This window comes from Miniopterus natalensis, chromosome 13 (assembly GCF_054644295.1).
Source record: "Miniopterus natalensis isolate mMinNat1 chromosome 13, mMinNat1.hap1, whole genome shotgun sequence".
NCBI classification, from domain to species: domain Eukaryota; kingdom Metazoa; phylum Chordata; class Mammalia; order Chiroptera; family Miniopteridae; genus Miniopterus; species Miniopterus natalensis.
In genome coordinates, this window is record NC_142093.1 from 5,461,807 (window position 1) to 5,533,702 (window position 71,896).

A 71,896-nucleotide genomic window follows, 5' to 3' on the forward strand; every position below is an offset into this window, starting at 1 on the left:
GTTAATTGGAATTTCTTAATTTAATGAAGTGTCATTCTGATAGATTATGTGAAATAAATGATATGCACTGTAGTTTACAAATGAAACCCTGAAAATAAAAGTGGTTCGAAAGAATACCGTTGTGTCCCTGTTTCGTTCATTCATTCATTCGACGGCCTCGCTCTAGTTTAATGCGACACGCATGCTACCAAATATCAGAGCTAGAAGGATCCAGGGCCACGCTTCTGGGCGCACAGACAGTCATCCACGCCAGCGCCCAGCCATCACACACCCAGGGGAAGGAACACCGGTGCCAGAAACACTTGCATGTCACTGGGGAAAAAAGGCACCCTCTACAGGGCTGTTGCTGGAGTGGGGACATTATGGACATGCCCTGGCACCTGTGGGTGAGCTGCTCAGTGTGGATGCCAACGGCTGTGCTGGGCTGAGGCCGGGCTGAAAGAATGGAGGCGACTAACTGGCTGCCCGTCTCTGGCACAGCTGCACGGAGCCCTCCACCCTCCGTGGATTGTGAAGTGACTTTGGAAACCCCATCACCTGGTGGAAGTCCCAGAACGGGGCTTGCGGAGGGTGGAAGCGGCAACACCGGCTGAGGTGGGAAAGCGGGCCAACCCCAGGGGCCCAGCAGGAGGCGCTATTCCGACCCCACCCGGGATGGGCGCTGTTAACCAGCTGCAGTGCCCAGATGCGCTTGGTAAGGGATCCCCCGCCCCTCCCACGCACACCCGCGCTGTGAGTGACAGCTGGACACGCCGCTGAGCTGAAATCCATCCGGATCCATCTCCCGTGATTGGAGACTGAGGTCACCACTTCCCAGCCCTCCGCCGTCTCTCCTCACCACGTCCTGAAGCCACCCCTTCCCTCGCTGTGCCACAATGGTCTCTAGGCTGTGGAGGCTCCAAGATCTGACTCTGAGGTTTCTTAGGGCCACGGCGGCTGCCAAAACTAGCATGTTGAGAAGAACCCCAGGGGTGGCGTGGTGGGAACCATGGGGTCAGAGAGAGGCGGTCCCTCACTTCCCATTGACGCCAGGGCGATCGGCCCCTGAGCCTGGCTCCCGACAGGCCGGCTCAGCTGCCTGCTTTAGAGTCCTAGACCTGCCACTCTCAGCCCTGGGACTTGGAGCATTTACTTAACATCTTTGTGCCTCAGTTTCCCCCTGTGCAAAAATGGGATGCTTTTTTAAAAGATAGTAGGTATCACACAGAAAGGTTAATAAGCGTAATTCACTTGGTCTAGCTCCTGGTAAGTTCTGTCTAAGCATTCATAGTTACTTGTACCTTACTAGTATTTGCTGGTTTCCTCTCTTCAGTTTATTTTTCCAAGTCATCCTCCCGCCCAGCGGTCAGGATAATCTCTGGAAGGCATGCATGTGGCCACATCACGTCTCAGTTTAAGGTGTTTCCACGGCTTGCTCTTCACCTCATCTCTCACTGCAATTCCATCTGTTACTCCCCCCTCTCCTCCCCCCCAAACCATATGCTCCATCCGTGTAACCCCCTGATGGTGTCAGGCCTTCTTGCCTTCGCACATGCTGCTTCTAACTGAAACAGTCACCCCTCGACCTTGCTCTCCTAGATGTCCCCCTCCAGTCCTCAAAGCTCAGCTGCTGTCACCTGGATGACCTCCTTGTGACCTCTCAACCCAACCAGGCTGAGTTAGGTTTCTCACGACCCTTATCGCATGACACAGTGTTTGTCTCCATCATAATAATTGTCAAATTAAGTTATATTTCATGCCCCCCCCGACTAGAATGTGAATTCTCTGACTTTCATAGCTACCTTCTTGATAATTAGCACAGGGTCCTATTTGTACTCAATATCAGTAACTCAGTAACTGAGAAATGAAAACCAAAGTGACTGAGTTTTGGAGAAAAATCGAAGGATGTTTCCATTGAGAACATCTTCCCTTTGTTCCCGGAGTTGGCGATCTCCACTTATCATCCCAGGAGTTCAGAGATGCTAATTTGACAACCCTTTGAAAACTAGCGCAAGGGAAACTGTAATTCCACAGGCACCGTCTCGTTATCTTGAGGCGACAAAATGAGCTAATAACAGGTAGTTTAAGTCAACATGCCAAGCATTTCTGCTTCTCAAACAACCCAACTGTGTCTAAGGCTAGAATGGGACATTTATTAAAAACACTGGCAAAGTCTGTCAAAGTGAGACCTTTCATACCCATAATTCCTACCATCTGTAACATCTTATGTTACATAAGATCCCCAATTACCAGTAGCAGTGTTAATCCATCATCTGTCCCAAATATTTTTAGATGTTCTTTATACACTCCACTTAGCTCTCTTTTCTGTTTTTATAAATCTATGTTCTTTACTTGCCACAATTAATTTTAGGTTGACTTTATCATATCAGGGGACTATCCATGATACTTTGGGAATAAGTTTTCAGAAGTAGTATAAGGTAGAATAACATGTTATATTGAAACCAAAGCAAAAAATTACAAGTCCCTTAATTAAGGAGAGGCAATCAAGTCTCCATTTCCCATCATATAATATTACAAGTATACTTCCTTACAGGATTATTATTTCTACCTAGATAAGAAGTCACTCTGTAAGTCTGTGGTATGATTTGTAATAATAGGAAGGAAAACAATATATTTTCAGAAATTACTAATGCTAATTATTTCAGAATGCATCTATTCTATGAATTCTTAACCAGTACTATAGTACCGATTTACTTAAAGAGTTATATACTCTTGAAGTTCCAGTAGGACATACAGAAAACTTGAGTCAAATAAATATGAGAAATTTCTTACCATTGTTAAATAAAAAGGTAAAGAACTGTACCTCTATTTCTTTTGAAATGGTAATACTATCATAGATCCCTAAATAGAATTGTGTGCCTCGTGAGGTACTGAGCTTCTATTTGATACAAATTTAGAAGCAAAGATGGGATATCACATACCAAAGAGCCTTACAAGATAAAACCTTATTGTTGGCACACTTACGAATGGAGAGGATTTTATGTGTGACACACACTATAGGTCCCCACACTAGACCCCCCCAGGCCCACCTGGGATGTCAGTGGGAGTTGTGGGGGGCAGTTAGCATGGGCAGTGTCAGGGCTCTACCCATGGGCCAGCTCTCTCCACTTTTCTGTTTCCTCGCATGCTTGCACGCACACACACAGCTAAGTCATGGATTCATCTAAGCAAGGCACAAGAAGGAAAAACATACATTAAAAAAATTCCTTCCAAGGAAATGAACCTATCCACAGGTAAAAATAAAATATTGATAATTAGAGGACAATAAAATGTAAAAGTTTTTGCTGAATATTTCTAAATGTGGATAAAATGTATTATTTTCTACGAAAATGCAAACTACTAAAACTGAAAAGAAACCTGCAGAGAGTGTGAACAAGGCTCTCAGCTATGGACTAGGCCTCGTGTTGACTGAGAACGCTTCCTAAAAGCGTGGGTGGAAACGGTTTCTTAAACAATTGTTTTAGATCGTCAAACAACATACAATTCTTTAGTTTTTAAAAAAATTTCAATCCACTCTCACCACGTCTATTTAACATTGTGGTAGAGCTTTTAGTTAGTGTTATAGGGGGAAAAAATAAGAGGGATTCAGATTGATAAAGTAAAACTCTAAATGAGATTTATAATATTCATGGATCATAAGACTCAATGTTGTTAATGTTTATTCTCCAAAATTAATGTGTAGATTCAAAGAAATCCCGAGAAAATCCCAGCAAGATTTTCTGGGTAGAAATCAACAAGCTGATTCTAATATTCCAATGGAAACGAAAGGACTAGAGTTGCCAAAACTAATTTGAAAAATAACAAAATTAAATTTATGAATGGATCAGCAATGAACATCTCTGAGAACATAGTTTAGGAAACTGGCTAAGAGCACTAGTATGGCACAGCCATTGTCAGACATACGTCACCGAAAAATTGATTTTGGTTGCGTAAAGAATGGATTAGAGGAGGGAGAGAGCCAAGTCTGAGTGATCTAAGGGACAGATAACGAAGCTTGGAGTAAATGAAGCAAAACCAACCAGGGAGAATTTCATCGTTTTTGAGAGCTCTTTAGAAAGGATATTTGTTAGGGCACAATAATCAGCTATAAGAGTCGGGGCGTAAAGAAGATGGGTCAGACCTCTGAGTTTGGCTTGAACCTAAAGACATGAAAATGGAAACTCAAGACGATACCCAGGCCTTTCCAAACTGCTTTCTGCTCATCGTGTGTGATATTCAGAAGCCCCAGGGCAAAGAACATGTTTTAACAGCTACCTAGAAATTTTATTTTTAGAATGAACATATTGTCTTTGCCAACCAGAGTTCTAGAGACAAAGCTGAACCAACCGATAGTGCTTTTATAGGTTCCAGTATAAATGACCGCGGACGGTTAGGGCGACGCTCCTGGGCTGCTATCCAAGGTGCTGAATCGATTTCTCCCGGTTTTGGAGACTTTCCTGTGTTATTCCGCCCCTGCCTCTGGTGGAGCTTCCTAGTCCCAGACCGAGCCAGCCTCCCCCTGACTAGCATGCCTGCCCTTGCTGGGACTAGCTGACTCGGACTTCTGATCAAGACGTCAGCCCGATTTCTCAGCTGGACTCCTCGCAGATCAGCAGCAAGCTGCAAGCTGTGTCCATGGAAGTTAAAAATATCCTCACAAGTAGGTAATTATTTCCTCTAGGAATAAAACTGACCAGTCAGGAGAGTAGCAAATGTGTTACTGTGAATGACTGTGAGCTGCAAACCTTAATTCTCAGGGGTTTATTTCAGCACACTCAGGTTTCAGGACCCTGAAACGTTTCCAGTTTGCAGGTAGCTTCTTTTGGTCACTAGCATATGTTGAGCTTGGCCCTCTAGGGGACACTTTCCTGTCCTCAGGAACTTAAAATCGAGTGGAAAAAGCAAACACATAATTTAAAGTACTGTGCAGTGATATTTAGTATCAAATAAATGAAATGCATTAGGAACCAAGAAGAGAGATGATTAGCATGGACTGGGGTGGGTGAGGAAAGCTTCATGGAGGTGGAGTATGACCTGGGCCTGGATGTAATGGCAGACTTCAGACGGAGAGTGAGGAAGAGGGTGCGCATTCATGATGACACGATGGACTAGAAGCCCCCCTGGTACATCTCGGAGATAATACTGGACTCAACCTAGGGCTCCCTGGCCTTTCCTCCTCAATGCCTGTGTTCACGTAGAGCACCATCACCTTCACACCCATCCCCATGGCGATTGCATTACTTCTTTCACACAAAAGGAAGAAAAGTCTTTCAAATATACTGACATTTGGAAAAAAATAATTTAATAGCTGCCCCAAGTACATTTGATATTTTCTAGAGACATGCTTCTTGGAGGTACTGGTCCTCAAGTTACACCATTGAAGACTTGAGCTCTTGGGTGGCTTAGGAAAGGCTAATAAAATATAGCTCCTGATTTGAAACCAAGTCTGTCATGGTGCAAACAGGGCTATTTAAAAGTGAACAGAAAGCAAAAAGGAGGGATCTGGAAATGTGCTCTTTGATGGGGGGAAACTAGAAGACTTCATTGAGAAAAGACTTTCTTAAGTGCATTTATAGGAACTTTCAGCCAAAAGACTCCTTCGAAACTAAATTCTAGGACATCTAAAATCTCATCACAATTCCAAGGGTATTTTGATGGAAGCATTTTGTGGAAGGTATTTTTAGGACACCCACCTCCAACACTTCCAGGATTTCCACACTTTATGTAAGAGAAAACGGGCAAGAGAAAAGCTGCAGAAGTAAAAATACAGTCCCAGAAACTTGATTTGACCAGGGCAGAAAAGCTACTTTCTTTGGAGTTTTGACTTCTGAGCTGAAGCAGATAGAACTGCCAAGACCTCTCAGTATTTAGGTACCATGTAGGTGTGACCAGAGGCGTTTTCTACTAATAGAGATCAGGATTTTGACATTGGATAGAACAATGTTCTTAATGAATATAAATAGTTTAAATAAATTAATCAATATTACTTAAATATCAGTAACTTAGTTTGCAATGAGTAAATACAGTACATACTTTGCAAATAGTGAACACTTAGAAAGTCTATCTACTCACTGATAACCCAAAGCATAAAGTCGGGTGTGAAAACAAATTGCAAATACTCACCAGGGCTCATGCGTGCAGCAAGCTGAACGCCTATGCTCTCCATCCAAGAGGACCCTGATGAGCAGTAAGTTTCCCGGTTGGTATGAAGAGTGTCCAGTTCCTCACTAGCTCTGTTTCTGTTGACAATCACACATATGCTCCACTCCTCATTTCCCCCCCATCTTTGAACTCTCAACACTCATTTAATTAGGATCTCTCTCTCTTTCCTCCCCCCACCCCCAGCTTTTGTTCGCTTATAGTTTGTCCACATGTCAATCTATAGAAAACATCCCATTTCCATGCATTTCTCTTTGCCTTTTGTATAAGACATCATTGAAGGTTTCCCTTGGGGACTCTGCCTCATTGAGATCACACATCATTAGGTATCAGGTGATCAGCTGAAAAGGTGTAGGCACTGGAAGTAATGCTCTGGGATAGTTTCAATGCTCAGTAGTCAAGGGAATTGCTTTAGTGCTTGAAAAGATGCCTGAAAAACTGTACTTACAAGGAAGAGGTTATTTGCTGATTTTGCCAAATTCATAAAGTGTTACCGTACTTGAAAAAATGAGTGAAAGGGCATTTTTTAGGGTTTCTTAGCCTCCTTGGACGAGTATATCTCATGCATTTCTAAGATCAATCATGATTCTATTTATTTTATGCTTTTGTCCTAGTGAGGAGTCTTTGCTGAAATGAATGAGATACAGTTGATACCAAGAGCAGTATATTTTGGGTATTTCATGTTCTACATGAAAAAAACTGAGGCACAAGAAGTCAAAGGCAGACGGTGTGACTTCCTGGTGCCCAGAACAGATCTTCAGCAAATATCTAGATTTGGTATGTATTTACGATCATGTGCTTATCACCCACACAACCTCGAACATCACATAAAAGAGGTGCATTTTTAAATATATGTACCAAACTTTAATTTTCATTTCACGCCCAAAACTTCTGTACAAAAAGAGGCAAAGCAGGCAAAAAAATTACAATTACTTTAGCAAACAATATATGACAACCGTAAACCAGATTTGTGAATGCATCAGCCTTGGTAGATGTAGTGGGAAACTGAGCTTCAGAGTGTTTGTTTCTTTAAGACAAAATCCCAATATTTATTATGAACACCTAGAAAACGCAGCTGTCTAGGATTGAATGAGAGGTCTCTGAGTTCTACTGGACAGTTGGATCCTAAAATGGAGTAGGTTTTGTTATTCTTTTGAGGAAGCATGAAATTATTTTTACTTCAATGCAATGATGTACCAAAGACTTCAGTCTACTATTAATATCTTGATATAATGGTAACGACTAGGAGCAAACCTTGGTGAAGCATGATATCAACTAATAGTTATAAGATAATATCCAAGACTGTCTTTCTGGTCATTAATTAATATGCCAGCCTGAATGGGTCACCACAATTCAAACATTTATTGGCACTTTTTCTGTTTTTTTTTTTTTTACTACTAATTCCTTGTGGCTCATGAAAGGTTTCTGAGAACAAAGTTACGAGGCCAAAATAGCGGTGGTTCGGAGAAATGTAATTTTCATTTTGTTGCTTGCCCCCCAAATAAATATTGGAGTAATGGAAAACGCTGTTTATTTGAAAACTATGAGACATCGAATATGAAATATAGTTGACATTGACATGGATACTGTCGCTAGCACTTTCCCCAAAGCCACCCATGGGTCTTGGATGCACGTGCATGCAGCACAGGAAAGATGATTGCTCGAGGACTCCCAATGCCCGGAGGACAGACTGTTAAAAGAATTTGTCTCCCACGATAGCTCTGGAGTGGACCCAAGGTCCATCGCTGTCCGTGATCACAGACATTCAGTTAACCTTCCTCCCGATGTCCAGACCCTGGGCTTTTGAGAATCCATATACTGGTGGCTGAATCTTGGCTTCGAGATACGATGACCTGGCTAAATCGGGGCAGGCCAGCAGCCCCTCCCATATATTTGGTCCCTTTTGATAGAAAGTCTAATTAAAAATTATACACATGCTCAGCTATTTCCTCTGCAAGTCCCTGCCTCTTTCCAAGACTTTCCTGATAAAGGGGGAAACTGGACCCAAGAAGGATGAACATTCAGTGCCTCTATGTTTCTAGTCTTGACAGTTGTCGCCCAAGGATACTATGTGGCTGCCAAATAGAAGAACTTTTCTTAAGCTGAATATTTAATGAGTTTGTTCACGCATTGTCACCCCATTCTCTGGTAGGGCATTAGCATCCCTAGGCTTGGAAAGGTCTTGAAGGCCATCTAGTGCATTTCGATGCTGGTGGGAGAGCAGCCATCCAAGCAGCTGTACTGGCTCAGCTTGAACAGCTTTAAGGAAAAGGGTCTTTCCCCTCTCTGTTGACTGACATGTAGATACAGACCACGGAAACAGTTTTGCCACTTGGCTGGATTTCTTTGTTGAAAATAAAACAAAATAAATGTATGTCTCCCTTTTCCTTGGAGGACTCAAGGGAATGCCAGCTGGCCACTAAAGTCTGGGAAGCGATGGTGTGACAGCTTATTTCATGGGATATTGTGAATGACACTGGGCTCTAAGGTACCCAGACCCAACTTCTGGAATTATCATTCACTGGGTAACTCTTCCTGTCTACCAGAAATAGGTAAGTAATTATGTAGGCCAGGCTGAGGATTTGTTTTAAAGTATCCAGTCTCATCCCATAGTAGGTATGCATAGGCCACATGGTGGAAAGGAAAGAGCATGGAGTTGGGAGTGAGGCATCCTGGATTCTAGTCCTACATTGGGGTGGGGTCCTGATTGACTTCGCCCTCTGTCTCATTTTTTCCATTGGAGATTAGATTTCCACGGTTTCATTCTAAGCTCTGATTTTCAGACAGAATGACCCTAGGCTTTGTCATATGGTCAATCATCAAGCTAAGGTGGGTGATGCTTACTGGACTCTCGTTACGAAGGACGAATGTAGGAGTCGGTCGTTTCAATGACCCGTAGCCTTAGGGGGCTCTTGGAGATTGTCTGTTTTCACTGTCCATTTTATAGATGAGAAAGGTGAGACACAGAGCTTCAGTGAATTTCCCAAGATCATGCTGTGACTCAACAGGGCTAGAACCAAATCCAGGAACTCTGACCAGGCTCTACACACTGCAACAAGTTCGCAATGGGGCCAGGAAGGAGCTGCATCTGAAAGACCAGGAAACCAGAAAATGTAGATATTGTTCCCCTCCAAATCCCCCCCATTTTCTGGTAACTAACCAAGTACCCCAGGACTCTACTGTCACATGAAGGGCCCACAGAGAACAAGGCTCCCATTAGGAGAGGCTGTGCGCCCAGCACTACGCGAACGACTGGAGCGTCAGCAGACGTACCCACAGTTTCAAAGCCAGAGCTCCCCTTCCTTGGCCTGTGCACAGGCGGCTGAAGCAGAGAGGGGGCTCCTGTTGCCTGGGCGCCCTCCCCCCACTTCCTAGACAGCCCACCTCCGACGGCCCACCTCTGACGGCACGCCTGTCTACTCTTCTCTCATTCAAACACAGGTGACTTTCCTCTTGCAAAATCGAAAGGGATCTTTAGAGGGACGTAAATCCAGACAGAAAGGGAACGTGTGATGAATGCAACGCGTGCAAACAGAAAGGCCGCACGCGCGGCTGGCAGTCTCGGGAGAGAGGGGCGTGCTGAGTCCCAGGCACGTGGGCTGGACTCTCCACAAGCGTTTTCCTTCCTCTGGATTCCTCTCTCCAACTGTCAGGATATCAGTCGTGTTTCTTGTAGCTGAGCCAACCCAGGAAATCAAATACTTTGTGTTTCTATCACTATACTTCCCAGAGAGATTACACATCTAGAATTTAAACACTACCACAAACTATTAGCAATTGCTGATGGTTACAGGTGTAGTTAAAGGGCTCCAGGGGCAACGTTCGACGCCTCCAAATTTTGCCTTTGGAGGAGGGGGTTGTGTTTTAGACGTCGAAGGTAAGGCTCTCCAGTCAACGTATGCTCTGCTGGGCTGAGTCAGTCGGGATACAAACGAAGGTCCATATATTTCAGTGACAAGAAGGAAACGGTTATGTAAATACACAAGTATTAACATCAATCTGTATTAAATTATGTAAACATATACATCTTCTGAGGTCAGTACATAGAGCCTCTTCGCGGAGCAGCGCCTTACTGGAGCATTGCTCGAATCTGTTTGGAAGTCGATTCATCATTCAAGTGCTTTGTAGTGAACCTGGACAGAGAGAAAACGAGGGAGTTCACTGTGCAAATAGTGCTCTGTGAAAGCGTCGGCAATGGCTCGCTGGCCCATCTTTGCCTCGGGAGACACAAATGATATTTATAAATCAAACCTGGGCCTGGTCTTTAGGCAGAGAGCCGCAATCCAATACCCAGACTATTCTCCTACGGACTGAAAATTCCATTCTTCCTTCCATAGGAATTTTGTATTACGGTTATTAAACAAATACATCAACTAACCAAATAATTACAGAGGAGATGTTAAGCAATCTCATTTTCCAGGGAGGCGGACGTCCCATGATGGGATCTTGGCCACCTAGGCTACCCCTAAGTCACGAATTTCAAAATATGGATTTGCATTACAACATAGCACTAAAGTAATTTCTAGTTTTCTATTTTCTCGGCAACGCTCATCTTCATTGACCCCACCAGGGGGCACACATGGAGGTGAGCAAATCAAAATAAGAAGTGATGCAGTCCGCATCCTCACATTAACCTGGTGCAGAAATAGTTTATGGAAGGAAAGGAGAAGTAATGTAATAAAATCATGACCGCATCCTAGGCTCTCCGCGTGAGTTTTCATTTCACTCACACAAACTCTTGGCAAGAGAGGTTATTTGCCTCCATTTTACAGATGTCAAAGCTGAGATTTAGAGGTTACATGACCCATTCCAGACCACAGAGGTGGCCATGAGGGATCTGTGAACAATCTGGAGCCAGGTCTGGCTGCCTCAGAAGCCTGTGCTCTCTCACTTTATCACAGCGCCTAGGGGACACACACGCCAGCACTCAGGGGACCCACAGCCCCCCACAGCGCACTGCTCTAGGAGTTTTGCTTGACTGAATAGAGCTGTAGAGTTCAGACACTTCAGTAGCTAGAGTCTCTTTACTGAGCGGGAAAGCCAGCCTTCTGTGAAAACCTTGGCTGACCCTCAGAATCTGGAAGGCTCTTAGGTTAATTCTACAACTGTCTGGAACAATGACAACGCAGAAGCCACAACGCAGGATCAACCTCAGCGTCTTGTGCATTCATTTCAGGTGCACCTCAGGCGCTTCATTTAATGGGTGAGGAAAACAGATGAGCCTGACTTCTCTGCGCTGCGATGATGAAGTGAGATGGTGTGACAGGGAGCTGAGTATAAAACCTAGGTGTGGCACGCAGGACCTGGGATGGGAAGCTGTTTCGTCTGACGAGTCCCTACTAACCACAGCCACAAAGCAGTGTGGCCGGGAGTTAGGCCCATGACCTGGGTGGGGTCACCCAGGCCGGGGCTGAGGTCCTAGCTTGGCCATCTGCTGTGCCGCTTTTGGCAAGTTACCTGACTTCCCTAAATCTCAGTTTCTGCCATCTGTAAAAAGGAGACGATAGAAATGGTGCTGACCTTACAGGTTGCCGGGAAGAGCAAATGTGTTAGAATACGCAAGGGGTTAAGCCTGGTGCCCCAGCCCTCAGTCCCCAACAGCATCTAAATCTGCAAAGGATCTGAAGGGCTGGCCGCCCCTGGCGAGTCTACCAGAGGCTGAGGCTCACCTGAGGGCATTCAGCAGCCCCTCCACGCTGTCTGGGGCCTGTTCCTTCAGAACCTTTATGCAGCCTTTCATCTGGGAGAAAGCACAATGGTCGTTACTACCCTAGGAATTCCGTCCACAATCACACCTGCCCATTATATTTGCCCCTCATATCACACTATTCCTGCTCACGGAAATGAAACACAGGAATGACCAACAGGGTGGGATCAAGCTGAGGGATGCGGAGATTTGGTTCCTCTCCCAAAAGAGCTGACAGTCTCGTGGGAGAAGAGAGACAAACAGCTCATATGCCAGTGTGACAGGCGCTCCGGTCCAAAGTGCCGAAGCAGCAATCTTGGTCTAACACAGATTAGACCAAGGTTGTGGGAGCAGTGGGTACCCTCTGGGAACTTCTAGTTCTATTCTGGGCTGATGAAAGTCGTGGGTGTTAGTAACAAGATGCAGTCCGGGATGTAGTCAGGGCAGGATTCATCGTGGGTTTCACAGCGAGTTAGGCAGTTAGGGGCGTCTTCCTGTAGAAAACGCCCTTGGCAGGTGTTAAACAATCTAGCAATGTGACTAATATGGAAATGGACCCGAGGCCGCAAGACTGGAGAAAGGAGGAGCAGTGAGAGCTCCTGAGGGTGTGCAGTGTGAGAGAACAGTGGGCGTGGAGCATCGGGCAGAGGTGGAAGATTAATCTGAGGTCCTGTCCATAGGACTTGGTGACTTGACAAGATCTGAAGGGGGAGGGGGTCAATGGGGGAAAAAAGGGGGACATCTGTAATACTTTCAACAATAAAGATAAATTTAAATAAAAAATTAAACAGGATCTACACCCTAAAAAAAAAAAAAGAGAGCAAGCGAGCTGCCAGGATGGGGCTTGTATCCTGGAGAGGTCACTCTTGGGGGGGGGGAGGAAAGTACATTTCGTAGCTGTTCTTACATCGATCTTGGACGTCTTGCAGAACGCTCCCACGGGGTGGACGTGGTCGTAGAGGATGATGACCCCCACCATGACCCTCATGCAGAACATCAGCGTCTCCTCGCTCGTAAACCTGCTCCTGTACTCCCTGGGAGAGAGGAAGCCGCAGCGGTTACTGCCCGGCCCGAGCGCGCTCCTTGCTGGCTCTGCGCCCGCTGCTTCGGACTCCGCGGATCCTCTCCTGAGAGCAGCCCAGACCTGCCCCCACCAGGTTAATATGCTCTTCGAGAAGCCCAAGGTGATCATTCGCCTTGAATGCATCCACCAGCAGCTCAGTGTGAAAATAAGGTAAATCAGAGGCAGTCAATTCTCTTCTCTCCTGCCCTTCAGGAGCCAGCTCACTGCGTACATCACTCCCCGCCCATCCATCTTGAATATTTTATAGCGGTTCCCTCTGGCTGTCCAAGATGCTAGAGAGTAATGGCTTCATTACAGAGAAAGAACCACGCTCGCCTCCACCGAGCAGCGACCGTGTCCCCAGCCAGGGTAGCTCAGATGCAGGCTGCAGGCTGAATTCGGCTGCGGAGGATCCCTCTGAGAACCCACGCGCCGTTCCCTGGGCTGGGCGCATTCGTGAAGCCTGAATACTGTCTACTTACCCTGACGGGGGCTCTGCTGATTCAGATAGCTCGGGCCAATACTAGAGGCTTTCTTAATATCTGTTTCTTTATGAATGGGCCCCTCAATGAAGATGATTGCTATTTTGTCTTGGAATAAATCTTGACTTTGGTATAAGCAAGATATTTGAAACTAATGTCATCCTACACTGGAACAGGACATCACATTTTATAAGGCATTTTTGGTCCCTATGGGCCTCCCAAACACTCTGCAACTTAGATGGCTTTATGAGAATGTCACCTTGTGAGGAAACCAGGCCCAGGCAGTTCAGACCACTGGTCTATGGGCCCGGAGGGGGCTACAGATATAAGTGGAACCCCTGGCTTTTGAATGTGGATTTCCTCATGACCATGCTGCCTAATCCTCAACAACCTCAACCATTTTTAAATCCAGCAACCAGCTTAAATACAAAGGAACTGCTGAGAGAGAGACAGAAAGAGAGAGATCTTTATCACCCTCTTACAACCGTCTTACCACTTCTCCTGGTTCTAAACCTTCTTTCCAATCTTTTCTCCAATATATTTATAATAATACCCAGTTATTTCACCCAGTCCTCCACTTGATTCTTACACAATTTCTACAGCGTCTTTGACTTGAGTGTTGGTCTTGCCATCTAACAAGCTGTGCAAGCTTTTGAAAGTCAGCCTCAGCTTCCTCAGCTCTAAAATGGGATAACTACACCTACCACCCAGAGTTCTTTACGAGATTAATTCAGATAACAGATGTGTAAATGTTCACGTGCTGACCCAGCGGTTAGGTGTCAGCATCATCATCACTATACCAAGAGGCTCTGGACCTAGGTGAGCTCTGGACCACGAAAACAAATCTGATGTCACTTACGGCGTCTCCAGCATGACTTTACAGACACTCGTCATGGTGCTGAGGCAGTCTGTGGTGTTCTCTATGGGCAGGGTTTTGTTCTAAATGGGAGACACAAACGGACGTCAGCGCTGCCAGCAGCTTTTACGCGCAATTAAGAAAAAGGCACCTCGTGGCTCAGCTCCACTTACTTCGGAGACAAAGTGCATGGTGGCATTGCTGAGGGTCTTCAGCATGGGCGTGGCTTCTGCATAGAAGAGGGACATTCGATTGGCCATCTCGTTATTGACTTCATTCTCAATGTCTAGCTGATGAAAATAAGAAGAGAAGATGCATCTGATAAAGAGGTCGTCAAAAACCCCCAAACAATGTCCTCTGGAAATTGAATCACGGACAAGACTCTGTCCTCTCCCTGTGCCCTGCCTGACGCGGGCATCAGAAGAGACGCGGAGATCTGGTGGCTTTGCCCAGGGGCCCCGGGGACTCACGTGCATGTTGTTGATGCGATTGCGGCTTATTGTCCTCCTGTAGTAACTGAAGTCATTCTGAATGGCCGGGTTCCTCATCTGAAAGTCAGAGGGGAGGGGAGGTCATCTCGGCATCGGGGGGGATGCGCACTGGGAGCCCCGCACTAGGTGTGTAAATACAGCAGGCCTTCTCTTGGTCACGCGAGAATCGAAGCAGCTTCTGGTTGAAAATAAGTACTCGGGGCTTCATTGTCTAAATGCCGTTGTCACTATAGACTAGACTCCAAGGAAAGTATATTTGTTCTCAATGAGGAACAGACACTCGAAAGGTTTCTCTTGTTGCATTAAGCAGGTTTTGAATTTTCATGTGGAAACCACCCTCCTGTCCCTTTTAAGAGTGCAATTCTCACTGCTTTCTACGTCTCCCCGGGGAAGGAGCTGCACCTCGCTCATCTCCCTCTGTCCCCCACCCCACAGCACGGCGCAGGACCTGTACACAGCAGGCACTCGGCACGAGTGTGTTAAATTGTCAAGCACGTGTGGCCTCACCTTCAGCTCATCGAACCGAAGGGTGAAGTGCAGAATTTCGGCAAACTCCTTAGCCAGGGCCTGCTCCCGCTCCAGGTGTTGGGTTGGTGTGTAGGGTGGACAGGTCAGAGACTCTAATAAACTCTGAAGAGCTTTTTCTGGAAGTCAAAGGGGTAAATACATGTTTGAGGTGGCCTGCAGAGAGCCTTCAAAAAGCACCATTTGCAGCCCCAGCTGACGTTCTCAGAGACAACCTGATCCCTCATCGATCTGAGCGTCTTCAAACGCTCTCTCTTCCTGAAACACTGGTTCGGTTCGTTCAGCTACTCCTCTGGGTCTCAGCTTCAAGTTCCCTCAACATCATGGCTGTTACTCTCCTTGATTTCTCTGTTTCCCTCTTAAAACGCAGCATTCATTTATGGCAAAAGTAGAGCAGAACATGACTATCCCCTTCCTCATGCTAGACGCGTTAGCTAAGGAAAGCTCAGCGCTCCTGCTGAGGGGAGGGAGTGGTGACATCAGGTTGGCGGCCAAATTGGCCCTATTGCCAAGCAGGCTTGACTTTGCTCCGCCTTCTGCAAAGCCATCCTGGCCCTGGACAGGCTTTTATTTGTGTGTGTGTGTGTTTGAAAGCTTAAGGGCAGAACATTATGTTTGCTTTGCTTGTATTTCACTATATTAAATTTATCACATGACTCCAGCCAAGCAAGTTCCTCCCAGGTTAGCCGGTCGCCTGTACCTTCCAACTTCTCTGTCACCCAGACATGTGATCAGACCACAGTGAAACTGCTAAGAGTTGGACTTAGCTGAGAACAAGACCAAAGGGACCGCTGGTGGAGACACTCTAAATGTGCCGAGAAATTCAGAAGAGACACGGAGATGAATTGAAAGAAATAAAAAAGACAGGTGTTGTCCGTGGATGGCCTCTGGGGAGCTATAGCGGACGGACATGGGCACCTCCTAAGGCACCGAGCTCTTCCTCTGGCTTTCACCAGCACCACAGAGCTTCCCGCGTGGGACACGGACGCTGTAAACACGAACCCACCTAGCCTTATGGAGAACTCATAGAATCTCTTTAGCCTCACGACCAGAGGACACACTGCGTTCCAAGCTTTTTCCTGAAGCTGGATGTCATTGGGATTTTGAATTGCCTGGAAAAAATCACAGAATTGTTTAGAAGGAAGCAATAAGCTCCATGTCAAAACGACTTAAGATTGAGAGACGATTTACATTTCGAAAAACACAGTTTCTGATGTACTTTGCTAATGTATACTTGTTACACTGACATCAGTTCATCGGACTGTCCTCCAAAATGCTCAATGGAGATTTCAGCACTTGAACATACTGCAAATAGCTCTGTAATTAGATCCTGTGTCAACTTGTTTCTCTTATCTTAAATGTAAAAAATGCACATCTAATTGGAAGCAATGCAAACCCCCTCCATCATCATTTATCCTTCTAAAGTAGAGCTGGTGCTCATTACGAAACGACAATTCTGTAGGTCTTTTTCCTTTCTCCGTCATATGTATCACATTCCTGCCAGGCTGTGATGTTACCTAAATCACCTAAATTCATGGTGGCCCCCTAAGTAGAAAAACAACCTTTTAACAGGCTGCTACTTTCTTAGAAACCTTGTTTTGTCTGGGTTCCAGCAGCGGGAGAACTGTGACGTTAGTGGTGTTTTTTTCCAGAACAATTTTGGCAGCAGCCGCAGGTGTGTGCGCGCGCGTGTGTGTGCGTGTGTGCCTGTGTGTGCACACACGTGTATGTGTTGATACTTCCACAAAACTAATTATTTCAAATAAGAAGAGTGAGAAGTTTCTTGCCTTTAAGGCATTTTGAAGCCTCAAAAGCCCCAGGGACAATTTCCTTTTTTGTTTTGGTTGTTGCTTTGATTTTCATGTATTTATTTTCTTTTAATCTCCTAAGTCAGTTAAAAATGACAGACCTGCAGGCTACTAACAGTGAGATAGTTTATGACGGCTGTTGGTGGTGCTGGTGGAACCTGCCCAAATTATTACAAAATGTTGGAAAGTTCATGTAAACCCAGAGCTCAAGACTCGTATTTCAACTGTTGTTCAACAACTTTATATGTACGTTTCCCTCGAATGAAGTAACAGACTGAGAAATTATTGTGCAAATGGGAGTCCTGCAGCATTACATGCATGTTTGAGGAGAGGGTGGCTAACATTTTCATGGTCTACAGCAGCGTGTGCTCAGATTAACGTCCTAGGACAGAAGGGGCCGTTCACGCATTTGTTCAAGGGCCCATTACCACCCCTGTTCTTCCTGCGACACTAGGAAATACTAGGTCTATCACTTAATCTTGCTGTGCGTGTGCGTGTGCGTGTGTGGGTTTCCCTTGTCGTCCAAGGGTGCTGTCAGCTTGCTATTGTCATTGGCATACGTCTCGGATCTCTGGCCCCGCGCCCTTGTAGGCCTGCAGGTCGGCGAGGATGCTCTCGGAGTCCTGGAGGACGGCGCTGATCTGGTTCCATATTTCCCTCTCTCCTTCTGTGGGCTGGGCATCTGAGCAGAAGGGGAACAAAACGACACAGAGGGCTTGGGTTTAGACAGCTGGGCAGGGGTCGGCACGCAGCCCGACCTGGGAGACAGCCCTGTTTCATTCGGCAGGTTTGGTATTTACTCTTCAGTATAATAAGCTACTGGGAAAGGAAAGTTAACACAACTTCTGCCCATTACTCGGTGCGAAACAGTCATGAGTCTGCACACATGCAGCCAAGCATGTGGGAATCATTGTGGGTATGCCTTTGCTTGCTGAGCACACTTTCTGCACACCTACTATGTGTCAAGCAGTGTGCTGGGTGCCAGAAGGTATAAACATTGTCTTTTCGAGTCCACTTTTAATAGGAGAAGCTACTGAATATTTTCTATTACGATTAAAAATCTGTGAATCTGAGTATAGATGGGAAAAAAAATCCCCTTCCATATGAAGATAAGCTTAAAAGATTGGGTAACTGTCCGTCGGAGCCACGAGAGATGTAATTTTTCAGAGCGCAGTGCAATGTAGAACACGCCGAGGTTCCTCGTGGAACAGGAACTCAGGAGGCGCGGGAGTGCATTTCAAAGACACCTGTACTGTTCACCTTTGGTCTTGACCATGAATGTTACCCAGAAACACAAGTGATACATTCAAGCTTCCAAAAATGAAGAACACATCCTAACAGTCATGGAAGCATCCCCTTAGCTCCTCCATGAACTTTCACTTGATTACACCCCTGTAGCAATACATGCCCTTGTCCCAGGAGCAGTGTATGCAGCTGGGGGGTGAGTGCTGAGTGTGGTAAAGGCTGGGTTTTACTCAGCTCACGATACCTGTAAAATGGATCATCTGCCTGGGCTAGTAAGACCATTAATCTCCACCTGAAACAAAGCACTGCTCACGATAAAAAGAGATAGATGTCATTTCCCAAAACTCTGTTTTCAGAAATCTAAGTCCTGAGGCAGTGAATTCTTTCAGAAGACCTCATCACTGAAAGGGTCGCACAGAGTCATGCCTGGTCTAACTCTCCCCAGAACAAATCCCAGTTTTGACTAATCTTGCCTGAAGCACAAAGGGTTGATCTCGAGAAACATAATAAAACAGAATCCACAAGACAGGTGATACATAAGTGAGGCCCTGACCAAACTGAGTGTCGGCGGGAGGAGGGGTTCGGCCAGACGTGGCTGCTCCTGCTCAGTAAGCATCTGCCGGACCTACGCTAACCCAAGGCCAGGCCCTTGGGCAGCGGTGCCCACTGGGATTTTCAGACCTTTACTTATGAGGTCCTGCTAAGACCCAAAAAATTGGTAGAGTTACCTGGGAAATGAAGGGTGTAATTCTCTTTAGAAAAACAATGACTCTATAGATGATCTAGAAATGTGGCAAACTAGATGTTCTAAGAATGGGATGGATTGCAAGCAGGAAAGGAGGAGGGATTACTACGCGCACACCAGGGGTCAGAGAAGGAAGGGGTGAGTGTGGGCTGTGGGCTGGGAGGAGTGGAACCTGCTTAATGGAGCGGACGGGACCTGAGTGGGGCAGAAGGAAGGTGCGGGAGAGCCCCCATGGACAGCTTAGACAGGCGGGCGGCTGGGCGAGGAAAGGGACCTGCCAGGTTAGACAGGGTGTGGCCTGGGGACCAGAAGGGGGAAGACATGCATTGCTCCTTTACCTTTTGCAACCTGCCACGCTTTCCCACAAGCACTTGGTAAGTTTTCTCAGGTACAATGTTATCCACAAAATTACCCACCTTATAGTTTATCTTACCTGTAAGTGTCTTAAAACAGAAGCCTAAGAACCCACGGGCTAGGAAGCCCGAAACTGAAGAAAGCATTTGAGTGGAACAGAAATCCAGGGTAAGAAGAAAGTCAGGGGAGGAAATATGGGACAAAAATGCAGAACAAAGATCCTAGAAAACAAATAAAATCAAACACTCTAATCCTTTCCCTTTTTGATAAATGCGTCGGAAAAAAAATCACAAGCTAAACAAAGACGATTTTCTTCAAGATACGTATCTTGGAAGAGGAGGGAAAGAAAAATCGAGCCTGCGCCCAAGACTCCGAGGGCAGTGTATCTGAATATAATGATAAAGTAAGCGTAAGAGGAGAAGGCTCTTGGAAGCCAGAAGACGGGCCTTCGCTTCTCTGTCGCGTGGCTCTGTCTCAGCAAGCCTCCGCTTGATAAGTTTTAAACAAAACATAATTAAAGCTGAGTGGGCTGGAAGTGGGGTGCTGGGAAAACAAACTCCCAAACCCAGCCTTTTGTTGATCACTCAAACACAAAAGGAGAAAGATTTCTAAGTTTATTTTTAAAAATAGAGGGCTTAAGTACTTCCAAAATAAGCCGGTTTCTGATAGAGTGGCCTCAAAATAGTCCTGGCTGCATAGATAAGGGAGACCCTCCCTCCACCCCAGGTGAAGTGACACTTGGTGATACAAATCAACTCCAACACTGATGCGACCACAAAACCCTGGACAAGCAGCCCGGGGGCGGGGGGGTCACTTCTCTCTCTGAAACACGCGGGCGCAGTTGGGGGCTGTGGCGAGAACCTTCTGCCCCACAGCAACTCTCCCCTGGTGACTGGAGTGACCTGGGAAATGGGGCCCTCAGTCCCCAGCTCCTGTCTCTGGGAGGACGTCTCTCTTGGCAGATATCCCAGTGTCCTGCTTGAAATGTTTCCTGTGGCCCTGGCTGGCAGGGGTGGGGTGGGAGACATCCCACTCGCCGTCCCTCCTCTCATCCCGGCTTGGAAATGTGCCGGCTCGCTTTCTTCCATAATTCGTCAGTGTCACTGCGTGCCTGACTTCTTCCCCCTTCCCCTGTGACGGGACTGAGTCACCTCTGCTTCCAGTGAATCATTTGGTCCTCGATGCCAGCAGCATGGTCCCTGCCTTCTAGCTTTGTAAGATTCTCCAGAGACCAAATCCCATTGGCATCGATTTTCAAGGTAAAGATTGTTCCTGGGAGAAGCTCCGATCTGCCCGTCTGTCTCTCCTTTCAAATGGGAAAAGGGCTGAGTAACCCTAAGCGACATGTGGCATTGGCCCATGTCCCTGCGGAAGTCCATAATTCATCCTATTTTTACCCTGCGGCTAAATGATCAGTCAGGACTAATTAATGAGAATGTGACCCATCAGACTGTAGATCTCTGGCCTCGTTTCATTGGACATCGTATCTCCAGGGCCTAGCAAATGCCTGGCACATAGTAGATGCTCCAGAAAAATTTGCTGAATGAATAGTGGGCTGAATGATTTAAATATATTTCTCACACTATGTTTTGGAATGATTTTCCCGCGTACCTTTGAATTTTGCAGTCTTCGGAGATGAAGCTGGTATTTTTTTTTTTTTAAATATGTCTTTATTGATTTCAGAGAGAGGAAAGGAGAGGGAGAGAGACAGAAACATCAATGATGAGAGAGTCATTGATCAAGCCCACAACTGGGCATGTGCCCTGACCGGGAATCGAACCCCGATCGCCTGGATCCTAGGTCGACACTCAACCGCTGAGCCCCGCCCCGCCGGGCGAAGCTAGTATTTTTGTTCTCAGTGCCCCCATATGCCTTACAGATTGGAGACTCTCAACAAACACGTCACAAATCAACGAATAAATGAGGAAATTGACCAGGTGGCAGAGAATGTGGGTGTTGGGAAGCAGTGAAAAAATTTTTTAAAATCCAGTTACTTCTATATGCTGCTCCCTTGTCTCTTCGTCTCAAATGGCTATTATATCTCTCACTGTTACCATTAAGATATATGCATCTTCTTACAATCAAATTAGCTATCCACACTTGCATTAAGATGTGTGTTTTGAAATCATCTATCATTTATCTATGGCCTCAATGTCTCCTCAGTACAGTTAGTTAACACACTAATAGGATATTTGTTGAGTAAAAGTCTGCAATTATGTTTACTCTCCCAATCTTAAGGCTCAGCGTTTTGCTTTCTGGAATATTCCTCTGAGAGGCTTTGGGGTTTATAGGTTGGGTGTGCTCCATATTGGTAACCATATTTTTAATTTATTGTACCTTCTGATGTCAAGGAGAAACATCTTGAAAAAGACCTTGAAGAATTAGTGATTGAAAGGTTATTATATTTAACCCATCAGCAACCTCCCAAAGTATTTGCTGACTCAACACAAGCTCTAAACTACAGGTTTTGTTTTTCCATTTTAACACAAAGATAGACAGACCTGTAGTGAAAGGTACACACACACAGCGCCCACCCACTGCATTCCTGATGGAAATGGATCCATTTTTCCTGTGCAGCCAGTGAATTCTTTCATGACGTTTCTTCTGAGAATCACATTCTAAACTTATCATCATCGCCAATGATTTCATTGAAATTGAGGGGAGTGGTTACCTAAAGCCTGGCAGCTCCTGTCTAGCAATGAAGCTGTTAAAAATCGCTGTGATTTACACAGGCAATTTCAGAAACCAATACCTCCAGGCGCCTTGGAAGCAGCCCATCCAGGCCATTCCCCTGGCGATGATTTAAACCCGCCCTGGACTTGCTATTGTGGAAACTGCGGCGAGGTATCGTGCGCTCTGTGACCTTGAACACATCCATTCATTGTCAAGAACTCACTGACTGCCAAGCACCTTGAATTTTTAATGGAAAAAAAATTCCCTCATCAATTAAGAGAGTTAAACAGGTATTCATTTCATTTGCAGGGGACCTATTTATCCTTTGACTCGATTTGCTAGTGACAGTGGGTAGTCACTGTCAGCAGTTTGGTGTCTCCGGGGTCAGGCGGAGGCTTCCCCGGGAGGACTGGGGTATTTACGGAAAGCAGGATGCTTGGCATTCCACAGAGGGGATGGAGGGGAAGGTGGCTGTGTATTTTGTTTGTCAGGAATGAACATCTTAGGTGAACAGGCCCCAGGGCGGGACAGCAGGGCTCAACCCAGAGCCAGGCTGTCACATCAAAGGGGTCTTATCTTTGTCAATCAGCCAAAGGATCACTGTGTCTTCACAAGCAGCAGGAACACACACATACCTTCTCCTAACAACCTACGTGGGACCGTATAGAAAATCTGACTGAATCAAACAAGTCGACCAACGATAACACGAGGAGGGGACACAACTGACCTGGAGACATCTCTGACTGCGAAGGAATCCCTGGCATCTCACCAATAGGATATATCACGATCTCTTCCCACCACCCACTGTTGTATAAACACCAAGAAAGGTACAGAGAAAAGGACTGGCCAAAGCCATAAATTAAATCTATAGCTTTTCTTCCTAACCCACATCCTCACTCCTCCACCCCTCTCCCTTTCAGGGTAAACTAAGAAATATAAATAACTATCTGTTATTAACATTTGGGGATGTAAAATGGCAATGATTTATAGCAGCGTACTATAACTGCTTACAGAAACAACATAAAATCGCACAGGTCCATTGGAAAATGTAAGTGTGACTGGGGTGACATATTTATTTGTATAAGAACATTAGTCATCCCACACCAGAGCCCAGAGCCCTTTCCCATGGAACAGCCAATGAGGGATTGCGAAGAGCAGTGAGATTTGAGGTGCTTGAAGGCTTGTTTATTTCGTTCACATGCAATGGGATCCCTGTGATGTCATGGGGGAAAGGGGGGACTCCAAGAATGGAGTTTTTTGAAACCCAGGTCCTATTGCCAGATTTGCCACTCACTATTAGACCCCAGGGCAAACCAGTTACTCTCTCTGGGTCTCAGATTGAGTCTTGGTAGAGAGAGAAGCTAACAAGAGCCCCTTAATAAGAACCACCCCCCCCCCCCGACCCCATCTCCTCCCTGTATGGTCCTGCAGAGTCAGAGTGAAGATGTGGACATCGATGAAAAGCACTTACAAAGCAAAGGTACCAGAAATTTAAGGAATCGTGGTGAACGAGTCCTTGGGTTGGCATTCATAAATCGCTCCCCAAGTCTGTTTTGTTTCATTGGGGTTTCTTTGTTTGTGTTTTTCATTCGCAAAGTGACCAAAATGCATCTTAACTTCCCCCTTTCTCTCAAACATTATCTGGTGTCCTCTGAACAACCTCAGCAGATGCGAGGGTGCCAAAGGGTGACAGATGAAAGAAGAGATCGGTAGTGGCAAGAAGTGGTCTGTGTCAAACAAAATTTCCCAGATGGTCAGCTAATCTGACACCCTCTTTGCTTTAAATAGTGGGAGACTGGATTCCCAATAGGTCAAAACGTTCAGTCTTTCTGAGAGTACAATGGTTTGGAGGCTTAAGAATTTCTTTCTTTCTTAATAGCCTCACCCCGCCACGATTGTTCCTGGCATTCCTATTATTCCCATAAAGTTCGATTTGTCTTATAAGAAAATCATTTCGCAGTTGCTGTCCTCTAAGAAACTTGTCTTCAGCACAGCCTGGAACCCGTTCTTCTTCTGGCTCTCTGCTCCGGTACAGATTTCTCCTCTACCTGTGTTATTGTCTCTTCAATGTACTTGCGCCTTTATTTCCCCAATAAAATGACATAGTCTTTGAAGAAGAGGTCACGTTCTTCTAATGTTCCTATATTTAGGTGCCTAAGTCATCCCTCTGTGCCTTCCTGCCAACCCCCACCCCTGTTGTTCCCACTTGATGCTACGATGCAGGAGATGCTCTGAATAGTTATTGAATGAGCATCTATCACAAAATCGAAGTTCCTAAGCGTGTACTTCACACCCAGCCCCATGCTGGACACTGGATAAGACACACAAGGATAGACGCATAAGAGCCATCCGAACCCTCTCTGCAGGGGAGCTCTCCAGGCCGCCATGAGATAACACCAAAGAGACCTAGTTATGGAAGAAGGAATGGAGAACATGGGAACAAGGAGATACAAGGGATCTAGTAAAATCTCTCCCTCTCATGCATGTACACACACTTAAAAGATTACTGAGAGGTTTAAAATTAAAAAAATGTTGCCATGAGAAGTTGATAGCATATGTAGAAGCAAAACATGTAACACTCATACAAACGGTGGAAGGGTGGTGACTGGAAGTATACTGTGATAGGAATGATAAATTCTTCATGAAGTAAAGATATATTTGGAAGATAGATTTCCATAAATTAAAGGTGTACATTATAACATCTAAAATAAACAATAAGAGGCGTAAATAAAAAGTCAACAGAAAACACCGAAGAGATACCAAAAATTATTTGATTTCATTTGAAGGCAGAAAAACAGTGAGAGAGAAACAAAGAGCAAATATAACAAATGGAAATCAAAACCAAGAGAGATTCAAAGACAAAAATTAATTAAATGTACATACCATAATGAAATGCAAATGGATTAAACACTCCAATTACTAGGTAGATAGTATCAACTTGGAAGAAAATCGAGGGTGAGCTATGTGCCATTTGTAAGAACACAGTACACAGAAAAATGCATATACGATGGGGACACACATACCATGCAAACAACGAAGCATAAAAAAGCTGTTACGGTCAAAGCACAAACCGCTTCAGGATATATTCAAGAAAAGATATACAGGATCTCAAAAACTCTAAAACTTTGCTGAGTGAAATTAAAGAATATCTAAATAAATGGAAAGACATACCATATTCATAGGCAGAAAGAATCAATACTGTTTAGATGCCGATTCTCACCAAACCAATCTATAGATTGAGTATAATTATAATCAACATCCCGGCAAATTTCTTTTTTGTAGAAATTAAAAGCTAATTGTAAAATTTATTTAGACAAGGAAAGGAGCTGGAATAGTCAAGACAATCTTGAAAAAGAACAACAAAGTTGAAGGACTTATTCTCCCTCAACTTTAAAACTTATCATTTGTTACATTTTGGAATTAATTGGTGGAAAGGATCAAAAGAGCAACGGGAGAGAACAGAAAGACCAGGAGTAGCCCCACACGTATCACAGTTAACTAATTTATGGTAAGGACATTGAAGCAACCTATTTGAGCTAAAATAATTTTATATCACATAAGAAAATAAATAAATCCAGCACCCCTTTCAAAACATATACAAAAATTACTTCAGTATTAGTCGTTAATCTAAATGTAAAGCTTAAAATTCCAAAACTTCCAGAAGGAAACACAGTAGAATATCTTTATAACCTTGGGGTAGGCCATAATGTCTTAAAGATGACATAGTGTGCACTCAGTAGAAAAGAAAAAAAAACGATAAATTATACTTCATCAAAATTTAAAACTTCTGTTCATGAAAAGACATCATTAAGAAAATAAACAAATAATTACTGACGGCGAAAGTATTTGCAAGCTATTTCTCAAAGAAGACAGGTATCCAGAATACAGTAAGGAGCTCCTATAACTTAGTGGTATAAAGAAAAATAACCTGATTAAAAATGGGTGAAAGACCTGCATTTCCCAAAAATGATAAGCAAATAATCAATAAGCACATGAAAAAGTGTTCAACATTATCAGTTACCATGGAAATTCAGATGAAAACCATAATGAGATACATAAGAGAAAGACTGATAATACTCAACGTTGTAAAAGATGCAGAACACCCGAGCTCCCTTATCTTGTGGATAGGAATGGGAAACAGGACATCCTGTTTGGAAAACAATTTGACAGTTTCTTACAAAGTTGCACATAACTGACCCAGCAATCCCACTACGAGGTATTTATCCAAAAGAAATAATGCCCGGGATTCTACAAGAATATTCATAGCAGGTTTGCACATAATAGCCAAAAAACCTGGGAACAGCCGAGGTACTCATCAACAAGAGAGTGGAAACACAAACTGTCCTACAATCGAAGAGGACTCAGCAAAAAAAGGGGAGTGAACTACCGATACCTGCAGCAACAATGCGGGTTTTAATCTACTTGACCTTCTCCCTAGCTTGAGACCTTCCACTCAAGGTGGACAGACGCCGTGCGAAGAGCTGAGGAAGATGCCACCTGGAGCTGGAGCTCTGCACTCCTGCTGGGCAAGGGTATTAGGGAGGAGCTAAGTGGGGCCCCCTGTGGCCAGTTCTGGGGACCGTGGCTCTGGGCCTGGGAACTCGGGGGGGTGCTCTGTTAGCTCCCCTGTCCCAGACACTGCCCTGGGCTTAGTGCCTCACCTGGAGCAATAGTTAGATGTGGCTCCCAAACTGGCTGACTTTCAGAAACACCTGGGGAATGTGGGTGAAAGCAGATTCTTAGGACTGGGCCGCTGAATCAGAATTTTGGGGTGAGGGACAGAAAACTATACAAAAATAAGCTCTGCCACATGCTTCAAATGATCGTTGCAGTCTGGGGATCACTGTCGCGGGAAGGCGAGTGCCTGCCGCCCATTTCGGGCCATGCGGGTGAATTCAATCGAACGATTACCTCCAGGCTCACATCTTCCCATACACTGTCCCCCAAAAACCATCGCTCGTGAAAGATCAGGTTGCACTTTATTCCCCCCTGCCTCCCAGCCTTCAAAGAGGAAATGTGGACACGACAAGGAAGCAAAAGAGAAAAAGAAAAAGAAAAAGACCGGTGGGGTGAAAAAACAACAACGAAAAAGATGTTAAGTGGTTGTGCAGAAATGTGAGCACAAAGTGTAGAACTCATGGCAAAGGTCAAACAAGAATTTAAATCAGATCTACACAACTGGGAACCTAAGGACAGATGTGTCTAATTTTGTATTATATTTTGACCCAGCTTAATTATATCTATTTGACCCGGTTCAATTATATTCCATCACTGACTTCAAACAGAATATTCAGCTCTCAAAGCAGAGGTGCCAAATTCATTTAAGCTATTGCTACATGCTGTTCAGCCTTCCTTCCTCCCTCCACCGCTTACTCCTTAACTCTTTGCAATCCAGCCTCTGTTCTCAAAGCAGTAAATCTTAAATCTGCTCTTCCAGCGGCTACCGGAGGGGCGCAGCTCACGACCCGATTCGTCACCCCCCTTCCAAGCCTGTCCTTGACTAGGCCAGAGCATTTGAATCCACTTATGCTCCCTTCTTCTTGACCGTCTGTGCTCTCCTGGATCCAGCCGTTCTGTTCCACTCCTTCACGGGGCCAGCATTTGCCACTAAGTCTCACTCGGTGATCGGCACTCCATGCTCAACAGGAGCTAAGTTCTGGGTCACAAAACTGAGTGGGGCCCAGATTCTCAAGAATCTCAATTTAGCATGGTATCTTTCTCCCTCTAAAATGCAGCCTCTTATCTCCCTCTCTCTCCCTCTCCCTTCTTCCCTCTGAAGTCAATAAAGATATATTTAAAATAAATAAATAAAATCAAATAAAATGTAGCCTCTTGGGGATTAAGAATGGTATGGTAGCAGACTGAGTGGAATCTACATTAACACTGTCCTGGGACCAAACTGGAACTACAACTAAAATATAGAAAAACCATCCTGAATCATCAATTGCAACTGAAGACGAGCCGCAGAGCACCCTCATAACCAAGGGGGAAAAGGGGAGACCACACAGAGACAGTAAGGGAGTGTGGAGGCACAAGAGGGCTGGCTGGGCTGAAGATCCGAAGGAGATCTCAGCTGTGGGGGCCCCCACGGAGGACTCTGGGGCCTAAACCCCAAGCTGGGCTCCCCAGCCCAGAGCACCAGCACTGAGAAAGGTGCCCACATAACATCTGGCTGTGAAAAGCAGCCAGGTTTCTGTCTGCCAGGGAGACGGCTGGAAATGCAGGCCCCCTCTTAAAGAACCAATGCACAAAGTTTCCTGTGCAGCCACTCACCTTGGGCTCCGGCGGAGGGGGGGCGGAGTGCACTGGAGCTGTGTGAGGAGAACCTAGGGCTGTGGGCTCGGAGATAGAGCTCGGACGGCATCCATCTGGATTCCTGCGCCAAGTCATTCCCGCAGACTGCAGAGGCAGACATTTACCTTCCATGCAGCTTTTAACCTCTCGCCCCACCCTGAGGAGTTTCTGCAGCCTGGGGCTTGTTAAGAGACTGAAAGCAGTCAGCTGCCCCACTCCGTGGAGTTTCTACAGACTGAGGCTCATTAAGGGAATCAGATTAATCAGCCTCCAGGCAGAGGCGAACCTCAGAGTGCTTTGAGTCTTTGCCTGATCTGCTTCTGGACCCAGGCCTTGGAAAAGCAGACATTGGTGTGTATCTTGGTCCTGTCCAACTGTACCCAGCCCCAAATGAGGGGATCTCAAACTGTGGGTTGTTGATAGCTCCAAACAGGGTACTCAAGGCCAGTCACCAACAGTGTCTGACATTGGCCTGCACCAGAGACCCTCCAAAAAGACTGAGAGTCCTAGCAGGCCTACCTAATACATAGAAACAAATCCAAATAGACAGCCAAAATGGGGAGACAAAAAAATAAGCCCCAAATGAAGGGATCACAATACCAGGCATCAATACTACAAAGCCACTGTAATCAAAACAGCCTGGTACTGGCACAAGCAGAGACATATTGATCAGTGGAACAGAACAGAGAGCCCAGAAATTGACCCAACCCATTATGCTCAATTAATATTTGACAAAGGAGTTAAGAGCATACAATGGAGTAAAGACAATCTCTTCAATAAATGGTGTTGGGAAAATTGGACAGCTACATCCAAAAACAAAGAAACTAGACCACCAACTTACACCATATACAAAAATAAACTCAAAATGGATAAAAGACTTAAATGTAAGATGTGAAACCATAAAAATCCTAGACGAAAACATAGGCAGCAAAATCTGAGACATCTCTCATAGAAATATGTTTGCCGATACATCTCCTAGGGCAAGAGAAACAAAGGAGAAAATAAACAAATGGGACTGCATCATAATAAAAAGCTTCTGCACAGCAAAAGAAACCATTAACAAGACGATAAGGGAGCCCACTGTATGGGAGGACATATTTGCCAATAACACATCTGATAAGGGGTTAATATCCAAAATATATAAGGAACTCATACAACTTAACAAAAGGAAGACAAACAATCCAATTAAAAAACTGGGCAAAGGACCTAAATAGACAATTCTCCAAAGAGGACATACAGATGGCCTAGAGACATGAAAAAATGCTCAAAGTCACTAATCATCAGAGAGATGCCAATTAAAATCACAATGAGGTATCACTTCACACCTGTCAGAATCGCTACCATAAAAAAATCAACAAACAAGTGCTGGCGAGGGTGTGGAGAAAGGGGAACCTAGTACACTGCTGGTGGGAATGCAGACTGGGGCAGCCACTATGGAAAACAGTATGGAGGTTCCTCAAAAAATTAAAAATTGACCTGCCATTCGACCCAGTGATCCCACTTCTAGGAATGTATCCTAAGAATCCTGAACACCAATCAGACAGAACCTATGCACCCCTATGTTCATAGCAGTGCAATTTACAATAGCTAAGGTCTGGAAACAGCCCAAGTGCCCATCAGTAGATGAGTGGGTAACAAAGCTGTGGGACATTCACACCATAGAATACTATGCAGCTGTAAAAAAGAAGGATCTCGTACCTTTGGGACAGCATGGAGAGACCTGGAGAGTGTCATGCTGAATGAAATAAGCCAGGCAGAGAAAGACAAGTATCACATGATCTCACTCATATGTGGAATCTAATGAACAAAATTAACTGATGAACAAAATTGATCCATAGACACAGAAGCTTGGAACAGATTTAGGGATCTCATAGCGAAGGTGGGGGTGGGGGAGTGGGTGGGGAGAGATTAATCAAAGAATTATATGCTTATAAACATAACCCACAGACACAGACATTGGTATGGAGAAGGCCTGGGGGTGGGGTGGATGTAGGGTGAAGGGGATCAACTCACCTTAAGTTCTCTTTTGCTCAGGTCTTGACTGCTCTCTAGTTTCCCCCCAGTGATACCAGCTATTTTCTTTGGAGATGCACCCCTTATCAAACCCAACCAAACCCAGCCAAACCCAACTAAACCCAACCAGACACAGCCAAACCCAACTAAACCCAACCAGACACAGCCAAATCCCACCAAACCCAGCCAAACCTGACCAAACCCAGCTAGACACAGCCAAACACAACCAAAAAAGAACAACATCAGCAGCAAAATGAGTTAAATCAGAGCTGAGGTGTCTGTCACTGAATATAATTTAGATAAATTTTTTTTCTGGACACATCAGCTTTGGGATCACTTTCCCTGATATTCAAGTAGCTATTTTATACCCAACAGAGATTCTGAAAATACATATCTAGTGAGCGTTCACCTTTTGGTTTACTGCACCTTGAAATCTCCTAGCATTTGCCTAGAAAATGTCTGTTAGGAAGTTTATTCTACATGGAAGAAAGTTTCTACTTTTTAAAAAAATAGATAAAATACTTGAAAAAGTACAGTTTCAAGCAGATTAAAGTCTACAATAGATGATGAATACTGGCAATATGCCATTTAAAAGTGACTGTGCCCACTGCTACAGAATTGTAAGTCAAAGGGGGGGCACACAGGAGGAAAGATGGAAACATGAGCTTAAGTCAATTAAACATGAATGTGTCACTCATTTGTAAATATTTTCAATCAAGAAAATAAACAAGATAAGAAAGAATCTCTGTTTACTTAGTCATGATTCATAAGCCATTTTATCTTAGAAAAATATTTAAAGTTTTTGATAAAAGAAACACAACCTTTCAGATAAAAGGAATATATCTCCAAATTCTGAAATAGTGTTGTATTATGAAATAATATATAAAGAAGGGATAGAGATGACTAAAAAACAAACCACCTGTAAGCCTTTTCCTGGTGTTGATCACTGTTTCTTTCATGCCTAGTGATAATTTGCTCTACATTAATTTGTGGAAATTACCAGATACACTATTTTTCTTTGGAATATGACATAGAAAATTCATAAAATTAGGAAAAATACATGATGATGATTTCTGCTAAGCCTACAAAAGCTGATCACTTCTAAAATAAAATAACCATGGACATGTTAATGAAGATGTTCCATTTAGGTTTTATTTCTTAATAGGAAAAGAGGAGAATGATCTTTGAAGACTCAGAAAGAAATGCATAGTGAGGTTTGAATGTTTAAGTATCACATAAAAATTTTCATGTTATAACTTCCCTAATAGCAAGCTGTAAAGTGACAAGTTTCCATCATTATCATTTAATTTTTAAAACTTACTTTCAAAATCCAGAAAAAAATGTGGATAGTTTTCAATTTCCCTGGTAAGGACTTTGAGCAGGTTTCCCATGCCAGCAAACCTAGGAAAGATAACAACAAAAACAAATATCAGTATTAGCGGTATTAAAAAAACACTTCTAAAGCATTAACCATATTTGACTAACTTGCATGAATACCACTGGATCCCCATAGCTACGTCTTAACACCCTATAAAAAGCATCTTCATACTGGGAAGTGGGGCAATACCTTACCCACTATTTCCATGAGAAGAACCAGGTATTTTAGTTACAGGAGGCAGAGTTTAGGTATCTTCTACAAAGTGTCTCTGTTCCCCCTTCACTAATCCCCTGAATCCTCATAGTTAATATTTCAGCTTTGTTTCTGGTCCCTTGATGTGGGAACATACCATGTCAATGGACAAGCACAACAGAGAGGGCATTATTGAAATATCTACCCAGAAGGGTAAGTTGCTTAAAGTTCCCGAGGAAGAGTTTAGAAAACACAGGTGTACACCCCCAGCGGTCCCTTTTAGCCTCTACAGGAGGCCACGTTTCCCAGAGGCACAACTCCCAGGCAAGTCAGAGCCTCTCAGAATTTGACATTTCAGTGGTAACGAGATTGGGTACTTCGTGAAACATAAAAATGAGAAAAGTATAATATCCAAAATTTATTCTCAATGAAATTGCAGCCCAAGGCATTTGCAAAAATGAATCAAGTCTACAGAGAAATACAAATTTGTAACATATCTACAATCTCAACCTAAAAAAAAAAGGAAAAAAAAGAGAATAGGCTGAATGTAGTGACTAAGTAAATAGCAAACTTTCTACGGCCCTCAGCTCTAGACACAGAACTCTCCTCCTCAGGAGGCCACCCCTTCATCTGGCACATCTCTACGGAGTCGCGATTCGATGCTGCGTGCCATGCTCTAGGCAGTTCTCTAGCTCGTGACTCAGACCCCTCAGCTTGGGAAGGACCAACTGGAGAAACCACTGGGCTTTAGAATTAGCTATAGGGCTGCGATTTTCTAGGCACGTGGCTTCTGACAGTATCTATGTGGATGCAGGAATTTTAAAAAGATGCCACATGAGGAAGATGTGGTGAGAAGGCACTGAGAGGATGACTTCGTGCATGAACACATGAAACAGGCCGTTCTAATCTAGTCTCCGTAGTCCTCCCCTGAGAAAACACTCATACACTTGCAGGCACCATCCATGGCCTAAGTCACTACCATGAATCCAGAGAAGAGACCATTTAGGGAGCCTGCTTTCAACCTTAGCTGTCTCCTGCTGGCTCTGTTGTCCAGGGCAAGCTACTCCACTCTCTAACCCTCAATTTCTCATTTGTAAAATAAATTGTTATATGTATCTGTTTCGTCAAGTCATGAGGATCAGTGAGCTAAAGTATAAAATGCTTAGCGTAGCTCAAGAAATGTTCTGTGCTGTAATATTCATGATGATGATGATGATGATGATGATGATGGATACCACCACCATCCTCACCCTCATGATCACAACAGCCTTCAAATAACTACTGAGGATTCTGCTGTGGAAGATAAATTGGACAGGTTGTATGTGGCTCCAGGGAAGGGGAAATGATGAGGAAGACCTCCACTCAAGGCCATGGAAAAGTTTCTAACCGTTAGAGTTATCTGAATATTAAATTATTTGCCTTGTGAAACAATGAGCTTCCTGTCCCTGGTGATGTTTAAGTAGAAATATGATATATTAACCCTTTAAAATATTGTAAAAGTGAGTTATGTGTTGGGCAGATGCTGGACTGGATAATTCTTAGAGCTCTCCCATCTTGAAGTATTTACATGTTTGGGCATGGGGGCGCGCACACACACACACGTGTGCACGCACACACACAAGAGAGGCAAGCACCACGCTTCCCTTTTCCAGAAGAATCTTCCCCAGTCTTCCTGCCACTTTTTCTCCCCCCCTCGCCTTTATGCACATCTCCTTCTGAGATGCTCTGGAGCAAAGCCCTGTGTGGGGTAGGTGCTACCAAATTAAAATTCGGAACTGACACAGTTCATCCCTGCCCCTGGGCAGCTTCCACAAACCCTCTGGGTCTCCGGGAAGGAATCTGTTTCCCACTTAATGAACGAGTCCAATCCAGACCTGGAGGCACTTCTTGTAGGAAGATGATTCCACTGTTCATAGCAGCCTGGCTTTCAGATAAAATGCCTTAATGGAAGCTAAATATTCTTAATTTCTCTCGTTTTGTGCTATTAATGTGTCACAAGAGACCTGAGTGGATTTAGCTTTCTCCTAAAATTCTGTCCTGTGCATGATTTTACTGTCAGAGGACTAGGTGGGAACTATGTCAAGCCTTTAAAATTAGTAACAGGAGGAAAGGAACACACGTGGAAATACACCCAGATAAGAGCCGGCTGTAGAATCTGTCCGCAGGTCATTCAGGCTGGTTGGCTGATATGGTCAAATATTCTGGAACATGTAGCTTACATCAGCCAAGGTCAATTAAGAAGCTCTCATTATTGCAGATGTTTGACATCAGTGACGGTGGGACATTACATCGCCTTAGGGGTCCAGTCCGGGTGTATGGAACCTTGAAAACATTCATTTCAACACCCACTCCTTGAGTAAGTGCAGGAACATTTCAGCTCTTTCCCGGCAGAGGATCTGCTGCGTCCCGCTTCCCTCCGAGGTGGACAAGAATCGTGCACGTATATTCCGGTTTCGGGTGCGCAGAGCGAGCTGACGCCACAGTCACTGAGCAGAGACCATGGCTGTTTGGAATTGGACCCAGGCTCCCCCTGGGAAGGCCCCTCAGCCCTGAGCCTCCCACCGAGCCTGGGCATATGCCCCGTGACAGGCTAATCTTTCCGAACAGCTCGGTGCGTGCAGACCACCGCCCTACGCGCCACACTCCGAGCGAGAAGCTCCGTTACCTCCCACGAAGATTATTAGTTTAATATTGATCTTGTTTGATGTAAGAATTTAAGGGAAGTTATGCACCATTAGAGGGCGCAGACACTTACACAATGAGAGTGGGAGAAAGAGAAAAATAAAAGCGAACACGAGAGGAAAACCACGTGGAGTGGGATCGGTCAGGGGAGCTGGCTTCTGGGGGAGTGAGCGGCCCCCCGGGCGGGAAGGGCGCCAGGGCCTGGGGCTGCCCAGGGGAGCCCCAGGTGCCCAGGGGGTTAGGACTGAGGGGGAAGGAGAGGTACAAGTCGGCCGACTCGATAAGTCTTCCAAAATCAGAAGGCTTACTCCTCAAGGCTCATGGGCTGCAAGAGAACTTTGAAACGGGCCCTTTCGCATTATTTTCCAAAGAGTCTGGAAAGAGGGCGTTTCTCTAGTTCCTGTCGGAGGCTAACAGCCTGTAAAGATCGCAGCACGTCCCTGCCAAGGGCGGCACTCGCCCCCCGGGGGACAATTTGGGATGTACACATGGTGTTTCCTATGACTACCTTCTTGGCTCTGGTCTCAAAACCACTTCCAAGGGAGTTGGCTCTAAGGCCCCTCAGTGGAAAACAGCTACTCTCTTAAAGAAATAGTTCTCCGTGAGTATTTCCAGTTCCAAAACAGAGGGGAGAATTAAAACGCGTGCACTCGTGCACACACACGCACACGCACACACACACATGCACGCACACATGCACGCACACACAGTGGTTTTTGTTTGTTTGTTGTGTTTTGATTTTTCCTATTTTGAGCTCTAATACAACAATAGCATTAGTTGTATTCCTAGAACGTAAAAGCAAATAAAATGAACCAGGGCTTGGGCTGAAAGGAGATGACCATGGTTTTCAAGGCAATTTGTTTGCTTTCTCTGAACAGGACGTAACCAAGGACCCAGGCCAAGAGTGGGCGCTGTGAGTGTTTGCTCTGCCTGCACACACCAGACCTTCAGCACCCGGTTTTCAAGAATTGAGAACAAGCACTAAAGAGACATTTTCTGCAGCTCTGACTATTTGAACGGAGAATTCCTGAGCCAGTACCACCTTCTGTCAATACAGAACAGGTGAGAAAAAAATAACTAAATAGAACAGCAGCTCCACAGGGGTTTATTTTTCTAATATTTTTCTTCGGGATGATAAATAGGCAATGCCTGGACCAGAAGGCTTGGATTTTGCTACCACTTTGAATGAGCCAATGACTGCCAGAATCTACAATATTTAGCAAAGACTTTAAGAAACCAAAGACTTAGATTCTCTGTCCATAAGTCAGTATTAGGGGGATTAAGAAGATCTGGTTGATTCAAACATTTTTCGGCAACATAGTCACATATAAACCACAGACCAGTCATGACTACAACGACACATATTTATAGAACATCACATCTTTGCGAAAGATCTCTCTGGCCACATCTGTCCTCAACCTGAGTGTGTGTCAAAGGCAGGGAAGGTATTATTGAACCCATTTCACAGAGCAGAACTGGTGGGTCAGGCCTAGTAAGTGTCCTTCTCAAGGTTTTAAGATGGATTCTGGACTTCCTCACTCACGGTCCTGCTGTACTCCCACGTCACTAGAAATCATGCTACCCAGAAATGGGATCATCTTTTAAAGTTTCTATTTTACCAAAAAACACTTGCCCAAGGACCCACGGGGCCAAGAGAAGGGCTGGAATGGGGATGTCAATCATGGTCTGTCCGCTAGCACAAAAAGTAAAGGGGACATGAACTGCGTTCTTTAAAACATAAAATATATCAGATCCTGTGTATTGCTGCCATTAGAGCTTCTGCTTCATGTTGGCAGGGCCTCACCAGGACATGCTAAACAGCTACCTGACAAGGACATCCTCACTGGTCATTCATGAAACTGCGTGCACATCCGTCCATTCCTACCTGGATGACCCCAATTCGCACCCTCAGTAGAGCTTGCCTACATCCCAGAAACAACCTCCAAACCAACCTTCCTGACTCGTCTCGTCTCGCCTCCCTCCCATTCATTCCCATGCTACTGGCAGAGTCATCTTTTAAACACAAGTCTGATTATGTCACTTCCCAGCTTAATATGCTCCCATGGCTCCCCAGTGCCTGCAGGATAGAACGGAGCCCAATGCATGTACTGGGCACAGGACACCTGGCCTCTGGCCTCTGCTCGTCCCTCTGTCCCCTCTCCTCAGCCATTCCCCTGCACCCTAGCCTCACTGCACTGCCCTAAGGAGCCCCGGTCTTGGTTGACTCCAGGCCTTTGCACATGTTGCCCCTTCTGATCACAATGATAATGACAGCTAACATGTTCCCATGATCTGCAGGCCACAGCAATGAGAACTTCTCATGTATATATTATTTTAATTCTCTCAATAACCATATGAGCTAGGAACTCTTCATATCCCAATTTGAGAGATATCACACGATCTCACTTATAAGTGGAATCTCGTGAACAAAAGAAAATAAAGGCATGTTTCTTAAACAATATTAACACCTGCTTTTCTGGGAGAAAAAAGCACCCATGTAATGCAGTAGCTCAGCTTATAAGTTCCGGGAGCCTGGGTTTGCTAAGCCAGGTTAGTGATGGGAGATCGCTGGGCCAGGCGGAGGTCCCCTCCCGCCTGCCACTTGGGCAATGAAGTCAAGGTTTTCTGTCCCGTTGCCGAATGTGTTGCCAAGAATCCAACAGATGATTTCATTCCAAGATGAAGGAGGAAAACTGGAGTCGAGTGAGTCTATTAAGCACTTTTATCTGACAATAAAAATGAGTTAATGGCTAAAATGTGTTTTCGAAACGTTTTAACACTACAAGTAATGGCACTCAAATGGGAAAATGCCTTGAATATTCTCATCGATCATTAATACCACCCTGTCCCTCAAAAGGGCCCGGCGTTCCCCGTGGGACACACACTGCTGGAGTCCGGTGGTAAGGCGGTCCATGGGAATTCTCAAAAAATAATAATAATAATGCCGAGAGACCATTATAGAGCCGAACAATTAAGTGCAGGTTGAAAATAGCCCTGTCAATAGCTGAGTTGGGTTTTCTAAAATAGACTATTACCTCATCATAGCTAATTTCCCCCATAAACATCAATAGTATTGCAGCAAAAGTCTCCAAGAAATGAGGGCAAAATTAGGTTCGTTTTTAGGGAAAGAAAGTCAGGGGGCCCCCCCAATTTCAAATGCTGGTGAACATGGAAACAATCAAACTGGGGCTCAGTTCTGGGAAGTCATCAGTGAATTTGTTCTTGTGACATCAAGAGCATAACTACGAGGAAGCTGCTTGGATAAGCCTGTCTGTCCCTTACCTAGGAGGACAGTGTCAGCCTGCCCAGGCCAGTCCTGTCTGATTTCAGAGGGAAAGGGACCCTCTGCAGAGCCAGCACCCCGGGCACCTAAGCGCTGGCCTTGGAAATGCCAGCTGCTTGCCGAGTGCTGTGGGCAAGCTGCTTATTTCCGCTCTCGCATGGCCTCACTTCAGCTGGAAAGCGAAAGGAAACGCTGAGAAGCTGCCTGGTTTGGGCTGCTCTGTCCAGCAGTGGCTTAGATGAAACAGACTGTCAGGTCTTCTGGATGACAACCCTCCTTTGCCCAGAATTCCTTCCGAGGGACTTCGATGAACAAGAGCCAGGCCCCCTTCCCCAGCGAGCGGGGCAGGGCAGGCGTGCCGAGCGCACTGCTGGTCAAACCCTCCCCGAGACGCTGGACGGCCTCCGTCTTCCTGATCCGCTCTCACCTCTCTCACTGTTCCTCCTGAGCTTTCCATTCCTCCACCTGACCTTTAAATGCCTGTCTCCAGTGGTCTTTCTTTGCGCTTTTTCTCACCATCCCAGGTGAGACCCTCTGGACTTCAATTTTCGCCCATAGGCTGAAGGCTTCTCAACCTCTAGCCCCCAACTGGACCTCCTCCCTCAACTCCAGGCCCACGCAGCTAGGAGAATTTCCTGCAAGCACAGCAATTTGGCAGAGGGCTTAATACTCTCTAGTTCCACCCCTGCAAGTGCCCTCCTCCTACCTCCTTCAAAGCAAGGCATCATCCATCTAAGCACATGAGCCAGAAACCGGGGTGTCACCTGAGATTTCTGCATCTCCTGCACCCCGCAGTTCCATTCTCTCACCAAACCCTGTCCACTTAATTTTCCACGGCGCCCTTAGACCCGCCTCTTCTCTAGGCCCTTCCCCGGGCCTCCAGCCACTCTGTGCCTCCCTCTCACCTCCCGCCAACCCCGCACCAGATCCACTCAGTGCCTCAGATCACGCACCGGGCTCTGAGCACGGTACAGGAAAGGTCACGAGTGAGAGGAATGCTGGTGAATTAAATCTCTTGCACCGCTGTCATCTGACAGTACAACCTAAAATTAAGAAGGAAGGACAGACAGACTCTCCCTGCCTCTGGCTGCCTCCGTGCCTGCCCAGCTGTATCACACATCTGTGCTTGGAGCTCCTCGCCGTCCACAGTTCGCTGTCAGGTGGTGAAATACGACCTCGCAGATCAAGGCGCAGGCAGGCACGGTGCTGTTGGAGGGAGTCCTCCTGGGACGTGAAAGCCCCGGGGAACCCTACCCGCCCAGTGCTGTGGGCGGACTTGATTTGAATGGCTAGGCTTTCAGGGGCTGAGTGGTCTATAGTGGGGCCCACCATGTACCAAAGGGGCTGGGAACTGACGGGTCAAAGCATTAGGAGTATTACTTCCCAGGTCAAATTTATTTTGAGGATGTGGCATGTCAAAAATTAGGTAAGCACCAAAACCACCAAGGGAAGCCAGTGTGCACACTACAGCCCTGAAGGATCTGATGCAGGGAGCCTGGCCGGCTCCCTCACACCCTCACGTCAAGGACGCCCAGAGAGCCGAAGCCGCCCTTGAAATCCTCTCGGAAGCAGGAGAGCTTCTGCTCTTGTTTCCAGTGTCTGAAAGGAGCAATCGCCTTGATTTCCAAGCACTCTTCACTGCAAACCAAACTAACATTTGAGAATAAAACCCCTGGCTTGACCCCCAAGCCAGGCGTGAAGACATCAGCGGGAGCCGGGTGAGGGGTGGCGGGTGGGCCGGGAGCCGGCTCATGGCTCAGGGCGCCGCTTCCCAGGCAGGCTCCCCGGCCGAGCGGCACGTGGGGTCAGCTGGGTGGGAGGAAGGCGTGCTTTAGCGCAAGCAGTCTCCAAGCTGGCTGTCACATGAAGACGGCACAGTTTTTTACAAGGTGCTCGGGGCCGTAACACCTGCCCTGATGCTCTCGTCTGAGCTTCAGCTGCTCTGAACGTCCTTACTGTGGTCGCAGAGAATGTGGACCGTGCCAAGGGCTCTCTCTTCTCTCGTTCCTGCTTCCGTGTGGTATTTTTTTGCTCACACTTTTCCACGAGGCTGGAATACCCTTCCCTTCTCCTCTGCCTTTGGATGTCCTGTCTGTCTTTCAAGGTCCAGCTCAAACAGCATTTCCTCCCAGGATCTCCTCCCCACCCCCCAGATGAATGAAAATCCTTCCTTGCTGTGAATTCTTCCAGACTCTGTTCTCTTCATTTGCGGAATGTCACCCATTCCCATCCTTCCTCCCCACCCAGCACCAAGCGCAGGTCAGCACACAACCCTCATCATGTATGTCCCCTTGGCATGCCCTGAAGTGCCAGGTCACAGTCACTGCATAGCAACAGCGACAAGGTGCCAATTGCAACCAAACCGAGCCAAGAATTAGTCCTTGGTAACAGACATAGGTAAGAGAAAATAAGAATTTCCCCCAATAGGAATATTTTGGGGTACTGTTGTTTTATGATCATAGATGACTCGGAGAATCTGATGAAAATCAGACTTCTCGGAAAAACGCACACACGCACAGACCCACACGTTCCTGCATGTAATTCCAGGAGGTGCCACAAGCACACGGGCGCCCAGGAATGGCAATTCCTCATCGATTTTCAAATCACCGGCACTGGGCAGGACGAGAGAGGCGTTTCCCAGTGTGCGGATCACGGGCCGCACTGAAAGGGACCAAAGTCGCTCAGAAGAAACCGCAGGGGAAGGGAGGCCTTGGGCAAATCGTTCTATTCCTGAGAGCTTTCGTCATCTGTAAAATGCACATCAAGATACTTCCCCTGCGGCACCATCACGGAGAAAGTAAGATGCAGGTAAAGCACCTAATGTCACACCTGGCATGCAGTCGGCTGATTTACTGCACCTCCTGTCTTGCGCATAAAAAACTGCAACCCCAAAGCAAACGAGTCATTGCCCTCTTACAATAAATCCTGCCCCGCTGCCCTGGATTTAAGAAAGCCCCCCGCACAGACCCCCGCCCGGTCAAGCCGAGCGAGGAACAGCCACAGCGGCCTCGTTTGCACGGTGATTAATCACACAAGAGCCCATTTGTGACAAACGCAGGTCACTCCCTTTGCATGACAAGGCATATGGGTCTACAGAGCCCCATTATCCAAAAAACCGGAGCCCTGTGGGTGACACGGAGCGTGCACTCAGGCGGGCACTGTGAGGCTGTTTGCACAGCCCCGCGGCGCCCCGTGGATTTCCTGCCCCAGAGACGGTCAGATGCTCGAGTCTGCTGCAGACGTTTGCTCATTCCAAGGGCCCAGGCCTGCGCCTGGAAAGCCGGGGGCGCGGTGCCCTCTGCTGGCCGGGACACGCGTGACAAAGCCCGCAGCGGGCTCTCCGGATCCCAGCCTCCTTCCCCATTTAAGGAGCACCGTGCCACAGACATGAGCTCCAGGGCCTGGAAAGCCTAGTCCAAATCTGAACTGCAGCCTGGATTAGCTACAGGACCCTGGACTAGTCGTCTCACGTCTCCGAACTTACTTTCCCAGGTGGAGTCCGTGGCACTCATTTGGCCCAGGCAGGTGCGAAGGAAATGACAGACACACCGCAGAGCGCCTGCCCTTGTCCAGTGTGGAATCAATGCCTGCACACCCCCTACCCTCCTTTTTCCACCTGTCCCCATAGGGTAGGCATTGCCATCTGACCTAGGAAATGACAAAGGAAATCACTGCCTACTGGCAATATCGCTGCTTAAACTGCAGCCAGCGTTTGGGGCAGAAATGAGCCTTGATCTTCCTGAGGTCCCATCTCTCTGACCTTCTGTCAGGCTGTTCTTCCTTGCTGGACACCGTGTGTTTGTGTTGGCCTGGGCAGCGCCTGAATTGTTTTCACCTGGCATCTGAAGGGCCTGTCCTCCGGGGCAGGCTCAGCGAGAAGGCTGGGGGTGAGCTGGCAGAAAGTCTCCCCTAAGTTGTATTTCTCAAAGACGAGAGACAGGCACCGCCATTGAACGTCTTAAACTGAGCTGTCACCTGGTTCCTGACGGTCGGTGTAGCACCATTTACTAGCTGGTTGTCTTAATCAGTGTATTTGACAATACTTACTTACCCTCCCTTGAGTCCGAGCTTCATTACGAGTAACAGGGATTAATTCAACCCCTTCGAGAGTGGTTTTCGGAAAAATGAGACAATGCATGTAAATAGCCAGACGGGTAAATGGTGGATGCCGCGATCAGTTACTAGTGTCATTTTTATTGTTCCGCCCACCGGTCTTAGTTCTGGCCCCTGGCCATGAAGAAGAATTCCTCTTTCCTACGTATCTATGAAACCCTGCGAGCACTTGAAGTGCCATCCTGGGCAAATTCAAGAGCTTGCAGTGTGGACGCTGCCCACCAGGGGGCGAGAGCATCTCATATTACAAACTCCAGGCCCCGGTCTGGGTAGGTACTTAGTACAAAAACAGAAGTTTCTGCAAAGGGAAAAGCAGCGGGATCAGTTTCAGCATCCTGAATATTTTCTAAGTGTTGTTTCTCTTAGCTGTAACGATCGTTCAAACCCACAGCTGTAGCACCCAGTGCAGTAACTCAGTTCCTCTTCAAGGTCATTTCAAAGGGACTGGTCGTCACCAGTTTGCCAGAAAAGGAGCCGTGATGTTTGGGAATAAAAAATTAATATATTCAGACACTTGGCTCGGGAATTGTCCTCCCCATACCCCTCCCGCTAATTTCTTAAATCGTGTTTTCCACAGAGGGAAACATCAGTCTGTCTTGTGGGAGAATCCGCTTGATTCCAGTTGCAAAGAGTGAAGATTTTCTTTTAAAGGCTAAAACTCTATTCCTAACTTATCAAATGAGCACTGGAAATTACTCTGGAAGTCCAAATTTAAGAGAGTAGGACAGCCTCCATAGGCGATCTGGCCCCCCAGCCAGGACCGACAGACAGGACAGAGGGACGTTTCCTGCCCAGAGGTGCTCCGGCAGGAAACTCACAATACACAGAGAAGGCAGGGAAGTCACTGTGGGACTTCCCTGTTTGGATTGATTGACCCACACCACAATTGAACCAAACAAACAAACTCGCCAAGTTTATGTCCAAATTTATGTTTAAGCCCAGCCCTACTCTTGATGACTAAACCATGTGTTGTCCTGATTTCAACTTGACCCTGCAGCCTGGGTTCCCAGGCTGGTGTCTGTGGCCACAAATGACTAACTTGGAAAGCTCTGCCCTTCGTTCGCTGTAGGGCCCGCAGGCCTCACAGGCAGATCAAATACTATTTAGGCTACTTCTTAGGTTCACAGCAAGATAGCAAGTTGTTATTCAAACTTGAGGTCTGGGGCCGCCCCTCGGTTCATACCATCTGAGAACCCAGCTAAACAAAATGAGCTCAGGTCGTCTGGTGCCCAGTGGAGTGTGGGAAACATGCTGAAGGGACAGTGGAGACACTTTTCAATGGCCAGTCTGTGACCTTGGCTGGAGGTTTGAGAACCACCACACTAGACTAAGCATTTGAAGTCTCAATGTCAAATTCCCTTTTCATCCTGACTCTATAACTAGATGGTTGTTTTAGGACTGGTTGGTTTAGGATGAAGGGAATCAGGAGTTCCCCTTGTACTGGCTTCCTATGCATTTTGTTTTATGAGTGAGTTCATTTATTGATCAGCACAAATGAAGGTTCATAAAATGACCAGGAATAGCACTGATTGGCCAGGCTGTGCTGTTTTCCGTACATGTTCCTACCCTGGAGCCCGGGGTTATATGGCTATAAAGTCTTCACTTTTTCCATTTCCACCACTCCCTCTCTCCCAGCCTCGGTATACTCACCTGAAAAAAGGACCAGACAGAAGCTGGACCAGACGATCTCACAGATCTCTCTAAGCAGTGAGCTTTTGTGAAATTTCCAAGACAAAACTCTCTCTATAAGTCTTTGCTAAAATAGAAAATCCAGGTGCTTAAATGCAATACTTGCTTACTTAAACAATCAACCCATTGTATGCAGGAGTGACTTAATGTCATCCTCTGATACACTGTTCATTACTGACCAGACAGCTAGCATCTCTCGGAGTGGATACCAGCAGCTTCTAACCAGAAGCTCAGCAGCCTGGGACTGTCCCCAGCGTGCACGCACCCATGGAAAGCACCATCTTCCTGTTGTCTGCTCCGGTTGGCATGGTGACGCCTGAGCCAGCCTTCACTCAATTCCTCCCTCCCTTCACCCTATTATCACTCTGTGAGATCTTGCCCCAGAAGGACAGAGAAATCCTGAGGGTGAGTCTGATGTCAGGAGAAACAAACAAGTCTTTGTGAGGCCTTCAAGGGGCCGAGGCTGGGCCAGGCTTGCAGGCGGCACACAGAGGGGCCTGTGCTCGCTCCCCGGGAACAGCTCTGTCCTGACGGCGGGGCCTCCATGTCCACGTCCTGATTCCTCTTCCTCCCCTGATGCCAGAGCTGGGCCAAGTGGAGGAGTCTCCACCTGGTGCCCGCAGGTATTTCACACCAAAAAGGTTTAAAGCAGAGCTTACCTTCTGCACCAAAACCAAAAAATCACCATTCAGCAATTCCTCTCTCCTTTGCTATTCTCCTGCTTCCCCATTCAGAACGGCGCCCCTATCCCTAAGTCATCCTTAGTCAACCTCCCCACCTTCTCTCAACCTTCCGTGTGCCCCCCTCCTGCCTCCATCCCCTTCTGCACCACCCCCACTCTGGGCCTCCCAGCTCCTCTAGAAGCCTCTGGTCCCCTAAAATGCTTCGGTTGTTCTAATGGTGTCACACACTGGTCACGCCTGTGTTTCTCAGTGTTGCTGACTCCAGCTTTGACCCTTCACCGTCTGAGACTAGTTCCACACACAGGAGATGCTTAGCAAACAGCCCTGAAATGATTCAACTCACAACACATCCCAGAAACTGATTTGTAATAGAAGATTCAACCGAGGCTTTAGGTCAAATTAAAAAGAGCTAACACTTACTGTGTCCGTTCTGTGTCCTAGGCACCAGCCGGGCGCTTGCACATATTGACTCATTCAAAGATCAGAGCAGCCTGTGTGGCAGGCTCTACCAACCTCGTTTTACACACGAGGAAACTGGGGAATGGGAGGTGTGCCGACTGCCGAGCTCACCAGCTGGTATGCAGCAGGGGAGGACTGGGCCCGGCAGTGTGGCTCAGTCTGCGTTCCTGACTACAACACAGCGGGTCAGGATGCCCGCAATTACACAAACCTCCCCTAAAGTCCACTCCCATGCACAATATTTGGTACATTTTTTTCCAAGAGGAAGGTAGAAGAACAGATATAGTTTTTAAAAATATCTTGCAGTGTGGCTCAGTTGGCTGAGCGCCCCATGCACTGGGAGGTCCCCGGTTCGATTCCGGGTCAGGGCACATGCCTGGGTTGTGGGCACGACCCCCAGTAGGGGGCGTGCAGGAGACAGAGATCAACGTTTCTCTCTATCCATCTCCCTTCTTCTCTTTCTAAAACCAATAAAGACATATTAAAATGAATAAATAAATAAAAATCTCGCAGTTTTCACTGGGCAGAAGCAGACGGGAGTTCTCTGAAAGGCTGAATTCTGCCACCAGAGAGCTCTGGTGCAATATGCTGCCGAGCCAGTGTTTGGGGCTGATGGAGGTGGATTCCTCATCTTCTTCTCTCTACATCTTTTCTTGGTCCCCTTGGTCCGATTTTGCTCATTCACACCTCCATGGGGTCAGAGAAGAGATCAACTTGTATTAGTCAGTTTAGTTATTTTTAGTCCCCACTGGGAACGTGGTGGGAGCATGAGGGGGTGGCTGCTAATGGATTTTTAAAAGGCAGAGTTGAGGCATTACCTGTGCATGACAATCACTCTATTTCCTCCCGGCCACCATCACAGAGAATGGAGAGCTGGCCCTTATTTATAGAGTGCTTTTGAGTACTAGGAACAACTCTCTCCCAGATCCCAACTCCTACTCATCCTCCAATGCCCAGCGCATATGGCCCCTCTTGGAAGCCTTCGCTGACTTCCCTGGGCAGACTGTTCCTTCTCTGTAACCACATCACTTTGTTCATGCGGAAACTCTTACTCTCTGCTCCTGTGACTTTGGCTCCTTCCCCTCCCCAAAAGCTAATGAACTCCTTGAGGGGCTGACCGTGTTTGATTTGCCTTGATGTTTCAAGGCCTAGCACAGTGTCCAGCACATGGGAGGTGGTCAGGTATTACCTATTTAATGAATTCATACATATCTAAAGGGAACACTTAGTATTCAACAGAGAGAAGGTTAGAGGTGGATATTACCAATTCATTTTCTGACAAAGAGAATATGTATCAAGACCTGAATTCCACGGTCTCTGCTAGAACAGCATGGGCTTTGGTCAGTCACTTACTCCTATCAGAAACAAGGCTCATGTTCCAACCATTTCCTAGCAATTTGTGTACCGAGACTGCACGTGAAACTCCGTCCACATTTATCATTCATGGGGGCACACGACGGTAGACATGCCTGAGATCCACCCACTGCTGACAGACATCCCATTCAGTCCGTCTGTATGAACCTACTGCTGAGGAAGCTGTGGTCTTAGTACACGGAATGGGTGTAAAATAAGCACTTTAAAGAACTGGGGGTCAAAGAAAATTAAACCTTTCTCTGCATAAAACTCCCATCTTATCAGGTCATGGATCTTTGCTTAAAGAACTGTTCACAGCTCTGAGCTGTCCTCAGGACAGACCCAACCCTCTTGGCCTGGCATTCAAGGTTCCAGCTTCTCACTCTGCCTGAGTCCCCCCGTCTCTCAGGGTCACCTCACATCTCATTCCACAGCTGCAGCGAATGGTGCTGCATTCCTCCGGGGGCATCCCTTGCGCAGGCTTCCCCTCTGCCTGGGAGCTCCTTCCCCCCTCCCCAAAGTGTCTCACCCTCCCTGCCATTCACCTGCCTGGTGACCCCTCATCTCCAGGACTGAGCAGAGACAGCACATCTCCAGGGAGCGTCCCCGGTTCTGCCTCTCCATGTGGGTTGGGGTCCCCTCCTCTGGGCTCTCTCACACCCACTCTTATACAACACTGGTGAGCGTGTGTTGTCTAGTCACTAGTAGGTCTCCCAGTAAAACCACAGACAACTCGAGGGCCGGCTGAATGTCATCACCACTGACCCCTGGTGTCCAGCACTGGCGCTGACGCACAATAGGGAATCAGATGTTTGGGGAATGAACTGATCCTCCCTCTCCCCTGAAGCCAGGACTTGGCAATGGTCTAGGTGAACGAATTCCAAGAGAACTGGTAGAAGTGACCTGTGGGAGGTTCCAGTGGAAAATTCCCACTCTAGCAAATTGGCTCCACAACGACCAAATGAGGACAGCTGCTCACTTCAACCTAATTTACTGATGCAACTTCCCCAGGCGGCCTTGGCCGAGTGCCAGTCCACGGGCCCCTTGGACGCCACTGAGTCTCTTTCATCTCCAGGGTCTCAGGAACTAGTGCCCAGGACAGGAGTTTGAGTGAATGGCTAAATCTCTACTAGGCAAGAGCACCCACCCTTATTTCTACCTAAGATGCTTTAGGGATGAGGCCTTTGAGACGCCTCCCTCCCTCCCTCTCCTCAGGTCCAGACCAGGGAAGCCCTCCCTGGGACCCTGCACAATAGTGATGCCTGTTCTCCCAACTTCCTAGCTCTCTGGCTTGGATATATTTAGTTTTTCACATAACACTAAATACTGCCTGATATAATGTCCAATGTCCCCTGTTGACAGTCCCTCGACCCGACTAGAATGCAAGCTCCATGAGAGCAGGAACTTGGTTTTGTTCCCTGCCGTACCCCTAACACTGAGAAGGACACCTGCAGCGTGCCCCGTGCTCCATAAACGTTTGTGGAATGGATGGATGGATGCCCCGCAGAACTAACAGACAAGGGAGAAAGGCATTGTCGTGGCCCTGGATGAACATGCGCTTGAAGCAAACTCTTGCTGAGTGCCCGGCCAGGATGCCTGCCCCTGGCTTCACTGATCCCAGCTGCCAGGATATTCCCCTGCATCTTGGGACTATGCGGGTCTAAAGGAAAAAGAGCTGCTGGGAGGCAGTTTTCACCTGACACCTCATGTGACACAGGATGGAGTCAAGGCGCTGGGCGAGGAGTGGGCCCTAAAGTTGGACAGAACAGAGCGAGCCTTCCCGATGGCTGGGCCGCAGAGGGCACTCTGGCCGGAGCCCAGGCGAGGGAGGGCCGCTGCTGAAGACAAGCTCTGGAATCAAAAGCCTGTTAACAGCTCTCTCCTCTGTAACTGGTTGGGACTTACAGTGTGCGTACACAAGGCCGTGTGCACAAGCTATATTTCAGTGGCTCTAAATAAGGCTGGACAGGGAGAGAAGCTAACTTTCTTGAGGGCTAATATAAGCAAGAAACTACACTAACGCTTTATGTCCTTCGATTCTCACCACAAGCCTACACATTAGAATGTACTGTCCCCATCCCACAGGTGCCGAAGCAGAACGTCGAGAATTTAAAATGATGTAGGCAAAACCACTCAACCAATAAATAGCGGAAGTGAGATTTGAAGTGAGGTCTAATTCCGAAACCCACCTCCTTCTGAATCAGGCTGTTGCTCAGGGAACCACGCGGGGAAGAGAAACCGTAGAAAGAAAAAGGGGCAGAAGGTGACCCTCGTTCCCAGCAGATGAGAATCTGGTATGCGGAACGAGGCATAAAGTGACACTGGGGCCGCGGGATTGGAAAATACCTTAGAAATCACCTGGTCTTACCTCCTATACTGTGCTCGGCCGTATAAAATGCTCTGGTTTTAGTTTTCAAGGAAACGCAAGATATCTAGACGAAAAAGAAGAACTTTAGGAGGGAGGATGGCAGACGGTGACACCAGCAACTAGTGAAGGGTGACAGGTATGTGGCCAGCTCGGAGTATCGGCACCTCCTTAGCGATTCCTGATCTGGTAGGTGGGTCCCCGGGCCAGCTTAGGGGAGGTGTGTTAATACAACAGAGTCCAGGAGCGAACCCTCAGTAGGTCTTTCGTCATCAGAAAGGAATGTCGGCTCATGTCAGGTCCAAGTTCAACGAAGATGTCCAAGCAGATGTGATCCTCTCTTTGTAGATAAGAAAAGTGTCCGTAACGGACTGCGAGGAGAGGTGGGAGGTAACAGAGAGCCAGCGCGTTGGCGGCGAGGGAAGAGCGCGAGGGGAAGGGCGCCCTGCCGTTCGTGCTCTCGGATGGCAAGGTCATGAGCTGAATCCGTCTCTGACGTTGTTATAGTGAGCGAGGTGCCAGCCGGACCTCTGCACAAGACCTGAATTCCCTCCCAGGTTGGCTCCTGAAGGACTTCTCCCCCTGCTGGGCTAAATCTGGATGGGCAGAAAGGAACCCCAATGTGCTTGATCCAAAACGGGTGCTGCAAGAACAAAGCACCCTAAAGCAGCTCAGATACGCTGTCCTCCTGCACGCAGTCCTAAGCTGCTCTATCTCCTGCCCAAACACTCAAAAGTCTCAAGATAGCTCCCGCTCAGCACGTACTTATAGAACCAGGGGCCGTCGGAGACCTCAACACTGCAGCAACCCTGCAGGGCACATCAGTTCTTAACTAGGTCCTTGTTTGGTTTTGGTTTTTCCTTTTGCACGTATGTGGTGTCAGGGGGCACAGCTTCCAATCACAGATGACAGATCTGGCGAAATGACATTCGTCTGTAATCCTTTCCCATGCTCTGTAAGCGTGAATATCACCCATGCCCGCCCCTGGAAGTGCTGGCTATGGCTGTGCAGCCGGCTACCACCTAAGCCCGCTGTGTCTTACCTGGAGATAGCTCTTGCGACTCGGGTTCACCAATCCAGGCTGATGGAGCGAACCAGCTGAGCAGCCGTCAGGCCGAGACAAGTCTGGCTCCCCAAATCAGGGCTGTGGCCCCCTTGCGTCCTGCGGTTCCTCTGTCCTTAAGTGAGTGATAATCTGCTAAAAGGAATGCAAGTCATGTTACTACGAGAGGCCGTTTCCTGTTCTCCTCTAATAACAATACTTTTTTTTTTAAGGAGAGGAGAGAGTCCTAGGATCACAGGTTCCCAGGGCTGAAAGAAACCCATGCGATAACCTCGTCTCAGGCTTTCGTTTTGCGGTGGAGGAAATTGAGGCTCAGAGAAGAAAGAGCCTCACTCAAGGTTTGGCAACTTGGAAGAGGGATCCAGATGTGAACGTGTCTCTTTGGAATTTTTTAAAAGGCAGCCACATGGTTTGGCTGACTTCTCAAACCACTCACTGGCCATTGACCCTGGATGGGAAGTCTTCCTTTTTCTTTTTCTTGGTTTTTGTCTTTTTTAAGATTTTCTAAAAGGGAGGCGGCACGTTTTCCAGATTACTGTTTTTGTCATTTTTGCAGTTTTACCCCTGGGAGCTAAATTAGTAAAACAGTCCACCTCAAGCATGTGGTTGGGATGGCTGTCCCTGTTTCCCTTAGAAAAATATTGCTACGGAAAACAGCATGACCCATGAGCCCAGTGAGGGGCGGCTTTGTTTTCCAGGGATGGGCATGTTTGCACCCAGCCGGGAGGTCTCAGTAGGTCTCTCTGTACCTGTCATTCTGTCTCTCATCTCTCTGTGTGTCTCTCTGTCTCTGTCTCTCTATCTTTCTCTCCCTGTTTCAGGAAGACAGTAACGGACATGGACTCTCCCCCCATGGGAACCCTTGATTAGGTAATTTTTCTGGCTACTGGACATCTGAAGAGCCATTTCTCTGTGCAGAAAACCAAAACCAAAAACGGGATCTTGCATTTGGTAAGCAAATACTATCTGCCAGGCACACCATGTGACTCTCCTAGATATATTTTCCTCCTCTGTCCTCATAACTACCATTGACTCCGTTTTCCCACAGGGTTAGGGAACCAAACCTCAGAGATCTAGAACGATCGGCAGAGTCATAAAGAAAATACGGGGCAGGATCATTAATAAACTCCTATCTCGCTCCCCAATCCAGGCCGTGTCCATCTAAACTTGACTGTATTTACTCGGCCAGCACACCGGGAGTTCTGCAGTGTTTTAGCTCGGACGCAGGAGCATATTCTCTGGAAGCTGGGCGTTGCTGCGGGGGCATGAAGGATCATTCTTATGAGGTTCCCCTTCAGACGGGCTCCGAAGGCCACGGCTTCCTGCCCGCTCCCCGCCGGGGCTCACGTGCCCCGAGGAGCCCGCTGCCCTGGCTGCAGCCCGGAGCAGCAGACAGCGGCCGGCCGGCCAGGAAATTGTGATTATCAACGCTCCGCGCTAGTTCCTGCTCTCAGGCAGCCGGACCGCCGAGAGCTGGGTGGGGGCGGAGAAAGGGGAAGAAAAAACAGGAAGTGAGGGGGGAGGGAAGGAAATGATACAGAAAACACAGCAACTTTGCAAAGCCCTGGGCCTGGTGAGAAAGTGATTTCTGAGCCGGGTTTGTGGAGCTGGCCCTGCATTTTGGGACAGCAGGTCACGGTGGCGGCGGGGGGGGGGGGGTGCCCCTGCATTTCCAGCACAGGGCACAGCCTGAGAAAGCGGTGCCCTGGCGCAGGCGCCGTCTCCCATGGGCACTTGGGTGTAGACAAAGGACAGAACAATTTCCAAAGGAGAGCCCCGTGGTGGGACCGTGTCTCTCACCTCCTGGCTGTGGCTGAGAGGCCAGGTGCGCCCCACACTGACCTGGAGGCAAGAGAGAGCAGCTGTCGAAGTGATGGGGTCTCGGGAGCGTCACCCCACCCCCTGCTGAGCTCCTCGCACCCTCCCTACGTTATAACCTGCTCTCAGGGCATATGACTGGGAGTCGGTTCACCCGACTGGGCCCAGCAAGAATCCCGCTTTCCCAGTATGGATGGTCCTGGAGAATATTATGCTGAGTGAAATAAGCCAGGCAGCGAAAGAAAAATATCACATGATCTCGCTTATACGTGGAATCTAAAGAACTTAATAAACTGATGAGCAGAATAGATTCAATGACATGGAAGCATAGTTGAGACTGACGAAATGTCAGAGGGATGGAGGGGGGCGGGGGGTGGAGGGGGAGAGAGTAACCAAATAATTTATATGCACAACCCAAGGACACGGACAATGGTGGGGAGAGGGTCTGGGGAGGGGGAAGGAATGGGGGGGGGAACGGGGCATTGGGGAGAAAAAGGGATATCTGTAATTCTTTAAACAAAAATAAAAATTAAATTTTTTTAAAAAAGAATAAAATGGTAATAAATACAGTAAAAAAAAAAAAAAGAATCCCGCTTTCTTTTGCCACAGAACTGAGAGGGGTGGGCCTGCAGAAAGGTGAGTCTCCTTCAGACCATGACTCTAATGTAGTCCAGAGGCTTTTCCTGTCCACTTTGTCCACTTTACTTGCTTATAAACTCTCACAAAAGTCCCGCAGCTCCCAATGGGCATCAATGAGGATGACAATTACCTGGGAAGTTGAACAATCACACAGATAGACAACCCTAATAATAATAATAATAGCCATCACGCTGCAGTGCTAATACTGATAACAGTGCAGAGCCTCCTGATGGGAACCAGGGTGGGGGCTGGGAGTGAGAGGCCCCAGAGGCCACTGTGTCACACTCCCTCTCCAATCAGGTACGTTTAAAAGAAAAAAAAGGTCGAGGAATACTGGGCAGCAAATTAGTGAAAAGAAATAGGGAATAAACCAGAAACAGATGACACCTTCATTCAAAGGCAGAGGAAGGGCGCAAGGCTCAGGGTGGGAATACGGAGAGGTGCCGAGCCAGCAGGACGAGGAATTCGGTCCCTAGTCTCCCTTGGGTGGCACCCCCCTTCCCACCAGCCAGCTCCAGTAAATGACATCTGGCCTTGGTGTTTACACAGCGTGGCTTGGTGGGAGGGAGGGGGGAGTAGGCTAGGCCTGGGAGGGGCAGGGAGGGCCGGAGATGACAGAGCCACCAGGGTGGGTAGAAGGGATGATGTCTTGGGAATCCAGTTCCCACGTCAGAGGGGATGGGACGCTCTGGACAGGCAGGCAAGCAAATGCTGTGAAGAGTCCCCACCTCAAATACCGCACACACTCACAGGGACACTAGGCTCTGGTCTCAGCCTCTTAAAGACCCAGAGAGCAGGACAGGACAGAGGTCACCTCCCACCACTTCAGAGCTGGAGAGATTAAAGCCAAATAACAACAGCCACGGAATAATAATAATAATAATAATGCCATTTGTTGGCAGCCTGTTATGTGTCAGGAACTAGGCTACATGCTTTACAGGTTACTTAGTAATTACACCAGCTCTGATGGCTGGGTCATTAGTCCTAATTTATAGCTGGGCTACACTAAGTAATTTCCTCAAGTCTGAGAGCCAGTTGGCTACAAGAAAAGAGCTGAAGCATGGTCTATGGGACATTCTGTCCCATGATGTCACCCCTGTACACCGCATGTGTGTGACATGGTGACATGCCTCACCCGAGACCACGCAATGGTGCTAACCCACAGTCACCTTTTGAGCTGTCGGCACACATAGGTGCACGGTTTTACCTGAATGCATTATCCACATGGCATCTGCACTCAGGTCAGGTACACAGTCACGTACAGTGAGGGTGACTGTGGGACAACAGGCATGAACCAGGACTGTCCCAGGCAAACAGGACAGATCATCACCCTGATATAATCCACAGTCCCACAGGCTGGTTATGTTTATGCCTGTTGAGCTGGGAGAGAACTGACCTGGACAGTCCCCTGCTCTCCAATCCACACAAATATTCCTTTGCAACAATCCATGCTCCCTTTGCTCACGAGTGTCTTCTCAATCCGCTAGGCTCTCAGGCCTTTCACATAAAACAGGCAGATGTGACAGGTTATGAAGCAGTCGAGCTACAGCTTGAGAAACAAGGGTGTGACCAGCTCTAGCAACATATTTCAAAGGACTCTTGGGTTACCTGAGCCCTGGCACCCAGAACCTGAATGCACAGCTGTTCCAATAACTAGCCAGTCTTCCCCGACGTGCAGGCTCGGTGGCTCCCCTAAGGCCACCTAAGGCAACTCGATAGGCAGCCAGTGTGGGAGGCAGCTGCTGCTGCTCAGACCTCCTGGAGACTCTGCAGGCCCCGGACAGGACGCGAGACCCGTTTCCTCAACGAGCAGTATGTTGCTGGGACAGGCCTGGCCTTTCTCCACAGCCAGCATGTGCTGAACCTACCCGGAGGGTGCGGAGCTGGGGCCCTTTGGCTGGGGATCTCCCTTCTTATTCCGCTGGCCCGGAAACGATGGAAGCAGCACTTAAAGCCGGCTTTTGTTTTGCTCTTTCCATCAGAATCTGCCATCTTAAGAATCTTGGACCAAGGAAAGAACAGAATCTGCTGTTCTTTTGAAACCAGGAAAGTCCTGACTCAAACTCACCCACCAACACAGGTAAAGTAAATGCTGGCAAGAAAGCATAGGTCTTAGTCCATTGTCTGCAGAAACTGCTTCGTGTTTATTGAATCACTAGAGGTCTAGTCCAGAGGTTTCTGACAGCTCTACAGAAGTTCTAGGGCCTGAGGGGCCCAGGGACACCTGTAGGGGCCTGGGGGCAGGGCTCTGGGCCCTCCTCCTGCAGCAACACCAAACAGCCAAGCTCCTTATCTGTTCTGTGTAGGAGCTTCTGCAAGTGATGGTGTTTGGTAAACAGGTAAGACCCTTTTTCCAAATCAGGTCGCATTCCCAGGGTGTGGTGGTTGGGGCATGGACTCATCTTTTGGGAGGGCCACCATTCAACCCACTATTGCTATTAGTATTATCATGACTACTACCATTATTACTTCTAGTATTATTCAGGAGATACCTCTGTCCTAGAAAAGGGAAGGAACTTGTCTAATGCCACTCAGCAAGCAGGTGGAAAAGCCAGGACGGAAGGCAGTTCTCCCCACCAACTAGGTTTTTCCCTTGTCGGCGTGCTGGGAACCCATGGTTCTGGGAGCAGCCTAGAGGCCTGATGGGGCCGGATCAGAGCGGCCTGGGTTCAGGTGGTCCTAAACTGTCAGAAGTCAAAGAGTGGATGATGGTGATGGCACAGGAGAATGTCACTCTTCCTCACTGATCACTGCCTATGTCCCAGACACTGTGCTGCACATCAAGTCGTGTGACTGTCTCCCCTGGCCCTCAATATCCATCCTGCTGAAAATGGGGATACTACCATTAGCCATGTCTTACAGATAGGGAGCTAACTCAGAGAGGCTGAATGACCAGCACACAGTTAACAGCACACATTCATAGTTAGTGGTGAAGTATGCACTTGAACCCAAGTTCAATCTCACAACTCTCACTCCCACCACTATGCTTCACAACCACGGAGGGGTCCATACATCACTCCCAGATGGAGTATCTCACACAAGGTGGGAGGGCAGTGGTCAGTGGCAGGGGGTAACAGAACCAGGACAAGAACCCAGGTCTCTGCTCCAAAGCTCACAATGGCTCCATTTCCCAAGGTTATAGTTTACCAGCTGTTCTGATCTCTGACCCACCTACATAGCCTTTAAGGTGAGTGCCCCCGTGTGCATGGCAGGAGAACACTGTGAAACTGGCTGATGAATTCAGAAAACCCCACCCAGCTTTTCAGCTGAACAGGACTGCCTTCTCTTTCAGATAGTATTTCAGTGTCGGTTCCATTGGGCCCTCTTCTGGGGTGGAGGGTGGGAGACAGTCTAGAAATCAAATGAGATCTGTTCCTCCTCTCTCTGAAAACCCCAAACATCAGTACAATTAAATCTCAGATAGCCTGGGACATGCCATGCTCCCTCCTCTCTTCCCAGGGCTGCACCTACAGGAGTGTCAGGCGTCTTGCCTTAACAGCTTCATAGGTTTGACGCCGAGGCATCCGCTGACGCTGCGTCCTCTCCATCAGGCAGGCAGCAATAAGACCGAGATGGAGAAGGACAAATTGCCAGTTATAAAAACAGTCATGGGATGTAAAGTACAGCACAGAGAATAGTCGGTAATGTAGTAACTTTGTAAGGTGTCAGACGGGTACTAGACTTATTGGGGATCACTTTGTAATGTATATAAATGTGTAATCACGATGTTGTATGCCTGAAACTAAGATAATGTTGTATGTCAACTGTAATTTAAAAATAAATTTAAAAAATTTAAAGACAGAAACAAACACAGTTCAGGCTGCGGAGGCCGTGCCTGAACCCAAGCCGGGATGACACTTTGAGGCAGAACCAATGCTTCATAGGAGGCAAGGAGACCTTGTCTACCTCCAACTTGGCCTTGACTAGGCTGTGAGACCTTTAGTCCCTCATTTCTTCTCTCTGATCATCAGATGCAAAGTCTGTCGAATGCAGATCTTACAACGAATGATATGCACCAGCAAGCCGCTTTGGGCTACTTTGAAGACCCAGGTTTAATTGCTGCCATTGGAAGGGAAGTTTCTTGAGAGGAGGGGAATGTCTCACTCATCCAGAGGCCTGCACAAATGATGAGTGTGGAGGGCGGAATCGCTAAAATTCGGCTTCCTTGAGGACAGTGAGAAGCTCAGCGTGGCTGGGGAGGAAGGAGAGAGGTGGCAGGGATACAGTGGAAAAAGAGGCTGCTGTGAGGCTGTGCAGGGCTTTATGTGCCCTGATGCCGACTGTGGTGCCCGCAGTAAGCTGGTGCATCAAACGCGTTTGTAAGTGTTGGTGGGAGGAGGGGCTGTGGAAAGAGCCTGGGGTCTCGAGCCCAGCGCTTGGGAACTGTAACTTCGTTGAGCCTCGGCTGCCCCGTCGGGAACAACAGCTCCGTCTCAGGGTCGTTAGGGTTACCCAGCGTTAAAAGTGGCCAGTGAAGCCCATGTACTTGGTACCTATCTGGACTTCAGCAAATACAGCTGCCCCTAAATAAATGCTAAGTGGTGCAGATAGAAAATGCTGAGTAAATTGTTCTGGAAGTTCAAGGCCAGAGCTGCCCAGGAGTAAGAAACTAAGAAATGGCGGCATGGCTGGACTGCACAGAGCACCACGCGAGAGCCAACCTGGCTGCAGCCATTTGTGCCCGAGTTCCCCACGACCCTGCTGTGCTGCCGAGACCTGCAGACACTTGCAGCACTCCGGTTCCCCAAACCTTGTGGGTCTCACACAGCAAACACCACCCAAGTGCCACAAACCACCTGTGAGCTCCCCAGCACCCCTGGCCTACAGGGCCGCCAACAGAGGCCACCTCTTGGGGGTGGCTTACCCTGGGTGTTCTGTGAAGAGCACACTTACCCCACGAGGCTGGTGGGCGGCAAAACACTGGCTTGATGAAAAACAGGCAATCTGGGCTCCTGTTTCTGCTTTGACCTTAAACTTCTTTTTTTAAAACTTTTTAATTTATTGATTTTTTTAGAGAGAGAGAGGAAGGGGGTGGTATGTGTTGTGCCACTTATTTATTTATGCACACATTGGTTGATTCTTATATGTGCCCTGACCAGGGATCAAACCTGAAACCTTGGTGCATTGGAACGACGCTCTAAGCAACTGAGCTACCCGGCCAGGACCTGCTTTGACCCTAAATCTAACACTGAGCAAGTCCCTCCCTGCCATCCAATGAAGGGGACTTTGGAACCTGGGACCCTCAATGTCTAGAACAGCCCTTCAATGAAGTGTTTCTGTAAAAGCTTAACCTACGATAGACACTGCCCTTTGAGAAAGTAATTTCCTATGCAACAGGCTTCTGTTAAACACCCCATGAAAATGCAGCCTCTCCTGCAGAACGCCCCCATTCTAACCCAAGAGGAATACACGGAGTCCACAGGTAGCTTCTCCCCAGGGAGCTCGTCTTCTCCCCACAGGTCTTGGCTGTGCAAACTTGCACGAGTCACTTTGCTCCTCGGAGCCTCAGTTTTTTCATGTGAGCCTCGCGGGCAATGATGTCCAGCTTGTACCATTTCCCAGCGAGCTCTGCTCTATTTCACAGAAAGTACTGATCTCATTTCACTCAAACGCTACAAGGCCAGCATCCTTCACCCTGTGGACAGACCCAGACACACTTGCACCAAGCCAGTGTGGGAGAAAACGGGGGTTTTCCATTCTTCTTAGTAAGGGGAGGGAGTCAGAGGTGACAAAAGGGAGAATGATTGAGAAGGTACCTGCGACAGCTGGGAGCCGCTTATCTCCATCCACACTGCTGAGGCCTGCTGAGGCCGGTAGCCCTGGCCCATGCAGGCAAGCCCTGGAGACGCACTTCGATAACAGCACAGCTGCTCCCGGCCCGGGGTCCCTGCTGCGAGGCCAATCACCAGTCATGCGATCAGCATTCAGGCCCCATTCATCCTCCAGACTCAGGGTGATCCTGCCTTCCCCAGCTCAGGGCTGCAGGGGTGCATCCTACACCCCTCACCGGGTCCCAGGCACCCTGCACTTGGCCAAGGGAAAAGAGAGGTGGGAGCTGTGGACAGGAATATGCTGGGGATAAGCTCCCTACAGACATCAACAGAAAATGTGCTTTCCTCGTGAGAACCAGCAGCATTGTCTGACAAAATCCATACTCCCAAGTTTAGCATTCGGGTCCATACAATCAAGAACCATCCTTTATATAAGCTCTCAATTGAAGTCCCATATGACTTACTGCAGCTTTGTGTTTTCTTGCCCTGATATGCACACAGACTTAGACCTCCATACACCGCCTTTCTTTGTCATCCATCCAAGCCAGCAGCAGCCTCACCTCCTCCATGAAGTCTTCTCTGATATGCTGACAGCCCACTTCACACTGACCTCTCCTTCTCTGAACTCTCACAGCACTTTCCATCTGCGCCACTCAGCATTTAGCGCCCACGGGTCACCTCATCACTTTCTGACTGGACTGTTGCGCCAACCTCCTCACTGGTTTCATCCTGCCTGCACTCTGGCCCAGTGTCCTGCAGAAATGACTTTCTAAAGCGTACCTCTGATGATGCGTCTTCTCTACTTAAAGCCCTTCAAACTCTTCCCTCAAACTCTTCCTTCAAACTCTGGGATGAAATCCAAACACCGCAGCGTGCTCCCACCCCTCCTCTGGGGCCACCCACATCCAGTCACACCAACTACTCCCTGAGGTCCTGTAATGAGGTGGCACAAAGGTGGGAGGAGAAACCAGGTCTTCTGATATCCAGAGAAGAGTTCTTCCCACAGTCCCAGGCTCTCCCAGGTCTGATGCCGGACCATGGGGAAGATGACTAGGAGCATATGGCACAGAATCATGGCCAAAGCAAAAAACACAAGACCAGCTAAGTCCTCAGGCTTGATGAGTTTTCAGTATTATGACAACCAGCCAATCCACCAAACAACGAACTGTGAGAGTAGGCATCGGAAGCTCAGACATCAGATAGCATATTTGCTCTTTTCATCAACAGTGAGAAGGTTATTATTTCTGCTTTCACACGCGTGGACACTGAGGCTTATATCTGGACTGAAATCCAGCCAAGACCCTTCTCCCACACTCTGTCTAGCACAGTATATCCAACAGCCCGCTGGCCCTCGCTATCTTATACCTCAAGTGCCACACACTCGCTGTATCTGATGCTGAGCAACATCCCTTAGTTCCTGGGCAGGGATTCATACTGTCCAGGAGATCTTACTGATGAGCTCCCTAGGAATTCTGACCTAAGGCCAGAACTGTCCTACTGCTCCTGCGACCGCTTGGATAGAAAGGTTATGAAAATAAATGTTCATTCAACAAAAAAGGGAGGAAGAAAGTCCATTCGAACAGCTCTATACTTATCCAAACAGACAATCAAAAACCCTTACCAGGCTAATGCTTCCCCATCACACCTCACAGTAATAAGTGTGTGTGATTGTGAGAGAAGGGGGACAGGGGGAGGGACAAGGTCCAGAGGAAGCAAGATGAACATCTGAGCAAAGTACACATGAATCCAGTGGCACTCTGGAGCCAGGTGACATCAGCTTACCAGAGCCACTTATATGTACCTTCTCCCAACTTCGCATTCAGTGAGTCTGATAAATAGAAGCCGGCCACAGCGGGAGTTACACCATGAAACTGGCAAATACTCCTAATGAGGTGTGTTTTGTTTTTGGTTTTCCCAGGGAATCAGTTATGAAACATTTACCAGCTCACCACTGAATGGATCCATGAGAAGGACACTGGGTTGGGAAGACAGGAGATTTAAATTATAACTGTAGCTCTGCCTCCAACTCACTCATTGATGGGCAAGTTTCTTCTCTTTCTGGTCCTCAATTACCTTATAAAAGGGGAGCAAAAATCCTTGCTTTCCTTATATGTAACTATATAAACTAAGACAGTTGCCAGAAGGACATTTTGGTCAGTGTAAAGTCATGAGGTCATATTTGCCGATGTCTGCAGACATTTTTGGTTTCACAATGCAATTGTTGGTGCTGCTGGTGCCCATGGATACTGTAACCATCCTACAACTTGTGAGACAGTCCCTACAACAAAGACTTATCTTGCCCATGATGTCAAAGGCACTGAGGTTGAGAAACCCTGATCTGAAGCTATTCAAACACAGTTGGCCCATTCAAGATCCTTGAACACATCAGCATCCAGGAGGAAGATAAAGGAAGCTGGTCAGTTGTCAGGAACCCTGGGGGCCAATGACAGAGAATTGCAAGGTTTGCTCCAGGTGACAATGCAAGAATAAGTCAGAGCTCGTGTCCCAACAGGGTGCTGGGCACACAGCAGCTGCTCAATCATGGTTTGTGGGAAAACCAAACAGGTCCATTTGAAATCATAATGTGCTCTGCCCAGCAGGCCGACACTCCAGGGGGTGCCCATCCCCCAGCCCCCAAAGAGAACAAGTAGAAGAATCTGACATGTGCGATCTCACCCCTGTGAGAGCACGGGGAAAAGTGGTGTGATGTTCCTGCCTGGAGACTCGGCTTAGACAAATAATCACCGGCCTGGTGATCACAGTGGCAATGGTCAGAGGAGCGATTTTATTTAAGTCACTTTCTAATATGAGTTGAAATATCTTGAAAGGCGAGGTTTTCAAACCCTCCTCTGGGGATGCACGTGTTAAAAACACACAGCAGGCAGCCCTGCTTCTGACACATTCAGAAACCACTTTTTTGTAGACAATCCTTTTATCCCTTGTACCACTTGGGGCTGAAAATACATTTAGCACAAACCACCCAAAGTGGAAACAGCACTGGGTAAGAAACACTCCAGGCGTTGTGGCAACCACAGGGGACTGCATCAGGATCAGACTAGGCTGACACAGCTCAGACACTCACAGGGAAAAAGGCAGTGACATGGAACATGTCGACTGGCCCTGGGGGCCTGGAGTCAGGGGGCTGTGGGGGAAGCTTAACCACACGCCTCTCCCGAAGTCCCCTGCCAGGATCCCAATTGCCCATCCTCGCACTGGGAGTGGCAGGTTTCTCAAGGAGTAGATGACAGATGATGGGACGGAGGACTGCCCTCGGTGTCTCCCTGAAGATCTGAATCTCCCCATAAACCATCTGACTCACAAAGCCCTTTAATTAAAAGCCCAAGGGCTCAGAGCTAATTCTAGACGTGGCAGGACCCAGTGGCTTCCCAGGCACCAGCACTGCGAGCCTAATAATGAGCTGATTTGCCCTTCTTGGTCTGTGAATGACAACTCACTCAACTCTAAATGAGCCGCACAGAACGCCAGAGCTGGGAGCCACCTGAGCAACTGTGTGCCCCGCCCGCCCCTTCACTTCGTGGCGGAGGGGCTGTGGCCCAGGGGAGGAGGGGGCTGCCATGGGGCCACTCGGAGTTCCTCACTGACTCCCAGCCAAATGCAGATGTTGTACACCCAGAGAATGTTTATGTTCAGGTCTCTAAAAGCTCAACTCCCAGGCCTATTTGGAACCCAGGTAGGTTACAATCCAGGTTACACCCTATGGCCCCCGGTACAACCTGGTTTCAATCCGTAGGACCTGGGGCCATAGGGTGGAAGCAAGACAGCTGCAGAGAGATACATTTCAAAGCATCTACTTCTTCAGAACCAGCTCTATGCTTGGCTGAGCTTGGCCCCTTCCACTCCTCACCTCTCATTCACTCCTCGCATCTATGACCCTGAAACATGGGTCTTGTCATGCCGTAATGGAGAGAAGGGAGCCCGTGCTAAGAAAAGTAAGGAAATGCCCCAAAGGCTGATCAGCTAATGCATTTCTTTGGTTCTGATGATCATGCCTTAAACAAATTTCTTCTTTTAATTTAAAGTTGTACAACCCAAAGCAACAATATAACTCTTCCAGTCATGGCAAAATTATTTTGCTAGTTTATTAAGAATTTTCTGATTTATTAGATTGCAAGCTTAATTGTTTTCATATCAATAATGGCCAATATTTCTGAGTATCCTTTATGTGCCAAATGCTTTACAAAATAATCTCTCATTAAAAAAATAGCTTTACACACACACTCCTCTCTCTTATTTTACTGATTCAGACATAAAGGCCCATCAGTGGAAGAATTGGGACTCTCATATAGGTCTGTCTGACTCTTGGGTTTTGTGTTCCTTCAACCCTAATGATCTGCTTGCCCCCCAGTGACATGTTGACTCAGTGCTAGATCAGAAACCACAGACTTGGGAGACCCAGAGCTTGGGTCCATGGAGGTTATGAATAGAGCAGTGGCTGTGACTTCATCTTGGAGTCTGAATGCAGCCATATACCTGATTGGCATGCAAGACAGTTGCTGAAGTCTACCTGGTGGGTGGAGTCTTTTTTTGGGGCGCATCCAGAGGGACAGCCAATAAGAAGGAAGCGTCCCACCAAGGCCTACCCTGCAGCCTATCACTAGCTTCCTGTGTTTCTTCTACTTTGCAGATGAAGATTCTGAGAACAAAGTGTGGCACCTCCCTTGTGTTTGCTAGTGGCTCATGAGCTACCAGAAAAAATAAATACATAAAACAACAATTAAAAAAACAGATGCTCCTCAACTTACGATGGGGTTACATCTTGATAAACCCATCATAACTTGAAAATATCGTTAAAGCATTTAGTACACCTAACCTAAAATCATCTAACACAAAGCTCATTTTACAATCAAGTGCTGAATATCTGATGGAATGTATTATGCACATTGCTTCTGCACCATCGTAAAGTTGAAAACTGGTAATTCAACTGGCTGTTGCTGTCATGGAAACACGGGCTGGCAAGGAATCGCCACTGATGGGAACCTAACCTCACCCGCTGGGTGGGATCTGGTAGGTGAGGGCTTCACGGGAAGGTTGACGCCTGAGCTGAGTCTGGAATGCACACAGGACTCAGTGGGGCGAGCAGGGTCATGAGAATGAGATTGAGAGAGGAGGGGCTCAGGCGGCGGTCACAGGCAATGAGCATGCACCGGACGGAGGTGGCTCCAGAAGCAGGAATTACATGAAGTTGGGTGTTGCTGGGCGCAAGAATGTGATGGGTGGGGTGGGAGAGAAGCCTGGACCCAAGCAGGAGGCAGGGGCTGAGCCTCATGAAGGAATCTACACATAAGTGGGGACTCTGTCATGGGGTTTACCTTTCATTATTTGATAGTGCCGGGGTGGTACTTTATATCAGGTGCATATATGCCTCACTACTCCAGTGGCAGTGACCTTAGGCAAGTTGCTTCTCTACACTGGCTTTAATGACTTTCTCTCTAAAATGGGAACGGCACAATGTCCCCTCTATATCCCGAAAGCATGGTAAGAATAAAGTGAGATGGTGAATAAAGGGTCATTAAAGGTTAGAAATAGGTGAGAAACCTATATGGGAAATGACACATGACTTCTCTCAGGTCTGTAGAAGAGGCCGGCACCGTAAAATGCCCACCCAGAAGGCAAACCAGGAGGGAGATCAGGGCGTGTGTCGCTGAGACCACTTTCTGCCACTGCAGGTGTCTTGTAAGGGGGTCCCCACTCAGTGCTGTGCCCGGGGACCGGCCTGTCCTGGGAACCTGTGTCCCGGGCTGACTTTCTGATCCAGGCTGATAGCTGTAAAGCGGCCAAAACCAGAACACCAAAAGTCCACTTTTCCTATGTGTCTAGTTAATGTTTCTAATTTCGGATGAAAGAATTATTTTCACGAAGCCCTTCCTGAATCCTAGTGAGCGCATAGTAGCTAAAGCATACCTGCTACTCAGGTAAATGACAAGGTCTTTGCCGGGTGGCGGCTCAGAGATGCACGCACACACAGGCCCCCTGCCCAAGTACCTGGGGCGCAGTCCAGCTGCAGGGATAAAGCTCCCTTCTGAGGGACCTTTTCCAACCATTGCACAATGGCCTGATTAGCATCACGCCTCCCGCAGTTTCTAAAACACTTCTTTTCCATCTCGGGAAGAATGCAAGGACAGGAGTTGCTACCGCTGGCGGGGGAGGGGGTGGGGGGATGTCTGTAAAATTTAAACCATGGGGCATTTGTTCAAGACTCCTGGGTAATGATGTCTCTTGATATATAATTCATGATCGCCTTAAAGCTTGGCCTACTTTGACACAGATCATATATTTTGGAGACGTCGGGAAGGGGGAGGGAGAAAATCACTTTTAAATGGATCTTCTGTATTTGCCTTTTGAGTAAAGCCAGACAATAGTTTGGACCCTTTTGGACCATAAGGTCTTCCCTTAAAGCACCTTTTATTTTATTTTTTTCTCTCTTAAATGGAAGAGGCAGCATATCACCCAGTTTCAGTTTTATCTCCTGTAACACTAGATAAAAGATGAGGCTGGATCCATCTGTTAGCACATGCAGGCTGCACACTGTGAGGAAGCAGGAACACACAGGCGCGCGCACACACACACACACACACACACACAGGCTCCTTGCACAAAGGGGAAAAAATATCCACACTTTTAAAAAATTTATCATCGGCAACCCTCCCCAGTGCCGACCAGATAGCAGCACTTTTATCCTTTTATGGGCAAATTCAGGAGGAAGCCAGGCTCGCCACAAAGGCTGTTCCCCCAACGCCGCCACGTGAATGTGGATGCTGGGGCTGGCTGCCGGCCAGGCCCTTCCCCCACAGCCTGGGGTTCCAATCTCACGGAAATCAGTGAGGGCCCCCCTGGGCGCCATTACCTGCCCTGCCTCAGCCCACCCCAGCAGATGCTGAGAGAATCACAGAGCAGACAGAGGCTTTCCCCCCTCGGGCACAGAGGCCACGCTCCTGGGGCTGGATCCTCCCAGGGAAACGAGCAGGCAGGCTGCCTGGGCACCGTCTGAGTGGCCTGGCATTTCCTGTGGCAATGCTGGTCACGGTGGCACCAGGAATTGCCTCTCTGGGCTTTGAGAACCACTTTTGCGAGACAATTCCTGAAAATGCTGCATGCAGCTGATCAGCTCAGATGCAACAGAGGATCGGCGACGGAGGTTGGAGGTGACTGGGAGGGATCCCAGCAGCACTCACAGTGCTCACCTCTCCACCATCACCTCTTTAAAAAAGCGGGCGCAGGCAGGCGGGCTCAGGCAGACGGTCCCAAAATGCTCAGAGTATTTTTGTTTCCTAAATGCAGAGACCGTGAGAATCACAGAGCTCCCAAAGTCAGCCAGCTTCAGTTAGTTCACTGACCCAGGTGAAGCCTGAACACTCACAGTTTGGAATAGGATGGGGGGGGTGGGGACAAGGGACCAGCTAAGCCACTGCACTCTGAAAGGCACACACGGTTTTTAGGGAGGGCTCGGGGCCGAAGCCACCTCCCCGCGGCCTGCGCTCTGGAGCCATGGCCTGCGACTCTGCTCCTGCGGCTGCGGTGTCTCTTTCCTCCCACGGCGGCCGCCCTAATTTAGGCCTTATTATCTTTGCCCAGGATGGTTTTGCACACGCAGCCAGAGGACTCTTCCTGAAGGAGCACCTTATCACCGCATAGCTGAAAAGCCAGGATTTCCCATTGGCTAAGACATAAAGCCCAGCCCTGGAGGCACCGTCCACAATTCTAGCCTCGGGCCCTTCCTCCGCCCACAGCCTCCCCTCCAGCCCACTGCCTGCTGGCTCGCTCTCCTGTGGCTCTCCATCTACAAGCGTCTTCTCTGCACGTCCTCTCCTTAATTTCAAACCCTATCCTTTCTTAAGACCAGACTCAAAGGTCACTTCAGCTATGGGCTCAACCTTGATGGCCCCGGGAAAATCTCCCTGTCCTGCGAACTCGCGTCATTTCACTACCCCCCAGTCCATTTCTCTGGCTGTGGCGGGTTCTACGCACCTCGCCTTTCTCCTTGCGCTGCAAGGTGCCTGAAGGCAGAGGAGTGCCCAGCTGCCCTCGGCATTTCATTCCAGGCAGGTCCTGACGCATACCGGCTCTCTCGTGCCACGTTCAGGAGGATGGCTCCTGGATCGTGGGAGGCACGGCGCCCACACGAATCCCATCACTGCGTGCGGAAGGGCATCGCTAAAGGCGCGCACAGGAGGCAGAGACAGCGAGCTAACGGCCTCCAGGGCGCTCAGTCCCACAGGCAGTTCTCAGTCTCCCCTTTACAAGGCCATCAGCAATTCTGACACAGTCGAGCCATCCTCCCTTCTAGGGAACCTCATCTACTCGGCTTCTAGGAGACTGCAGCCTCTTCTCTCCCCTCCTAAAGTCTGCCCCTTCCTCGTGTCCTTGACTGGCCCCTTCTCTTCCCCAAACATCTAACGTTGGTTCTCCCTAGGACTCGGGTCTTCAGTCTCCCTTCTCTGCGGAGACTCACTCCTTGGATGACCTCGCCCAGTTTCATGGCTGAAAGTATCATCCACGTTGTGGTAAATCTCAAATTCACATTCCCAGCTCTGATCTCTCCTGTCTCACAGCAGCCAACGGCTCACTCGAAACCTCCGCCTGGATGCCTAACGCAGGCTTAAAGTGGCCTCGGGGTGAACTCGCCTCCCCTCCCAATCCTGCTTCGTCCCCAGTTTCTCATCTCCGCTAATGGCAATTCCATCCCTCCAGTTTCTTAGGACAAAGCACTGAGTCATCTCAGCTTTCTCTTTATTTCATGTCCCACATCCAATCCTTCAGGGAGCTCTTCTGGCTTTACCTTTAAAATATATCCAGCACAGATCAAAATATATCCCCCTTTCTCTGCTCCATTTTTTCCCATCGCTCTTTTGATCCCCTAACATATTAAAAGGCAAAAAATATCACTTTGTTACACATACCTGAGGTATTATCAGTATTTATTTATTTTCTAATTTCTTTCCACTGATGCACCCCCAGTGCCCAGAACTATGCATGGCACAAAGTAGGCGTTTAATAAATATTTGTCAAATGCTTGCATGAATGACTTTAGCTGATGATCCCTGAACTGTAGTTTATAAAACAAACAGCTCTTAGCCACAGAGAAGGAAGCTGAAAGGCATGTGTAGGCAGGAGAAAGGCAAGAAGTGAGGCCTGGAGATAGAACCTTCCCCAACATCTTCCGATGCAGCAGTGTCCCAAAAGCCTGCCCAAATTACACCAAGCCACTAAAGAAGGAGAGCTGAGCAGTTTCCAACTTGCCCAGACCAGCCAAGGAAAAGTTTCAAGGGACTTCAAGGGAAAACTATACTTTTTTTTGTGAGACAGACGTACAGTCAAAATGAAAATGAAACACACCCACATTGGTAAATAATTGTGTATAAATATCCCTCTACAATTTTATTCGCATTACACATTTTCGCACCTTTCCCAATAAAATGTTACGAAGATACTATCCCTAATTCTATCTATATTCACCCACAGGAGCAGACCAGGGCAGCCCTGCTCCCTGTCACACCCTCAGTGCCCACCCAGGCACAGTGTTTTAAAATTACTTGTTCAGTGAATGCAGGAGTGAATGAATGCCGTCGCGTCTCCTGCCAGGGCCAGTTCCAGGAGGTAAGAAAATAACCTGAGAAGCACCTGTGCACTAAACTTGTTCTCGAGACAGGAAATGCGTTAGCCCTCCCGTTGCCCCCAGCGTCCAGCACAGTGTCTGGCTTCCAGCAGACATTCAGTAAGTCAAGTCCACCCCTGCAGGCCTGGGCTTGGTAAAGGACGCTGATGCTGACTCTTGACTCTCTATGTCAGGGTCTCAGCATCCTCTCCTCCGTTGCTGTGATTTGTTCCGAGGCAGAGCTGGTGGGGGGGCCAGAGGGACATCCCACTTAGTTGCAGGCTGTACCCTGCCCCACAGAGAGGTTATAACTGGATCAGAAAGGCTCTCCTCTAAGATCAGTCCCCTCAGCACAAGGACCGGTCCTGGGAGCCTCAGAGTTTGCATCCATACAAAGGAACGTCACACAGTGTGCCCCGTGGGCTATGGAGAGGGTTTGCAGGACCCTTTGAAGACTAACCTGAGTTCTAGCCTCACTTGGATAACTATTTCTTCTACAGCACTCCCTGCCATGACCCCCAGTGAGCTGGAACTTGCCAGGCGACTCAAGATGCATGTGTCAGGCGGGTGCTGGGGCTTAACTGCTGCTGTCTATCTCGAGCTTCCTCTGGGCGTGTTTTCTTGGCAGATATTTGTGGAGAGACTGGCCATTACCCAACTCAGAAGCATGATCAGGGGCTTGTGAGCTCTGATTAGAGTCAGAAATGAACTGGGCTTGAGAACTGACTTCCTCGGAGGCCACACTCAGATAATCGCACGGAAGATGTGTTCAGCATCGCTGTGCATGTTCCTTCTACCTTTGGGGGGTCTTTTACATGGAAGGGGGTCAATTGTTGCTATGGGAAATAAGAAGAAGATAGAGCAGAAAAATTAAGCAGGATGTTCGTAGCCCTGACACACACACACACACACACACACACACACACGGAATCACAACCACAGAGCCCCTGATAAAGGCAAAACCTATCAAGGAAACTGATTAATTTCAAAATGAAAAAGTATAAATGCCTGTTTTTACTGTGGTAGGAATCAGGGGAGAAAGACTTGGGACAGTGGGTGCATTCTTTCATCTGAAAGTCATATTTCAACCGAACTCGCAGACATTCCAGGGGACAGCTGGCAGCAAGCAGAACGTGTCCATGAGAACCAACACTGTTCTCATGTTTTCCAACAGGAGGGTACCTTTACAACCACTCACAAAATTACACAGGACTTATGTCCAGCATATTTTAGCCTCTAAATCAATGAACTCATCTTTTCTTGGCCTGTAGATTTATTCAACAGGCATTAGCTAAGGTAAGCAAGGATGCACCCTGGGCTGGTGCAGAGTGTATAGGATCTGGAGCCAGAGGTCTTGGTTTCAGCTCAGAGTCCTGAACAGGTACGGCCCCTCTTCAAGCCTCAGTTTCCTCAGAGGATAAAGTGAAGGTAGTGTGTGTGTGCCATGCCCACCTCCCAAGGCTGCTGAAGGTCCAACGAGCTTTGAAAGGATGGACCTAGCGCAGTGTCTGAGATGTCAGAGGCCCTCAAAGATGCCAGTCTGAACTGAATGCCTGCTGAGTAAATGCCACTCTGCCATGAGCAACAACTGGTTCTGCTCTCAAAGTGGTCACATTATTGCAAAGGGAGGGGGACTCCATTCACCTATGGCTCCAATATAAGGCAGAAAGTAGTAAAAGCTCTAAGATATCACAAAGAAGATGCTCTGGAGGATCAAACCAAGCAGATTATTTACAGCCAGGGACATCAAGGAAGGCTTTCTGAAGAAGGGACACGATGTAGGAGGCTGCCAAGGTTTAATTTAAAAGACAAGATGGGTGATTACTCATTTATATACATAAAAAAGTCCATGCCATCATGCTCGCTAATATGGAGGGTATAAGAAAAGAAAGAACGTGGCAAAGGCCCGGTCCTGGAAAATTTATAGCATAGCTGGGAAGAGATCATGTGTGTACGTGTACACACACACACACACACACACACACACACACACAGAAGTTAGCTGACCCTGCCAATTTGTGACAAATGGCCGATGAATAATTCAGAAATTCAGAGTGACCAAAGTGGCAAGGCAGCCATGCAGTGCAACCAGGAGTCTGCAGGAAGGTCTCAGGCAGAGACCGGTGGCTCTGGTTTTCTCTCTCTGGGCCTCAGTTTTCCCACCTATAAAATACATGGCTTGGTTTAAATCAGGGTTTTCCAACCATGTGGCAAAGATGTGCTAATTTATGTCTTCAGTGCAGGGGGACAGCCGGTGGGGTCAGGGTGGCCAGAGCACCACTGGCCACACCCCTGTGGCCACAGCAGCTTTACCCATTTCTTATGTGTATTGCACAAAACTTACTATTTTCCATGTTACCACGACATGGAATTTTTTTAAGTCACTAGTCCAGATGATTTCTTTAAAGAATCTGCCTCCTTGGTGAGCCTATCAAGTGGAGGTGGAGTATTGCCCTGAAATGAAGAGGTTTGAATGGGGCAACAGCAGAGCCTTAGGAATCTAGAAAAGCCAGTCTCTGTGAGGGGTGACAGGGACCTGGGCACCGTCCTGGCAAGTGAGCTCAGGTCTCCCTGCAAGACCAAAGAAGGCACGTTGTCTCGGGTTGGGGCCTCCTCATTGTAACTTTCTGTTTTCTTTAATTATATTTATATTTATAAAAAGTCTCTGGGATGATAGTCTTATGTGTCTACTCGCTAGGCCATCGGGTGCCCAAATATTTGGCTAAACATTATTCTGGTTGTGTCTTTGAGGATGTTTCTGGATGAGATTTAATGCTTAAGTAAAGATTCCCAATGTGGGTGGGCCTCATCCAATCAGTTGAAGGCCAGAACAAATTCCCCTTCTCTGTCTGACTGTCTTCGAGCTGGCACATTGGTCTTTTGACTCGAACCATTGACTCTTCTGGTTCTCGGGCCTTTGAACTTGTACTAGAACTATACCATTGGCTATCTGGGGTCTCTAGCTTGAAGACTACAGATCTTGGACCTCTCCTGACCTCTAGGACCACACTCACATAAATGCTTTGAGACTCATTATAAAGGTTTCCATGCACACAAATCTTCACCCACTTTGGCCCTCGGAAAGCTTGGTCTGACCACACACAGCTGACCACTATCCAATGCAGTGCCAGGAACACACGCTCTGGGTCATACACACTTGCAGGTTTAAGTCCTGGCCCCTTTTTTCACCAGCTCTTATAACCCGGGCCAAGCGCTCGAACCCCTGATCCTTAATTGCCTCTTCCATAAAATGGGTGTTAATCATGTGCAAGTTCCAGGATTGAGGTGAAGAGTGAGATAGACAATATGGTGGGAATCAACCTGCAAATCAGCGTCCCCGGGCCCTTGAACACTTCGAGCTGTACGGAGAATGCATCACCCCACGGAGGCTGGCAGAAGGGAAGATGATTAACATGTAAATAAGGCCTACATTGTCCCTGTTATTACTAAAACACAGCATTCTAAATGAGCTGTTTTGTCTCGCTACAACCTGTTAGTCCTGGTGACAAAAGCGTTAGATGTTGAAATGGGTTTTGAAATGTCTGGATGCTCAGGAGGCAATTACTCAAATGCGCTAGAGGAAAGGAAAACCTCAATTACAGAATAAAAAGCAGAATGACGTTTTATCATGTTCAGGTTCATACTGCAGTTCACACTGGTCCCTTGGAACGCAGTCTGCTCGAGGTCTTACAGAGACACCGACGATGGTTGCCTGCAAGGACCCCGGAGGATGCTGCACATGCAGAGGGAGCCTCCGACTGAGTGGGGCACTGCACTGTAAATGTGCCCCTGGAACGGAGCCCTCTCCCTGGGACAGGGCTGTGAGCTTGTTTCCCGAGCTGCCCTTTGCACATAGAGGCCCCGAGCTGCCCTTTGCACATAGAGGCCCCACACCTTTGGCAGATTGGCCCGGCCCTGCCTGACCCAGGCCGCAAGTGAGGCACGATCAGAGGCCCTGGATGCTGAATCTAAAGAGTGTTCTGGCCTGTGCCCTATGACCCCAGACTGGTCAAGATAGGTGTGGCCACCTCTGCTGCAGGGCCCTTCCCTCCTCACCGTCCCTCTGAGTCTTTCAGTGCAGGAGTCCCGCATCCCAGCTCAATTCAGGACCTCATTTCTGCATTTGCTCTCCCTTCTCAAAAGACTAGCAACGTGAAGAATGGTCCCCGAGGAGCTGGCAGCTGTGCTGCTCCTGACCTGCTTCTCTCTGCCAAGGCTGGTCAGAGCTAATAACTAAAACGAACAGTGAATGCACCAAGCACTCACTATGAGTCAAGAACGGCTCCAGACACTTCACGTGCATTGCCCAGCAAATCCTCACAGCACCCATAGAAGGAAGATGTGGTTATTACTATCTGTATTTTGCAGAAGTGAGCAATGAGGTACAGAGAGGCTGGGTAACTAACCCCAGGTCAAACAGCT

At 47.7% G+C, this 71,896-nt stretch overlaps 1 protein-coding gene across 2 annotated transcripts; it reads right to left on the reverse strand.

Annotated features, from left to right (window-relative positions):
- Positions 1 to 7,227: 7,227 nt before the first annotated feature.
- On the reverse strand, positions 7,228 to 49,786 carry CYRIA (CYFIP related Rac1 interactor A). 2 transcript variants are annotated; one of them, XM_087823362.1, is made up of 12 exons: positions 49,613 to 49,786; positions 48,574 to 48,637; positions 31,695 to 31,774; positions 17,610 to 17,731; positions 16,248 to 16,353; positions 15,224 to 15,360; positions 14,696 to 14,773; positions 14,399 to 14,515; positions 14,229 to 14,308; positions 12,732 to 12,858; positions 11,808 to 11,878; positions 7,228 to 10,271 (listed from the first exon to the last, which is right to left on the reverse strand). In XM_087823362.1, the coding sequence occupies exons 3-12, from the start codon at positions 31,762 to 31,764 to the stop codon at positions 10,208 to 10,210; spliced, it is 972 nt and encodes a 323-aa protein (XP_087679488.1). In that variant the 5' UTR covers positions 31,765 to 31,774; positions 48,574 to 48,637; positions 49,613 to 49,786; the 3' UTR covers positions 7,228 to 10,207. The 2 variants fall into 2 exon arrangements, with proteins under 2 accessions (XP_087679488.1, XP_087679487.1); XM_087823361.1 differs by lacking the exon at positions 48,574 to 48,637.
- Positions 49,787 to 71,896: the final 22,110 nt, after the last annotated feature.

What these genes read in the sequence shown, in the direction of transcription:
- CYRIA (XM_087823361.1), bottom strand. Translation starts at nt 31,764, where the DNA reads ATGGGAAACCTGCTCAAAGTCCTTACCAGGGAAATTGAAAACTATCCA. An exon ending in TGAGTTCTCCATAAGGCTAG is followed by an intron (nt 15,361 to 16,247) that starts GTGGGTTCGTGT and finishes TTTGACTTCCAG; the next exon opens with AAAAAGCTCTTCAGAGTTTA. An exon ending in ATCGCATCAACAACATGCAC is followed by an intron (nt 14,516 to 14,695) that starts GTGAGTCCCCGG and finishes TATTTTCATCAG; the next exon opens with CTAGACATTGAGAATGAAGT.